Source organism: Megalops cyprinoides, chromosome 14, assembly GCF_013368585.1.
Source record: "Megalops cyprinoides isolate fMegCyp1 chromosome 14, fMegCyp1.pri, whole genome shotgun sequence".
NCBI classification, from domain to species: Eukaryota; Metazoa; Chordata; class Actinopteri; order Elopiformes; family Megalopidae; genus Megalops; species Megalops cyprinoides.
This window is the reverse complement of record NC_050596.1, coordinates 32,762,385-32,834,473: the sequence shown is the minus strand read 5'-3', so window position 1 is coordinate 32,834,473 and position 72,089 is coordinate 32,762,385. Positions and strand designations below refer to the sequence as shown.

At 45.6% G+C, this 72,089-nt stretch overlaps 2 protein-coding genes across 5 annotated transcripts in view; both read right to left on the bottom strand.

The window, feature by feature from the left end:
- b3galt1b (UDP-Gal:betaGlcNAc beta 1,3-galactosyltransferase, polypeptide 1b) overlaps window positions 1–612 on the bottom strand; it is a 102,298-nt gene extending 101,686 nt beyond the window's left edge. Inside the window, exon 1 of one of the 2 annotated variants that reach the window (XM_036545691.1) lies at window positions 552–612. The gene's annotated coding sequence lies outside the window, so the exon portion shown is untranslated. The remainder of the gene's footprint in view (window positions 1–551) is intronic. The other variant, XM_036545692.1, reaches the window with a different exon arrangement.
- Window positions 613–11,541: 10,929 nt separating this feature from the next.
- xirp2b (xin actin binding repeat containing 2b) lies at window positions 11,542–61,297 on the bottom strand. 3 transcript variants are annotated; one of them, XM_036545926.1, is made up of 10 exons: window positions 61,001–61,297; window positions 41,790–41,925; window positions 29,087–29,241; window positions 27,160–27,291; window positions 25,955–26,047; window positions 24,680–24,749; window positions 23,709–23,812; window positions 13,153–22,936; window positions 11,763–11,896; window positions 11,542–11,623 (listed from the first exon to the last, which is right to left on the bottom strand). In XM_036545926.1, exons 1-9 carry the CDS (start codon window positions 61,202–61,204, stop codon window positions 11,802–11,804), a joined length of 10,773 nt encoding a protein of 3,590 aa, XP_036401819.1. In that variant the 5' UTR covers window positions 61,205–61,297; the 3' UTR covers window positions 11,542–11,623; window positions 11,763–11,801. The 3 variants fall into 3 exon arrangements, with proteins under 3 accessions (XP_036401819.1, XP_036401820.1, XP_036401821.1); XM_036545927.1 differs by lacking the exon at window positions 61,001–61,297 and adding an exon at window positions 46,329–46,430; XM_036545928.1 differs by lacking the exons at window positions 41,790–41,925; window positions 61,001–61,297 and adding an exon at window positions 34,200–34,365.
- Between the last annotated feature and the right edge of the window lie 10,792 nt (window positions 61,298–72,089).

Here is a 72,089-nt window from a genome sequence, read left to right as displayed (position 1 = left end):
TCTTATTTTTAGTAAAGCGGAGAACTACATCCACAGCCACTTTTAACTAGCGCAATTTCCCTTCAGAACAGTCAAGAGTGAAGGATAACGGTCCATAGCGTGACAAAGTCATTTGTCCAACATTGACACGCAGTAAAAAGAAGGGGAAAGATACACTTCGTCTTTTATCGAAACCATTTGTGAGCGACAAATATTGAAAAACTGAACATGAGCAGACAAAACCTTCACTTCAGGAGCCAAGCGCAGCACCGAGTGAAAGTCCAACACACAGTATCCCTTCAGAGTGCGCGTCCGGTGGAGGACACAGGGAAACCCGCCAATACGGTTAGTTAAAATCATTAAACAGTACGAAATCCACTGCTGAAGAAGAGTCACCAAAGGAAGCGTATTCCTCTGATAAGACCCCGCTTTATTAAAATAAGACGGAATTACTACTGCATGTGAAGGTTACGCCGAAAGCCTCTTCAGAATGCTTGCCATGTCACATATGGTCCTGATGCAAGGCACAGAGCATACAGCGACTGCATCAATAGTAAACATTCCGTACCTACCGGTTTTACCGTCTCCATCCCGCCGACACCACTGGTGCTGATGCTACGACTGTCCCTCGATCAGCATCTCGCTGCGAGATGCTACGTGTATGGAGGAAGCGCGATAGCAGAATGTAGGCGAGGCGCAGAGGCTGACAAGAGAACCGCCCAATCAGAGACATCGCGAGTGGCATCACAGCCAATCCGTCCGGCAGAAAGAGCGCTACTTTATTCAGCAGGATAGATTGTCTTTGTTTGAAACGGGCAATTCCTCTCCGTACTTCACTTGTGGATGTCTTTGGATACAGCACAAAGAATCCGGATTACATGGCTGGATTTCGAAGCAGTTGTTTGTGGAAGTTGAGTTCTGATACAAGGAAAACCTCATGTGAGCTCAGCCAAAGACGGTTTTAAACGCTTTCAGTTCAGTTTTCTCACTGAGTGGCTCAGGTAAATTATTCAGAGAATAAACTGTTAGCATTTTACATTTTTTAAAAAACGTGATATTGTATTAAGTTGCCTTAACAAACCTTTTCTTAGTGAAGTCGATTTCACACCACCTGGTCTGGTCAATTAAAGCGAGGAGGTTTGATCCGTATAATGCAGTTCCGCCCCACCCCCGCAGTAATTACGCAACTCCTGCTACTAATTCCACTCTGACGCTGACAATTGAGCGAAAGTCGCCCATGTGTCAGCCAGTACACAGGATTAATTATCTGGCAATTTAACAGAGTTTGTTTCAGATTAGAACTGAAATACAGCATTATTTAAATGCACAACACCACAGCTACGTTTCTGTTTCTTGATTAGAGTATTTGCACATTGTTAAGAAGAAAGGCAGGCAGTTATTCAGAACCTCATTAGATGACTGAAAAATATCCTAGTTATCACAACACATACTTTGATTTTCTTGAAGCCTGAAGCAAGTTTAAATTTTGTCATAATGATGTCTCTGCATGCTTTGCACTTTATGTTATAATTGTATAAAATGTGGATTAGGTTTAGGTATGAGGGGAAAAAAGCAGTGAAATTACATATCAAACCCTTTAAATTATTAATTTCATGGAAGTATCTGAATTTATCAACTCAGATAAATGCACACGAAATAAAAAGTAAATCAAGCCACATTTACTGTCTCCGGTACCCTGTGTGAGAGTGTATGACACACAGCGCCACATGGACAGGGGTGAAATACAGGGTCAGGGGATGACACCGGAGGGAGGGTTCATGGGGTGGTCCTGAAAGGAGGTAAATGTCTGATTGGCTGAGGAGTGGAGCAGGGAGGTGGGGCCAAGGCAGGCGTGTCTGCTATCAGAGTGCAAGAAAGTGAAAGAAGGTATGCAAGGAGAGGAGAGGGTTAAAAATGAGTGAGTGCCTATTTCTAAGCTGGCAGCGATGCGGGTAAGGAGGCAGGGGCCTGCCAGAACTCCATCAATGGGACTGAGGACCATAGTCAAGTGGACTCGGAGGCATGGTCCCTGAGGGACTCTGTTGCTATGGAGACGTCCCAATAGCCGGCCTGTATGGCCAGAACTATCACCTGTGTGGGAGGCATTAGGATTGTACTTACCAAATGTATTCATCCGTTGGAAAGTATCTGAGTGGAGTGGCTTTATGTTGGGAGCCAAAGTAGACTTCAGCTGGCAATGCCAATGTAATAATTCGATACACAGTTTAGCCATACGGTAAGCAATACAAGATCATATAGGAAAACATATTTCAGCAATATGTAAAAAAAAGTCAATACTGTAAGTGTTATGATAGTGCCACTGACGTCAACTACACTAGAATGAGTCTGGAAGTGATTCTGTGCATCTGTGGAGATTTCGCACATTTGACAGGATTCAGGACAGAGGTCTGACTGGTGCATGCTGTGCAGGATATGAACAGGTCTTCTTTATTGTTTTGATCATTATTTTGTAATCCCAAAACACAGTGTGCTCCTGCTTTAGGCACTCGTAATTATGTTACCAAATTCATTTGCTTATTGTACCCACAGCAACACTTGCATTTTTAATTGGTGTTATGTAAGAGAGGAGTGTAACTTACATAATCTAATCTAATATACACTGAGGCTTCAAAAGCGCAACAAACAAGTTCGGCTCCGATATTTCCACAGAAGGCTATATTCCCAAATAATCAACCAAAAATTCATTTCATTTGCCTAATCTCCTCGCAGCCAACAAGCCAAACTTGAGAAACACATTTCATTCCCTTGCACATTTGTAACACGCCGTATTTGGTAACATACTTTACGTACGTGCAAATGAGTTGTACAGGTGTGGCAGGTTATTGCACCAGTGAGTGTGGGTGCAAGCTGCAGAAAGGTTTAGGAATTGGCACAGTGCAGAGGAGAAGAAGACAGTACAATACTGAGGGCAGGGATGTCAGTGTCCAGGGTTGCCGGATTTACAGGCACTTTTTGACATAGTCATTTCAACAATTGCTATACACTGGTACAAGAGGTACAACTCATGATCAACAATGGCCAGGACCCCTGAGTAGAATAGGTATACTGTATCCAGGCGAGGCACCCCAGTTCTGACGTCCTTCTGCATCCGCACTGAGCATGTGGGGATGCCGGCATCTGGAAAACGTCTCTGCAACAAAAACACAGAACAAGAGAACATGAGAATGCTCTTAAGAGGAAAGAGGGGAAATATCCTCTAGGTGCTCGTTTTCTGTGTCGCTGTCATGATGTCAACACTTTCGCAGTGACATTGATTCATCAATAATGTATAGGATGTATGCTTTGATCTTTTGAATGTGACTAAAATGTTCCAGGATGACCCTGCATCATTAAGGAAATATTATTAAATATTATTATTAAATGATTGTTTTAATGTGCTCATTATTTTTCCATGCATTTTCTTCTCTAAATTCAATCACATTAACTTCAGTCAGTCTAAGATGTATCATTTTATATTTAATTATTTTTGCATTTAATTTTTCTGAGTGTCCTTATTAAATTGCCCTGAAGAGTGCCTGAAATTCATGTCACATTCGGTTGTTTCAGATAATGCCGATACATAAATCTCTCTTCACCAGCAAAATTTTATCACACTTGTTTAAGTGAGGTCTTTGATCTATAATACACTTGTTGGCTTGACCAGTTACTATTCCTTGTTCCTTGACATTATTTTGAAAATTTTATCAAGTTGGGTCCGATGAAGTCTCAGCAGTCTTTTTGTGTATAATTTATCATGTTTTGAACATTATGGTTTTTGAGTCAAAGTGCACCAAAGTGCAAAATCAAAAGAGCAGAAATATTTAGGTCCAAATTTAGGTGTTTTTTTCTTTTGATTGACAACTACATTCTAACGGAAGCATTGCGCTCAACCAGCCTATTTTTAGCAGGTAAATGTATTCGGCTTCTCCTGGCTTCCGAGTGCAGGGTAGTGTAACCCATCGTCAGTTGTGTGGGATCGCATAGAGCTCCAGGCCCCGACATGTGGATAGGAACATAACATTAGCAGCAGGGATCAATACTCAGGTCACCCGGGCTGAATTTCTGCCGCTGTACGGTGTGGTGATGATGTCTCGGATGCTCTTGTTGAGACTCTTTCCCGATGCTCATCCACAAAGGGCCACAGTTATAGTGTGTGAACTGCATCACTGTGCTACTGTGTGTGTGCTCAGTCACGCTGGAGAGAGGCCTCAGCTGATACCCCCACACCTCCCCAGCGTTGCCCTGAACTCCTGCAGGCTCATGAACACACATGGGGGCTTCAACAGGGAAATATTTTGATGACAACAGGACTGTATAATGTACTATGATACCTGATCCTGGTTTCCCTCGCCTTGATTGGCCACTATATTTGTTACTGGATTGTGTTGAATGGTTTTATCGCTATCTCCATGTAGGGCTGATTGACAGGCAGCCTGACCTGTCTCACCTGCAGCCACCAGCAGAGGGCCCTGGTGAGTCAGGCTAGTAGGGGCGGTGCAAGAGTGAAGAGCTGCTCTTGTTTCTTTGACCTCCAAGTCTGTTAAGCTCCCTGGAGTCTCAGGAGGTCAGGGCTGCTGCAGGACCACAGACAGCAGTGGGCATATAGTCATTACGGCATCTCAGTCTCCAGAGGACCAGCATGAAGGATTCTCCCAAACCAGCTACGTTGCCATTATCAACAGATAAAGAAGCCCTGACCCTGGCCTCTGTCACCCAGCCTGACCCCCCGCCCACACCCCCAGCCACACCCCTGGCCACACCCCCAGCCACACCCCTGGCCACACCCCTGGCTGTGCTTCAGTGTTGCAGCTGATCCACCATAAGCAGCCGTAGTCAGTCAGGGTAAAAGGATGTGAGATCACACCCAGCACGGGTTCCTCCTCAGACTGAGCCATCTCCATTTCCATGGATGTCAAAATCGCAAAGGATGACAGAACATATCTATAGACCTACAGGCAGAGGTGGAAAACCCCGGCTTCAGAAAGTAAAAGTCCTGCCACGTATTTGTTCCACCCATGCACTACACCAGCTGAATTTAAGTAGCACAACTCTTCAGCCAGGTAGAGGAGCTAATTAGTGAAATCACCTTGTTTCGTGAATGGCTAGAACAAATACATGGTAGGACTTTTACTCTCTGAAGCCGGGGTTTTCCACCTCTGCCTACAGGCTACTTTACAGGTTAATAATTATCATTCTCCTCACTGAAAGGGGAGACAGACTGTGGAGGGGGTTTGTAAAGTGGGGAGGGTATTGCTTCCATGGCAATCAACTTCCAGAGGGCCAGCAAGGCTCCTGCATTCACACTCACACTTTCAGAGGAAATGGAGTTACTGGAGCAAATACCTGGGGACTGTCACTGGCAATGCAGCAATCATCATCCCCATAAAACGGAGAATATCATCTCCATAAAATGCATCCATGCCTGTTTTTCCCTGCAGAAAGTGCAGTTGCTTCAGAGGGGCATGCGTTAATGTTGGTATGCACTACTTCACTGTTCTGGATGAGTTTTATTCAAGCCCTCCAAACATTCTCTTTTGGGAGCTTGACCGACCGAAACAAGCTTTAAAAGACCGGACAGACGAATAGCATTTGCATCAAGGTTATGGAGCGCAGTGAAAACATCCCTTTCTGCAGTGCACACCGGACAAATATGCACAAAGACCCACTTTTAAAGGACCTTCCACACCCCAATCCATCAGGAGGTGCCCTCCGGCCCCCTCGGCTCAAAGCTGACAACCAACAGAGCAAAGCCCTTTCTGTCCTCAGAGCCAGCAGCATTTTAAACAGAGAAAAAATCTACAGTGTTAGAAATGTTGGATATAAAACACACCTGTGAAGACTGCATTTATCATTTGTTATATTTTAAAATTATTTGTTGCATTTGTTGTCACATATTGTTTGCATCTGCACATTTTTATATTCGTTTTAATGTGTAAGTCGGAATTGTTGTTGTAATGTTTTATTACTTCTTTAAACCGCACAGGCCTGTCTGTATAACAAATGACCTGAAAGGCCCAGCGAAGAGCTTGCAATTGTGATGCTGATCTGAGTTAGTGCCTCCCCATCTCATCCCCGCTCTCTTTACATTCTGCAGCGGACGTGCGAGTGTCTGCACCAGCCACGGCCCCCCCCGCTCTGATCCTGAGAGGCTCCGGGTTCGACAGTGCATTTCAGGCAGGGTGCTCTGAGCTTCAGTCAGGTGCTCATGCTAACCGCGTGGCTGCTCGTTTCAGCCCTTTCCCGAGTCTGACAGCAGCGCGGTGCTGGATGAGCTTTGTTAAAATATTAATGTGGCTCTAGAAAGCGGATGAAAGCAGAGCAGCCCGGTTCACATCTCGCCGGTCGTGGTGCGCCTGTTATTTGACTCACCGCAAGGTAAAGTGTTTGGGGGAAAAAGGTGAGACGGGTGGGGGAGTGTTTTGATTCCCTCAGACCCTCACCGGTTTTTCACCCTTTCTTTTTAATGAGTTCCAATTAGGTTAACCTACACCCAGCAGAGACGCCAGCGGGGAGGCCCAGCATCGAGACAACAGCATCAGGGATGCAATCTTTAATGTCACAAACAGCACGGGAAATAAAGCAGATTAAAGCAGAGAACCCACTGAGCTTTTAAGCAGCCTGCAGCAGTGGTGTTTCACCTTACGGAAATAACATTACATCCATCACGCATACCATTCCCCTACACCCTCACACACAATGTAGGCCAGGACTCATTCCCTTACATTACAACACTGGCAGTGAACAGTTTCAGAAATCAGAGGACACTTACAGTAAGATGTATCTCATTTATAAACAAACACGCCTTTCTTTTCCAGAGAACCTTCAACTACTTTCACTCAGATTATTATTATTATTTATCAGACATCACATGATGCAGATTATTAATTCATCAAACTGTATTTTGTCCCATGACAGACAGAGATTTCTTCCATCTTTGAAGTAAAGCGAAATAATTGAATCACGCAAAATTGTTTCATTGTGATTCAAGAGTTGAATATCTGTCAAAAAGTAAAAAGGGAAAACAAGCTAGAAAGACTTTATAAATGGGCTGGATATCCTTCCTTTTGAAGCCATGCAATGTGTATTTTAACTGTGGAAATCAGACCTAACCCTGCTCTGGTATTGCATGCTCATGGTTAATGCACCACTGTACAGGAGTCCTGGGTTGTGAAATAAACTCTACTGTACCCTGTCCCTGTGGACTTGGAAAAATTATGATCTGCAGCAGAGGTATTCAAGGCAATTGTATACAGTAGCTTTTCAACCTCATTTCATGAACAAAATCATTGCTCAGTCATTGTTTATGAGTGTAAATTTTCAATAAACAATAAGCAGTAAATGCAGGCCATTACAGTGGAAACTTAGCCAGGACGATGTCCACAGGCGCTCTGCAGAATTCAGCCATCTCCCCAAGTCCTCTTTCCCCTGTGCAAGGATGGCTGCAGTCACACTGACCCTGAGACTCTCTCATAGTGGACACACAGAGGAGCACTTCCAGGCCACGGCAGACAACTTTGCACACTGGTATAGGGGCATTATTTTAGATGACAAAATAATAGGTTTTAAACTCTTTTAGATTAGACTCAGACTATCCTGCAGGGGCTGAAGGTTGATGGCCAAACGATAGAGTAAGCTGAAGAGTCCAAACTCCTGGGCTCCGTTATTGACCACAGAAAAAAGAAAAACTGAAACACAATATTCTCTGAATGCAGGCTATGCATTTTCCTTCTACTCAATCTGAAAAGACACAGTGCCCAGCAATTAGTCCTATAGGCTGTATTCTGTAACTGTCATTGAGTCTGTGCTTACTTTTGGCAGGGTGATACGGTTTGGTGCTTGTGGCACTGTCAACCTGTAGCCCTTGTTTACGATTGAAAAGGTCATTGGGAAAATGGCAGGGACAGAGCAGGACCAGCTCAAGGACATTTCAGTGAGCTGTGCAAGGAAGCCACCCACACATTGTCTGACCAATACAGTGCCTTATCTCCAGGAGGAAAAGACTGATCCTTATCATTGCAAACTAAGAGGGCTGCCACTAGCTTTCTGCTAACATCCATTACGCTCTGAAATACATGGACTAAATTTATTGAATTATCTCTCCACATTTTACTCCGTTTTAATGTTCGTACCCTTTCATTCCATTTGTTTCTGCACTGCTTTTTACATTTCATACATTTTACATTCATACAACTTTTTTAGGCTCTGCCACATACTTAATGATCCTATCTGTTTTATTTAGTTCATGTTTGGTTTTGTATCTCCTGTCATGTCATTCCATGCTTTATTGTGCTAAGCACCACACAGGACCTTCCCCTCCCGGAAAAATAAAGTTATTTAATTGAAAAAAAAAGTTACCAAGGTGGGGCCCTACTGTTTTACCCTTGAACACGGTATTGACCTTCAATTTTTCATATTACATCTTTACAGTTAAGGTTGTGTATGTCACCCTTAGTAAATAAATAGATCAATTATCTATTATTACCAGTTGTGTTGGCATAGAATCACAATTTCATAGCTTTGCTGCATTGACCGAAAAACACAAGAAACATCTGTGATTAACAAAGATGAAAGAGTATTGCAGAATTACAACCTGGGAATACATACAACACTGTATGTATTCCCAGAATTTGAATAGCATTAATCCCCTTCTTACCTCTTAATAACAAATCTCTAGGGGGTCCTTTTCAATTTGAGAAGGGATCAATCCCATCTAAAAGGTTGCAGATAATATTTACCATGGCTGTCTCATACAGTTTCGCTTTCAGCTATACATGAATTTAAGAGTGCCTCAATATCACGCTTCAAGGAAAGTATAGCTTGTTATTAACATGTAAGGTAACATAAATTACATCATAATTTCAGTGTGCAATCAACCAGTCAAAAACCCATTTCCTCCAAAGTAACAGCATTTTTAAAGTGTCCTCATACTGTTTTATTAGCAGGTGCAATCTATAATTTAGTAGACGCATACAATGTTTTAGATTTTATATCGACTTGCTTCCAATATTTTTACCTGTAAATTTTTATCTCAAGAATGACAGCCACCATTTCAGTTTAGGATATGATATATAGGATATATTAGGATATTCACCTGAGAGCACCTGTGCTACACATTGCAGGAATCTGCCGTCTAGTGAAGACGATGCAAACGGAACAGGTGGTGATCCTTATCACACTCAGGTAGTCTCGCAGGAAATCAATAAACACTCACTGGAAACATATTAACGGGTCAGGCCAAGGCATGTGGGGCCGGGATTAAAACACACCATTTAAATCCTGAAACACTCCCTTCTAAAAGTGAATGTTCCTTGGGAATTCAAAACAGGCAGCCTTGCATCACTCCTGTAATCTCTCTGATTAGAAGTGCTTTCAAAAAGCTGAAAATAACAAGGCAAACACACATCACACAAGACTTCTGAGACGTCAGATGCTTCTATTTTTTATTATTATGGATAAGCAATAAAATAGAAATTCTTTAGGTAAACCAGCCTGAGAAATTGAAAGCTTTCAGGTTTTTTTTTCAAACAAAGCAAGGTGCACTAATCTATATGTAAAAGTATGTGCTGTGATACATTTACTGTTGAAAAGATGATTAAAAACAAGCAAAACAATCATGATAAATGTATGTGGGGTATGAAGTGCATGACATCAGACAGAAAGCATTGCCTTTAATCATTTTTTTCTAAAGTGCACACCAGGTGCTTGCGAAAGGCAAGTTCAAAAATGTAAATATTTAGCAACGAGCAGCCGGAACAAACAATGATCTCTGAAGGTAGTACAAAATTTGAGAATATTATATGCATACATTTAAATATATTCAATTCATCTCTCCATGGACTTAATGGTTACATGAGTAGAAAGTGACATACTGTACGTACAAAATTGATTTGTCTGAGCACGGACATTTGCATTTGGAGCCTTGGATCAAGCGAGGTGGTTGCTGGTTCAGTCATCATCGTCCTCGTAATATCGGTTTCTCTTGATTTGTTCCTCCACAGACAGCGTCTCGCTATCATCCAGCCATGGATGGCACGTTTGTTCCGATGTTTGTGCTCCACAAACATTCGCAGCCAAGATGTCGGCCTTCCCACCTTCTCCCTCCCTGACGGCTGCTTTATTTGCAGTTCCACTTGACTCCGTTCCAAAATCTAAAAGATCGTCGAGTAAAGACACAAAGGGCTTTGCGCCAGGAGACTCGCCGAACATGTCGCCCTTGAAATCAGACAGCAGACTGGAGCTGGTGTCAAGCCCTGCAAATATGTCCTCCAGAAAGCTCGAAGCATTCATCTGAGGAAAGGCATTCTTTGGTGTTGAATCTGCAAACAAGTCATTGGTAAAGCAGTCCTCTGTGGCCTCGGTAGATTTGGCACCTGAAGGCACAAAAGCGCCAGGCTTTTGAGCTAACTCTAAAACATTGTCGGATGCCGCCCTTTGCAGTTCCTGTGAATCCTTAACGCACGCGTCCTCTTTATAAGATCTCTCTGGTACAAGTGTCTCAGTGGAGCTCAAGCCCAGGAAGTCCAGGCCTGTCCAGCTGTTCTGCCCTTCTGTGCTGAGAGTCCCCTGGTCCAGTAAAATCAGATTGTTGTTGTTATTGTTGTTGTTGGAGCTTGCGTTCTGAGCCTGCTTCTCCTGCGCCTTCCCATCAATCACCGTCACCTGCACTGCGTCTGCCCCAGCATCCCTCTCTCTTTCTCCATCCCCCTCTTTCCCCTCTCCTTTCTCGCCCGTCTTCTCGCTCTGACCTTCTGCACCTGCTATGTCACTCGCATCCCCCCTTTGCTCGTTCTCTCCGGCGTTCTCCCCTTCCTCACCTCTTCCTCCTCCTCCTCCTCCTTCCTCTGGTGCTTTCCCGCCGTTCACCTCTCCTTCTTTGTTCACTTCACCTGTTTCTGTCTTTCCTGCTTCCGTTTCCACCTGCTCCACCTGCACCTCAGCCCCTGCCTCAGGATCTTTACCTTCAGGACCTGGGCTGACAGCCGCTGGCGATTCTGCAGCCTCTGAGGGAGCCGATACAGCTTGCTCCGGCTCCACCACTCCTGTAGGGGGCGCTGCAGCTTCCACAGGCTCCACAGGCTGCACAGTCGCTACAGGTTTATCTGCTGCCTCACTCGCACCTCCCTCCTCTTTAACTATTCCATTTTCACGAGGTCCATTTTCCACTGCCGTGCTGTTCTCTTTCAGAGAGGGCTGCTTGGACAGGCTCTTGGGGGTTGGCGTTTCGGAGACGGCCTTTGGAGAACTGTCCTGGGGAGGCCAGACCGGCTTAACCAGCTTTACATCCTCCTCCAGGCTGAAGGACTTCTTTGGGGACTCGCTTTGAGGGGGCCACACAATGGAAATCTTATTTGCGGGCTTTTTGGTCTCGTCGTGCGATTTGCTCGTTTCTTTTTCGTTCGCGCTCTGCGCCTCCCTCTCTGTTGAGCTGACGCTGCTGCGTGCGCTGGAGCTTCTCAGACTGGCTTTCTCGGGGGAGGCGCTCAGCGAGGCCTTCTCTGCGGAGGGTTTCTGGTTCGCGGGGCTCCATAATTCCTTGTGAGGCTTCTGTCCGAATCCCTCATCATAATTTCCTTTGGATTTGAAGAGTTGCTTGAAATGAGGCTTGCAGTACATATGTCCATGGAGAGAGGCATAGTTGCCAAGACTAGCGAGGACAGGAAAAAAACAACAAAATTAAAATTAGCAAGTATTATTCAGATGAAAGGGACACAGAAATGACATTGAGAAGTCAAATATTGGTGGTATCGGTACAGGTTTACAAATGCATCCTGGGTTTATATTACCTTAATTTACTGTTGCAGTGCTCGCACCGGAAACAGGCCTTATGAAAATTTTGTTTGTCTGCGATCAGAGACTCCATCGGATACACCCTCTTTCGACACACCCGGCACAGCTCCGACTCGGGAACTCGAATTTTCTGGAAAGAAGCAAAACAGCATTAGTACCAGCATTAGGATTGCCGTCATTCCAAATGGAAAAACACCAGCAAGCTAATGAACAACATTCTGTGCAGTGTTAATGAACTCTGTGCAAGCATTCAATCATGGCTTAATCATAATGACTGCCCAGAATTGGCTGTGATGTTGCCTTTCTTCAAAAAAGGCACTAATGGGACATTTGCACTGAATTATTGAATTATTAAAGAAAACTATTCCTCCAAGACCCAAAATAAGATGCCAGTGGTTCTCACTGTGAAAATTGGCATGATGTTGTGCTCTGTTTTTTGCCAAACTCAGAGAACAACAAAGCTTTTGTCATTTATCAGGAAAAATAAAAGCTTTCAGGGAGCTCTCCATAATCATTATATGCTGTGGTCATTTACACAATACACTCGCAGTTTGAAATGCAAGACATTTCAATGAACCTGTGTACATATTTGATGCTCTGAAACCTCCAGGAAATCCAGGTAATCTTATAGTGCATCATGTTTAGGAGGGGAATACTAAGAAGCTCCTTTCACATAAATTAACAAAATGCATTTGACATGATATGTAATTTATTGCAATTTTGTCATAGTGTTATTGTTGACAAATAGGATGATGATGTGCTGATTCCTTATGCATACAAATATATTTTTATATTATCTTTATATCTGTCTAAACACACACACACACACACACACACACACACACACGCACACACGCGTATTGTACTATTTTATGATGAATGCAACAAGACAGCGCGCAAATATGAAAAATATAATGTGATCACACTCTGAGGTACTCTTTACACCTGATGTAACGAAAGTGACACAGCACATACTGAGACATGCTGTCGAGAAGTCTTATGAATATGAAAAAAACAATACGGGCAGTCATTTGCTTGACATCAGCTGCACATGGAGTATGAGGCCTGCATCAGAGGCTGTGATAACAGCCCCCCAAAGACAGGCCATCGTGAGGCTGCTTCTTCAAACCACATCCACAGATGCTGAACAGATTGTCAGTCCCCATTAGGTTTATATTCTTTACTGAGAGATTACAAGGCTTTGGAAGCTATCAGGTGGAAAAATACAGCAGGGGACTGAAAATCTGACAACAGAACATGCAGCGGAACATAAGGACAATGCGTTAGTGAGGGCTTGTGAAAGGAGGTAGAACAAAATAACGCAGGAAAAAAAAAACACACACCGTTACTGTCTGTTAATTCCTCATGCCGCACAACCCAGTTTACCCGTCACGACAGTCTGTTCCTGGTGAGACGTGACGTGAGACGTCCTTTCCTCTGAGACAGTGTAGCCCAGGTTCCTGAAAACGTTCTGGCTGTCCGTCCACGTCTTGTGGAAGTTCCTCAGCAGCTCTTCCGTGGAGGCTTCGGCCGACACGTCCAGCACGGGAACGTTCCCCTTCACCACGTCCGCGTAGGTCGGCGGGGCGCGGCGAGTCACCACGCTCTCCGCGTGCTGGGAGACCGTCTTGGAGCTCCTCGACCCGCTTATCTTGTTGCCAAGTTTATCGACGCTTGAGAACTGCTCGCTGACTGACTTTGTCTCAGAGAAAGCTGTGGGTTCAGCAGATTCACCCTGCTTGGCTTCCTGATGAACAGACAGGGGGGGACTCTGCCCGGAGTCTTTTTCCTGCCCTGTGGGACTCGCCTGCTCTGAAGCGTCTGTCACCGTTTCGCTCGGCTCCGACTCCTGTTTCCCCGGTTTATTTTTCTGCTCCGTGGCATGGGAACTTTTCTCAGCTGTCTCAAAGACAGTTTTAATGGCCTTAATGCTGAAGCTTGGCATTTCATCCATTTGAACAGATTTTCTGTCTCCGTCGGCGTCCGCCTCTTCAGTGTCACTCCCCAGCCTCTCCGCTATAACAATAGGCTCCTTTCTGACATAAACCTTCTGTTCCGGTGACTCAAACTTGTTGACGAGCTGGGACAAGTCAACTCTCGGCAGCTCCTCCTTTTCCTTCTCTGGCTTCTCGGCCTCTGTGTCCTCCATGTCGGGACCCAGTCGCTCAGGGATGTTGATGGGATCCTTGCGCACGTACGTCCTGTTCACCTCTGCCCTCTGCGCCTCCTCGAAGAAGTCCTTCCTGTCCTTCACCGATGTTTCCGCCATCTCTGACACGTCTATGGCATGGGACTCGATTTTGATCTGCCGATGGAAGGACGCCGGTGACTCTATGATCTCCGCTTTCCTCTCCGTGACCTGGACGGGCTGCTGCATGGGGGTTGGGGACGGCCCCCGGGACAGCTTAGCCGTGGTGTCCTTCAGCTTAGCCAGACTGTCGGAACGATGAAGCGTCGGGGAGGGCGTGGCCCTGGCGATACGAGAAGTGGGCGTGTCTGACCTGCGAGGGGGAGGAGTTGGGGGCATGGGAGGAGGGGAGGGCGCCACCCGCTGGGGGGAGTCGGTTCTGCGGGTGGATTCGATGGTGATGTAGGTGGGAGAGGGAGAGCGCATTCTTATCATGGGGGAGGGTGCTCTGGGGCCAGTTTTGCCTTCCATCAGTTTTCTGCTCTCATGCGAGACCTTCCTCTCTTCTACTGCCTTCTTTTGCATGTCTACTTTAGCAGATCCGATGCTGATTTTAGATATTTTTGGGATTGCCCCGCCAACCGCTTTCTTCTCAGAGATCAGTTCTGTCTCGTGCTTTTCCACAGCAGGGACACTCCCGCTTAAGAGAGATAGCCTGGCTTGTGCTAGAAGTTGCACATGCACCATGATCTTTGTGAGTTTCTGCACATTGAACTCGACTGCATCTCTCTCTAAAGCAGTCCTTTCCTCTGGGCTGATCACCCACTCAGGAATTTCACTTAGCAGCGTCTTCACTTTCCCTGGGTCCAGCTTTTGTGGGGCCCCCTGCAGCTCAGCAATGCGAGACAGCAGCTTCTCTACCACTTCTGGTTTCTGCGAATCCTCGCTGCTCTCTGCCAAAGGCTTATCGGCTTCTGTTTGTGCCGGTTTACCTGTCACTTTGACCGGAACCTGCCTGTACTCCTCCTTTGATTTATCCTGAAGTTTTTTGCCAGATTCCTCCTTCTGCTTCTGAGAGGACCTGACCTGCTTCTGAACCTGAACGGTGCCTTGCTGCTCGAAACTCTGCTGAACTTTACTTTCAGTGATGATCACCTTCTCGTGTATCTCAAAGTGCTGCTCTTGAACAGCCTTCTGTGTCTGGACCACCCTCGTTTCTTCCTGCTCATGAGTTGCTTTCACAGATCCCAGGGGTTTTGTCTCTTTCTGGGAAACCTTAATAGGGGCTGGCTGCCTTATCTCTTTCTCCTTCTTTGATTTCGGCTTTAGTTTTTTCATCTGAATATCCAGTTTGCTGTCCTTCAGTGTAGAGGCTGTTGTTTCTCCACCCTCCTCAGCTTTCTCCAGCTTCACTTCAGTTTCTGTATGTGTCTGAGCACTGCTGGATGCCATTTGCACACTCTCCTGAACCACCTTTACAGCGTGACCCTCTGAAATAGTCTCCTCTTTTTGGCTTAGTGATTGTGCGGCCGTCACTGCAAATTGACCTTGTTGTTTTTCCTCCTCCTTTTTATCAGGCTTTTCACTTTTCTCAAATTTTGGCACCTTGACTGTTTTGACTTTAAATTTGGGGGTTACTTTTTCCATTTTCTTCTCCTTCACAGCCTGCTTTTGATCTTCTACCTTTTCCATTTTGACTTCAGTTTCAACATGTTTCTGAACGCTTTCTGTTATTTGGGTGCTCTCCTGGACCACTTTCAAGTCATGTGAAGCACTCTCCTCTTTTTGGCTCAGTGATGCTGTGCTCGGCACCATCACCTGATCTGCTGCCTTTGTTTCATCCTTTTCTTCAGGCTTCTCAATTTTTTCAAGCTTTGGCACTTTGACTGTTTTCACTTTGAATTTGGGGGTTACTTTTGGAATTTTTGTGGGCTGTGGGGGAGTCTTGCCTACAACCTGGGTTACGGTGGCTTCTGCTTTCTTAGTAGCTTCAGTTTGGCTTTGCAAATTTGTGATATCTTGCATAATTTCCTGTCTGGAAACAGCAGTTTCTGAGCTCCCCAGCTGCTGAGCAGCGGTGGATTCAGAGGACTGGGCTTTGATGTCGGAGGCAGAGTGGGACTGAACAGAGGAAACCGATGTCAGCTGTTCCTTTTTGGAGGAAACAGTTTGAAGCTTTGTGGTAGAGATGGATGCGGAGTGCTGCTTTGAGACTTTAGCAGTCTGATTAAAGGAAATGTGCTGTTTCGCTGAGGAAACATCAGCAGACTTGGGGACAGATTTCTGATTGACTGACAGTGCTGCGCTCGCCTGCGACTCCGCGTCTGATTTGACTTCGGTTGTGGCCGCCTCCTGAATTACATCAGAGGCGATGCTGCTCTCTTCTGAGTGTTCCTTGGCTACGCCCTCTGAGGTGGCTTCTTCAAATAAGGTCGCAGCCTGCAGGTTGCTGGAAGGAGAGGTGGGCACCGCATCCCCTCTCAGCCTCTCCTCTTCCTCTCTCTGCTTCCTGTACCTCTCCTCTGCCATCATTAGTGGGGTTTTGAACTTCCTGGCATACGATTTGGGTTTGGCCGGAGGTTCAGCTGGAGGTGGTACTTTTACAGGCGGGATGAAGACCTTCCTCGGCGGGCGAGGGGACTCCAAAGGTGTGGGTTTGGCCAGCGGAATTCCAGACGGAGCTTTCACAGCAGATGAGACTGCAGAGCTGGTCTGAATCTCTGTTTTCACAGTTTCCTCTTGTTTGCTTACTTCAGTTACAGGTTGTGGAATTTCAGTTGGAGCTTTTGTTATGGACAACGCTGCAGAATCAGCCTGAATTTCTGTTTTCAAAGTTTTCTCTTGTTTGCTTGAGGTGGTCACCGGCTGTGAAATTTCTGATTTGGTTTTTGTGGAGGACTGTGATGAAGAGTCGGTCTGAATCACTGTTGTTTCAGTTTTCTCCTGTTTGCTTATTTCTGTCACCGTCTCAGTGGCAGTGACAGCGCTGGCCGCTGTCATCGCCTGCTGTACTCTCTGCACGGCAGACGGTGATGGTCGTGGGGGCGGAGGAGGTGGCGTCTGCTTTCTCTGCCCCACAGTTTTCTCCTGCTTCAGCTGCTTTTGCGCTTCCAGCTTTGGAACTTTATACAGAGCTGGAGCCTTCACTGATCTGACGGTCATCTTTTTAGCCTCTGTGGGTGGAGGAGGAGGTGTGTGGGAGGGCATGGAATCCAGCTCCTGCTGTGAGGGTGGGGGGGGCAGGATATCCTGTCCTGCCATCGGGGGTGGAGGGGGAGGCGGGGGAGGAGGAAAGTGATCCGGCTCAGGTGACAGGGATTCAACAGGAGGTGGAGGAGGTGGGGGAGGTGGCGGAAGGTCGTTGTCCTGCTTCGAAACAGGTGGAGGAGGGGTTGGAAACGACTGTCGATCTAGTTCTCCTTCGGATGGGGGTGGGGGTGGGAGAGGAAATTCTGACTCAGACGGTGGGGGTGGGGACGTTGGGGGTGGGGGGAAGTGTATCTCCGGCTTCAGCTTCTTTTTGTCAGCCTTGATGAGACCCTTTCGGCTGATGTCAAGGTTACGGAACTCGGTCTTGAGAGTTTTGACGTCGTGCTTTTTGGTGATCGTTTTGTGCTCGATGACCGTCGTCTGAACTTGCTTGACTGTTTTCGCCTCCTGCGTGTGTTCCGCGCTGACGTTAGTTTGCGATTGGCAGCTAATCACGTTCTCCTCCGAGGTGGCTGCTTTCTCTGCCACCGGATTGCTCACATTCTTCTTCTTTACGACCACAGGGGGAGGCGGGGGCACCTTCTGTTTCGCTGGCCGTTCTTTAACACTTGTCTGCGGTGGAGTAGGGGATGTATTGATCACTGTGGTTTGTGTTGTGAGAGAATGCTCCTCCTGGGCTAAAGACTTGCTTTTCACTGATTTAGTGGCGCTGTGCTTTTGTGCGGTGCTCTGTGATTCAGTGCTTTGAGACAGATTCTTAACAGCAGGGGCTGGCTTCACTGCCTCGCCCTCAGTCTTGGTCTCCACTGAGCATTCATGGATTTCTTGCTGGGAAAGTAATGGGGCCTTCACTGAAGCTTTAACTTTCCGAGATTCATCAATACCGGTTTCAGCGTTAGTGTGCTGTTTCCCCCGAAGCAGGCATTTTATAGTGCCTTGAACATCTCCCTTTATCACTTCCTCTTTCTCGATTTGGGTTTGCTCCTGCTCGTTGTACAGAGATTTTATAGACATCTTCACGTCTCCCTCTGTGCTGGCTCTGCGCTGTGTTTTGGAGGGAGCAGGAGGCTCCAGTAAGAGCTGTATCGTACCCTTCACATCTCCCTGCACACTAACCTGCTGTTGGTACACCTTCTTCTCATTAGAAGCCTCTCGCAAATTCTGCATTGCAGTCTGAATGTCCCCTTTGACGACCTCCTCCTTTTCAATCTCCTTTACGAGTTGCTTGGCCTCCTCCAGCGATTTCAAGGTGCCTTTGATGTCACCGGGCACTAAATCTTCAATGACGATTTCGACTTTGGCGTTGGCCGATTTCTCCAGGGACTCAAGCGCACCTTTGATGTCACCAGCGACGATCTCAGGCTTCTCTACCTCCTTGGGCTGGTTTTGGGCCTCCTCCAGAGACCTGAGTGTGGTGGATATGTCACCTTTCACCACCTCCTCTTTCTCAACCACCGCGGTTTGGTTGATGGCCTGTGTGAGTGAATCTAGGGCAGCTCTTAAATCGCCTCTCACAATCGTTTCCTTCTGCACGTTATCGAGAGAGACCGCAGGCTCGGTCATGAAAACCTTGACCGCATTGTGCACGTCACCAGGGACAATGTCGTCCTCAGCCACTGTGCGTTCAATATGCAGCTGGTTGTTTTTCAGGATGAGTTTCGTCGCTTTGACGTCGCCCCCAACGATCTTCTCTCTCTCCACCTCCTCTGAGGGGGTCTCGCCAGGTTCGACCTGCAGCTTTTTAAGGTAGTCCAGAGCACCTGACTCGATGCAGGTGGAGTAAAAACTCACCTTTCCCCTCTCTGTATCGCTCACCTTTATCTTCATACTGTCTTCCATGCTCTCTGAGCCTGACAACAGTATGTTGAGGGTGCCTTTCACATTGCCTTTGATGATGTCTTCTTTGTCAATGACAGATTCGTCTCTTTGATTGAGGAGGGAATATATGGTCATTCTCACATCACCCTTCTCGTCCTCCTGAATGAGGATGCCACGCTTGGCGGAGTCTTCCCCCTTAAACAGGCTGTTGATGGCCTCCTGAATATCGCCCCTGATGATCTCTTCCTTCTCCATGCTGAGTCCCACCTCCTGATTGAACAGCTGTTTGACTGTGGTGTTGATGTTGCCCCTCTCCTCCGCGTCGATGATGATCCCTCTCTCCGTTTTCTCACGTCTGTTCAGCAGGTTCATCATGATATTTTTCAGGTCACCTCTCAGGATCTCCTCTCTCTGAATCTCTGGAGCGTCCTGATTCATCAGCTTGAACTTCGCCATTCGGACGTCCCCGATTTCATCCGCCTGGATGAGTATTCCTTTCGATTCCACCATTTTCTGGGTGTACAGCTCCTCAAGGGTCTCTTTGATGCTCTTCCCGATGATTTCTGTCTTCTCCAAGCTGCTTTCATTGAACTCGTGGAACGGAGTGGTTTCAAAGAGCCAGGTTGTGGTCTTCACGTCAGCAGCAGGAATCTCCTCACGAGTAATGGCAACGTTTGTCTCCTCAGTTTTGTTTATGCTATCAAGGGACTGTTTTTCAAAGAGCCAGACTGACTGTTTCACATCTCCCTTCAGCACCTCCTCCTTCATCACTTTCTCCATTTCGTCGTACTCTGATCCTTCGCCATGGATCTTGTCAATAGTGCGTGTTTCGAACATCCAGGTGGCGGTTTTAACGTCTCCTTTGTGGATTTCGCTGACACTAACTGTTCTGACGCACTTCTGCGACAGCTCGTCAGACTCAAAGCGCTGTTTGTTTGTTTTGACGTCGCCCCCCTGAACATCACTCACGGTCCTGACCGAGACTTTGATGTCCTCCGAGATTTCGTCCAGAGGCTGCGTTTCAAACCTCCACCTGGCCGAACTCACATCTCCCTTCTGGACATCTTCCTGAGTGACAGCCTTGATAACATACACCTCATCGGTGTCTCGTATCGAATCCAGAGGTTTAGTCTCAAAGAGCCACCTGGCCCCCACCACATCCCCACGCATGATCTCCTCCTTGGTGACAGTGGTCACCTCGTGGTAGTGACCCTCTTTGTCTCGGATTGCGTACAGCGGCTGGGTTTCGAACATCATGGTGTAGTTTTTCACGTCTCCCTTCTCCACTTCTTCCCGGATAATTTTCTGAATCTGTGTCTGCTCCATCTCTGATGACTCCTCCTGGATCTTATCCAAAGAGAAGGTCTCGAAAATGAAACGCCCTTTGTCAACATTGCCTCCCTGTACGTCTGTCACAGTGCGGGTGAGCTTATGTTCTTCAGCGTTCTCAGTAATGGTGTCCATGGGCTGGTTTTCAAACTTCCATCTGCAGTTTACCACGTTTCCTCTCTGAATGTCCTCCGCCTGCATCATCTTTAGCTTGTACATGGTCTCCTCAGAGGTGGAGGTCATAATATCACTGGACTGATTCTCAAATATATACTTCATTCTGGATACATCTCCAGACTGAACGTCTATCTGAGTGACCCTCTTAAAAGAGGCATTGTCTTCACCTGTGATGTTTTCAAGGTTCTCAGTCTCGAAAAGGAAACGCGCCATCCGCACGTCCTTGCTATGGATATCGTCCTGCTCCACTGTGCGTGTTTTGATGACCGTTTCCGACTCGTCTCTAATTGTGTCCAGGGCCTGGGTCTCGAAGAGCCAAGTGCAGGTTTTGACATCGCCTTTGCAAATCTCCTCTGTCACAGTCTCACTCTTTTCCTTCTCGTACAACGAGTCCATTTGCTGGGTCTCAAAAAGCCATCTGCACGTTTTGACGTCACCTTTCACAACATCAACAGACGTCTTGGTCTCGCTCGCCTCATCCTCAACGTTGCTGAAATACTTAATGGAGTCGAGGGGCTGAGTCTCAAATAGCCACTTGGCTGTTTTAACATCACCTGATTCGATCTCCTCCTTGGATATCCCCTTAATAACCTGGAACTTTGTCATGCTCTCATCAAACTGATCAATGGGGCGTGTTTCAAACATCCACTTGCAGGTCCTGACGTCTCCCTTCACTATCTCCTCCCTTCTGACAGTTTTCACCTCGTGGTACTGGCCAGAGCTGTCCTGAATCGCATACAGGGGAGTGGATTCAAAGAGAACTTTGTTGGACTTCACAGAGCCACTGGTGACACCCTCCACCTCTATTTTCTGAGTGTTGTCACACCTGCTTAAATCCATGGTTTCAAAGATTTCCTTGTAGTTTGTGACATCGCCTTTATCAATCTCCTCTACCTTCACTGTTCTTGTGACTTCCTTCTTTTCTTCTCTGATGTGCTCGAGTGGTTTACTCTCGAAAACCCACTTCTGATGTCTAACGTCTCCCTTCTCCTCCTCTGACGCCACCATCTTTTGAAGTTTGCCCACTTCAGCGTTTTCCTTCAAGGCCTCCATCGGAACAGTTTCAAACAAATGTCTCGCTGCTCGTACGTCGCCCCCTACTATTTCTTCAGCAGACACGGGTCTGGCATTTGAATCATCCTTCAGTGTATCCATAGGCTGAGTCTCAAATACCCAGCATTGTTTGCGGACATCAGCTCCAATGATCTCCTCCTTCTGCAGCATAGAGGCTTCCCACTCCTCATCTTTGATGGAGTCTAAAGTCTTTGTCTCAAACAGCCATTTGCCCTTTTTGACATCCCCCTGCACGCCACAAACCACCTTCACCTGCGTGGGATCCCTGTTAATTGTGTCGAGGGGCTGAGTTTCAAAGAGCCAGCGTGAGGTCTTCACATCGCCCTTCTCGGTTTCCTCTCGGCGGACGGTTGTGATCTCCAGCATCTGGCCCGAGTCGCCCCTGATGACCCACATGGGCTGAGTCTCAAACATCTGCGTGGTTGTCTTCACCCCTCCTTTGATTTCCTCCAGCTCCGACTTCAGCTGGAGGAAGTGGCTCTCATCGACGGCCTCAGTGTGGCCCAGAGAATCCAAGTGCTGAGTTTCAAACAAGTACCTGGCGGTTTTGACGTCCCCTCCCGCTACATCCTTCGTGACAACGACCTCAGTGGTCTGCCCTTCCTCCTGGTGGATCTTGTTGAGAGCGTCTAGGGGCTGCGTCTCGAAGAGCCAGGTGGCGGTGCGCACGTCACCTCTCGCCAGCTCAGGAGACTTACCGTTCTGCTCCGCTGCGTCGGGGGTTGCCGTCCCCAACGCGTCCATCGGCTGGGTCTCAAACATCCAGGCTGTGTATTTGACATCACTCCCGGCAATGATTTCCTGCTGAGAGATGTTCTTCGCATTGTCATCATCGGGAGACTCGTCCTTGATGGAGTCCAGGGGCTTGTTTTCGAACATCCAGCGCATGGACTGCACCTCCCCTTTGAGGATTTCGTCCCACTCCAGGTACTCACGCTCCGGGCTGGTGCACTTGCTGGGGCTGCTTCCTGTGTTCTCGAACACGGACCTCGCCTGCTGGATGTCCCCCGTCACCTCCTCCTGGCTCTCCACCTGGGTCCGGTCGATGTCCGTCACCTCGCTGAAGAAGTCCCGCTCCAGGTTCTTCCGCACCTCCGGGTGGATGTGCTTGTACAGACGCTTCAACTCGTATAGGTTCCGCTGCTTGGAGTACTGCTCCTTGTTGACTGCCTGTTTAGCCAAAGCGGTTGGTTCTGGAGGCTCTGGTGAGAACGTCTCTGAAGGTTCTGATGGTTCCTGTAGCAGCTCTGGCGGTGGTGGAGGTAAACTCTCCATGCTCTCGTACACAGCAGACCCAGAGGCAGAGACAGCGCTAGAGACTCTCTCCTCCACTTTTTTTGTGACAGACGACGTCTCACTCGTCTTGTCTGTTGTGACTTTGGATGAAACCTTTGTCACTGGGGCCCACTGAAACTGGCTGTAATCAAGATCGATCTTTTCGGAGGGAAGAATAATGATGGTTTCAATCAGCGTAAATTCACTGCCACTTTTCATCCCTAAAATTCATGGCACGTATAAACCCAAATAAACACTTTCTGCCTCGAGAAGAAACCGCAGAGTCATTACAGGAATGTATCAAGTTGTCTCAGCAATACTGCTTACTGGTGTGTTCATAAATGCTAGTCTCTTATCACGTATAAAAAAGTCACAATCTCAAAGCTCCCTGAATGTGCTTAAAAGAGAATGAGGTGAGACGAAAGTCTGTTGAAAGAATGTAGGTAAAGATACTCATACTCATTTTCAGCAGAAAATAATGAAAGAAACTGAAGGCAATTAAAAGTACTGTAGTAAATGGTAGCTACAGCAGCATGTGTTAATAATACAGACTCCAGTACATTTTACTTCTAAATATAATATATGCTTTTGTGCTTAATCCACATTCCCTGCTTTAATTAAACAGTTCATAAAAAGACTCATTATACTGCCTGTGACATTTCCTAAGCAAATATAATCGGATTCTTTTGTGTGTTCAGTTGAACTCAAAGGTTAAATCAGTGATAGAAGATGAATATTCTCCAAAGGATCCAATATTTACCTTCAGATATACTTAAAATGCATGACCATATGCATCTTTTCTATGTTTACTCTCTATGCTTCCTATCTGCCTCTTAATCAAATTGTGAAGCTGTCATTTTGGGCCATATAATTTTCCCTTCTTGTTTAGTGTAGCTTAATTAAATGTTAAAGAATCATCCTGACCAATTACCTTAATTTGCTTGCTTGGAGTTGCCTCTTCAATGGCCTTTTCAAACTGCTGCTTCAGAGCCTGTGTGGACACCTTTGGTAAGTCCTCCCCTCCAATTACCTTTACTGCAGTAAAAAAGGAGAAACCTTACCGTTAGCTGCAAATCGAGCTGTTTTGACAAGCTGATTAAGCAGTACTGCTTTTATACACGATGAGCTAATTTACCATTATTATTTACTTATTTTGGTGTGTCTATATTTGGAACAGATAGCCCTACGATGTAGCCTTTAGAGAACCAGACTTATAGAAAGAATTTTCTTGGTCTGAATCTATGCGGGATCACTGCTGCTGAGAGATGCTTCAATAAATATCCAGGTGTATAATGTTTACAATGGATGACGTGTAAAGGGCCCGTGCAAGAGCACTGCTCAGAAATGTTGGAAATCATTATTATTATTATCAATAATAATAATTTATAATTAGCTAAAGGGGTCTCAACCTGGCACTCATACTCAACACAGCCTGGCTGGCCAGGCAATTGCCTAGCAACAGTGCAAATGTAGTTAACCTGAAAAGCTCAGTGTCACCAAAAGAGAAAATCCATGATTTTAAAAGAGTATAAACTAAGTAAAAAAGTAAAACATCATCAGCACCCTACACTTGGTATAGCAGAGTAAGTATGCATCTGCATGCACAATGGACTGTATTGTAGTTTCAAAACTGTAGGAGGAGACAGAGTTTAAATTTTGGTAGGAAACCACAACCATAAGTACAGCCAGACAGCTACAGTCTAATAATATTAATGATGTACTTGAAGAAATTAGTACCCAAAGCACCGTATGTGAAATGTTAGTACAATGATAGTGCAGCTGATCAGTCTGATGGTCATGCACTGCAGGTGGGTGGGATGTCACTTTCACCTGGTGACGTCCCGCACACCTGCAGAGCAGACCCTGCAGTGGATATGCAATAACAAAGGAATGGTACTCTACCCGTCTCCTCAAAGTGGTTTTCATAGTCGGCGGACACGGTGCTGTGGTGAACACTCTGATCACGTGACACCTGTAACGAGATGAAGTCACAGCGTAATGGCAATGACTGACCTCAGATTTCTGACACTGAGGACAGAAAAGACTGGAATGCGACCAGCGGAGCGTCACATTTTAAGAGCGATGACATCTTAAGTGCAGAAATTGCCCGGCTATTATGCCTGGCTTAGTCTGTGAATGGAGACAGTCAGAGGGTCAGATGCAAAAGAATGACTCTTATTACTGAATGAAGTGAGGGAGCAGCACTACATTTACTCACAGCGACAGAGTATATGAATAACGGCTGCGTTTGGTCAGGATTCCACTAAAAACTGAAGATGAGCCATTATCGTCTTCACGCTTCTGATTCGGAAATTTCAAAGATTAAATTCTGAGGAATATGAAAACCATCCCCATCTAAATTTAAAATCCAAAACAACAGCTTCCAAATAAAGCAGGGGCTTATCTCCCTGCATAATCATGCTGCCAAATGACACTCCTTCGGAGGAAAATCTGCAGGGGGGTGCTCTCCTCAAACACACATTGCATGCTGCATTTGCGCCAGCTACCCATAGTGCACCCTTGGGCCAATTCAGTGCACTGAAAAGGTTTAGCCATAGACGTTCCTAGAAAAATCAATTACAGTTTGCTGTAAATTGCATTGCATTTTCAAATTCTGATTGTTTGAAACTGAAATAGTGATGTGGATGTGGATGAAGACTGAAAGTAATACTGTTATAAACTTAGTACTGATTACTTCATTCTATCACTATAGAGGAAAGGGGAAATAAGCAGGGAGTAATTTTGCAAGGGGTACTCATCTTGACCAATCATAATGAAGGGGTATGTCAAAGACCCCAGACAGAGCAGTTCACAGTTTTTGAGCCATGAACACAACCCAAAAATGGGCATGTGAGGCAGTTTTAAGCATTTTTTCTTGGCTGCTGATTACATCTTTTCACTCTGGTCCTCTTGACATTATGTTGTAATCACACTGCGAAAACTCACTATGAGAAATTGCTAACCACAGAAGGATTCAGACATACTGGATGAGGATCAGTTGGGGACCCCATTCCAGTAAAGCGAATAGTTTGAAAAAGTACCTACTGGTCACAGACAATAGTAAATAATAAAAATAAGCATGAAATGTCAGTCTGTGAAACGAAGTGTGCTGTCTGAGCTGCATGGCAGTGTTTCCATGGCGCAGGCCTAACCCCCCGTCCCCTCCTGCTCCGTTACCTTTTCATCCTGAAGGAAGGACTCCTGATGGGTGGATGGGGTGACCTCTCTGCCTCTGCTCCTCACCGTCACCTCAGAAGAGCTCGACACTTCCTGCAGCGGAAAGGACACTGTCAGTCACAGCCTCTCTCTCTCTCTCTCTCTCTCACACACACAGACACACACACGCGTGCACACACACACACACACACACAGACACAGACGCACGCACACACACACACACACATGCGCGCGCACACACACACACACACACACACACGCGTGCACACACACACACACACACACAGACACAGACGCACGCACACACACACACACACACACACACAGACACACACATGCGCGCACACACACACACAGACACAGACGCACGCACACACACACACACACACACACACAGACACACACACACACACACACACACACACTCACCCACTCACGTACACACATATACACACACAGAGGAGCACACACACACACATGCAAGCACACACACAGGGGAACTACTCCTATTCACTGACAACCTGACATTATTAGAGGCTGGAGTGGGACTAATTAATGTTCAAACAGAGGCAGATAAAAATGCATCCGGGAAACAATAAGGACCAACAGCTCTACAATTAGAAGGCTTTCCTATGCAGAACGGCATTAATCTGACAGCAAAGCCGGGAGATTTCACCTTAAATGCAAACCAGTTATTAGAAAGAAAAAAAAACACAGAATTACTTTCATGTACCTTTTTGTCAGTTTAGAATTTGTGTCATTCGATTTCTGTCAGCGACACTCATGCAATTAGAAGCCTGCAGGAATCTCCAGCACCAGACGGTCGAAAACAACACCAGACGCCATCTCAGGGTATCTGAGACCACTGAGGGCTGTATCTTTTTCCACCGCTATGTTAATACATTGCCTACATGACATGAAATTGTGAAACTATGTGCTCCTGGTGCCAGAAACACAGCCGCGTGAGCACAGACCCTGGGCACATGGGTACTGCAAATCTGGCAGCATGAGCATGTTGTTCTACAAACCTCATCAACCCCTGGTGCCATTCAATATTCACACACATTTGTGCCTGCTGAGTGCATCAGACATGTTTCCGTCTCTGCGGGGGAGACGTGCTGTACGGGGAGGAAGAGGATGGTGACGTGGTGCCCCCTCCGCCAGCCCTCTCCAAGCGCACACGCCCGGCGTCGTGCCGTAATTACCTGCACCGTTCTGCTCTGGAAGTGGAACTGGGTGACAGTACTCTGCGAGGATGCAATTTCCTGGCTCTCAAATTGTTTCTTCACGCTGGCAAGCCCCCCGGGCAAGGAGCAGACCTCCGCCTCCTCCGCAGCCTAATGGAGTGGCAAAGAGACATCATTAGCTGCCTTCCCCTTAAACGCCCCAAAAATCAGACTGATGGCCTTAATAGGGCTCTTTGCCGCACCAGGCCTGCACCAGCCCCACGTGTCGGGAGGGGGGCGGTGAGAGCCGCGAGTAAAAATACACAAAAAAGCCAACGCCAGTGTCATCTGTAATTATAAATAATGTCATGGCGAGCAAAATGCCCACGGAATTCGTTACGCCACAAAGAGCCGAAGGTGTTTTTAGCGGGCTGTTTTAGGTGAGCTTGCGTGACAGGTTGATGGTGTAATCCAACACCCGCTCTGTCCTGCTCCGGGGACGACGCTGACAGGTTTGGGGGATTAATGCGTGAATAATGGTTCCCGCGGAAATCCTGCAGGGGGCACAAATAAGCCGTCGCGTTTGCGCCTGTGGAGCAGGGGAACTATTTTCATGCTACGCGTTGAGAGCGTGAGTCATGCTTCCTCCTGTGGGCAGGGGCACTAGACCCTCCCTCTTCACAATCAGCGTGTTACAGACAACCACCACATTACGATGCCCAGGATGCAACTCAAGGAAGAGTACTACACCCAGGCTAAGACAGCAGATCCCGGAGACAGGCCCTCTGAAGCGTGACTCAGCTTGGTGTGGAGTCAGCGTGATCACGAGCCGGCTTAATCTCGCCAGGCACATGTGGCACAAACGATTCTGTGATAAGCCCCCGGGAGTCATGCGTCAGCAAGGGACAGGTGTGCCCATTCCCAAAGCCTCGTTATTACTTTTCTTAAGATGAGAAAGAATGAACAGACGCGGGATGATGGCCGAATTCATCTGCCAAGGCCGATAATCGCCGTTAGCATCGGAGAAACGCAGGGGGTTTCAATCCGCCCCAAAAACATATAAATGAATAAAAAAAAAATCATCTACTGTAGCCATAATTCAAAATCATTTAGGAAATAGAACCCCCTCCCAGACCTCCTTTCAATGCATTTTAAGCAGATAAGCTGCCCACACTGTCGTATTTCTGGAGCACGGCTTGTCAGAGAGCAGTGAGGAAGCTGTAAAGCAGTGATCACCGCACAGCTGAAAAAGCTTTATTGGTTCTTTCAGCGCCGGTTTAATCCTCAGAAGGAAGCGGAAACAATGTCTCGGTACACTGTGCACACACTGAACAAAAAGTAGAGACACAACAACAGTGCACTTGACCTTAATGTGGGGTTCATGTAATACTGGGCGGTAGATAGCCACAGCTCTATGGAGGAACATCTTTATGGTGTCATCAGTCACCTTAACAGGGGCCTGTGTGTGGGTTTGCATACGTGTGTGCATATGTACTATATGCATGTGTGAATACTATATAAACAGTGTGTGCATGTCTGTGTGAATGCAGCATGTCAGAGTGCCTGTGTGTATGTGTGAGTGTGTGGTGTGCACACATGTGTGTTTATGTGTGCATGCGTGTGTCTCAAATGTGTGTGTCTGTTTAATGCATGGGTGTATGTAACATAGTATATCACCGTGTCTGTGTGTGTGTGTTTAATGCATGGGTGTATGTAACATAGTACATCACCGTGTCTGTGTGTGTGTGTGTATGTGTGTGTGTGTGAGAATGTGTGTGTATGTGTGTGTATGTGTGTGTGTGTGTGTGTGTGTGTGTGTTCAATATGTGAGTGCATTATTATGTCTGTGTCGGTATGTGTGTGTTTAACATGTGAGTGCATTGCCTTGTCTGTGCAGGTGTGTGTGTAATGTGTGTGTGCATGACCATGTCTGTGTGTGTGTGTGTGTGTGGAGCACCTCTCTCACCATGCTGGAGGAGCTGGCCTCCTCCTTCTTGGACACAGCTGCCTGGTACATGGCCAGCCTTTCCTTCAGTGGGACCGTCTCCGGCTCCGGGTCCTCCACAGGAGCTCTGCTCCTCCGGCTCTCCGCTTCGTCAGGAAGCCCTGTGCTGCCTGCAGCTGGGGGCACAGCAACCATCAGTGAGCCAATCACACACCAGCACACTGCAGCGGGGACAGCAACGAGCCAATCACACGCACAGAACAGAAAGCAGCACTTCCACACTGACAGGACAGCAACGCGCCAATCACACACCAGCACACTGCAGCGGGGACAGCAACGAGCCAATCACACGCCAGCACACTGCAGCGGGGACAGCAACGAGCCAATCACACGCACAGAAAGCAGCACTTCCACACTGACAGGACAGCGATGAGGCTTCCCTCCGTATGACACCGCACTTACGTGAGCTTACTTCTGGTGTGGAGTCATTACTGCTGAGGTGATTAAAAGCGGTCATGAAAACTGTGAACTCTCAATTTGCAACAATGGCTCCCTTTGGCTGAATGATATCTCTGCAATATCCATTATTCATATATTTGTAAAATTCAGCTGCCAGATTTCCACACTTAACAATGATTTTCTCAAACTCATAAAACAAATACAAACTAAAAATGAAATGAAGGGAGAAATAATTTATAAACCACTGTAGAATAAAAAGAGATTATGAAGGAGAAAAAAAACAATAAAGCAGTAGGTGCTGATGTTTAAAATTAAAATAGGGTAATTTTTATATATAGCCAAGTGCCTTACAAGGAATTCATATTCTTAGAACCAGACAGAAGCAGAGGTTAGCATCATATCGCATGTGATCGAGAGGGCATTGCGCAGAGGTTGTGGGCACCCATTTATACTGGCAGCTGAAGGGTTTGCTGCTGTTTTTTAAACATTGTCTACATGCTTTAAATCTAAGTATGACACCAGCAACAAAGTCTGTTAATCTCTCCTGTCATCCAAAGCACTGCATGGCACCTCATCATTGCAGAGAGTGAGGTCATTCTCCAGCCACTTACATTCTATATATAGCCTGCAAAGAGGGAATTTATGGGCGGTGTTGTCATGTAGTCCAAAAGGCACACTCATGAATTAACAATGACCACACTTACGCGGCGCATCACTGAGGTCTATAAAGGCTGCTCCTGTGAATATCCAGTCAAAAAGGAGGGCATTTAGAGTCACACGTCTCTTTTCTATGAAATGTCATTAAGTCCCAGAAACAATGGCACCTCTAGTTGCTCACTACTTTTAACATGAAACCAAAACGTTGGTGGAGTGTTGCTTTTTGATTAGAACGACATTACGCTCATAGCATGGAAAAGAGGCGGGGAAGACACATATCCATCAGTTTGTCATTAAAGAAGCATCAGCTGTGCGCATTGTATTTGTTTAGTACTAACACAAAACTCAAAAAACCCAGTTCATTTTCTGAAAAACAATCTAAATGGCCCTGATAATATAACACCTACACTGCAGTGACACTGTAGTATGGCATCTTTAAACCAGGTTGTAAAGGTGTCACATGAAATACGATGATATTTGATATCACTGCATTGCGGCTGCTTTTCTTTTTAGGGAAACGTGGCTCATACTTATGTTTGAGAACACTGCCAATCTTATTTTCGTGAATCAAAATTAACATGTAATAAATGCACATTAATATTCTCTCTGCAAGTCTCTGAAGATTGCAGGCTCATTGTCTCATTTTATTTTACTTATTTTCAAATTACTTTTGTAGCAAACGGCTCATTTCGCCAGATGAACATTGCATTTGGGTATTTCTGTTGTGCATTTCTGAATCATAAAAAGCATAAAGACCTGATGAATTCCACTCTTGAGGACAGGATTTAGTCAAGTCTTCAGTTTTATAATTATATCTAAATTAGAAGCAATGTAGAATTGTTCTAAATGGTAATTAAAGTGTTGGGGAAAATGGCTTGGGGGGCTTGTCGCACAGGAGCAGAAAATCTCTCTATATTTCCAAATAGATCATATGTAAATAATATGTTTGCAGTTTTATAACAGAGCCTTTAGGGAGGAATGCAAAGTCTACCATATATTGTTAAAACAAATGTTGAAGCACTGAACCAAAACACAGGATTCTGGTCTCTGGAAACATTCTGGGTGTTGTGCTGTGAAGTGAAATTTGGCACTGACATTAGACCAATCTGACTTTAATGTATTTAAACTGTTTTTAAATGAGGCTTTGATTCTATAGAAATCTGCAGTACTTTGAATCTATAGGATCATAGTCACCTGTGTGACACAATCAACGGTGAATATTAATTATCAATTATAATTAAATAGTACATAATTATCTTTCTGTTTAACTGACATGCTGTATGAAATCTCATCACTGTTAATCAAATTAAAAGTATAACATTTACAGTAGATAAATTAATATCTGTCTTAAGCAGCCAGAGTGAAAAATGCTGTATCGAGGTTGGGTGAATTAGCTGATAATTACCTCACATGATGTATGATTTAGTTATGAACAGTAATGAACAGTAAAATACAGGTTTATTCATACTGCAGTGGATGACTACATCATCCGTACAGTAAGTGCACAAAGAAATAGTAAATCAGACCAAACTTTCTAGATGTACATTTGTTATCAGGGAGTACAGCAACTTTTTACGAACACAGCTATACCAATTAAATTGCATCTACTGAGCTGTGAATACTATTTACACCAAAATCACTGCAATTACTGGAGCTAATGAATCTGACAGTGCGGGAATGGGGGGGGACTGATTAATGACATGTCAGAGCTGTGGGTAAAAAGGGGGGGGGGGGGGGGCGTCACATCTGCGCACCACGGCTCACCGCTGACCCCGGAACATTCCGGAACACTCCTGCCATCGTTCCCGCTGCATTCCGGCAGAGTGTCGAAAAAAGGGACAAAAACAAGGTCTCCGCGCGGATGTGTCATAAAATCACATGCCGTCTGACAGGGGCTCGGCTCTCGCATGCCGTGTGGTGACACGAATGTCCCCCCCAACCGCCAATTTTAGCCGCTCAGCTATGGCGGGTATGTCGGTGTAAACCTATCACTCCAGTGGAGAGGGCATGAGTGACCAGCACAGCAAGCTCCAAAAATAAGCGCAGTTCTGTCCCCTCCAACGTTTCAAAAACGGAGATGTGTTCCATACCTGAAGTAGCGCAAATTTACACACACCCTAAAACAGGAAAATGAGGGACGGAGGATTTATTTGACAGGATGTGTGTGTGTGTGTCTGGGTGGGTGAAGGCTGCTGGTGTGTGTGTGTGTGTGACTGTGTGTTGGGGCGAGGTGGGGGGGGGGGGGGTCTTTGTCTCAGAGGCCAGACGTTACGTGGCCAAAAAACGTACAATTCCTGGCCTCCGTGTGATGCTCTGGAGCGAGCCAAGCAGTTGCGTAAGAGGAGAGTGAAGTTCATAAGGTGCCAACGGCTGCCTGACAGATAAATCAACCTTATTTTAACCCTCTGTCCATGGAGTCAGATTTCTCAGGAAGGGGAACTTCCCCCCAGTTACCAAAAAAAAAAAAAAGATTTACCAGAAAGCTCTCTGACAAAAAACGCGGGCCATCGATAAAAATACCTCGTCCTTGTCTGGCTTGCAGGGAGTGCAGTTTAAGCTTGTGTGGTCTGTGTGGAGTATTGTTCTTTTCTCGCTGCCAGATAACGCAGGCCTTCAAGAGAATGGGTCCCCATCACTTTACACTAATCACCTTTGCTGGGTACACTTACAGGAAAGCTATTCGGAGTCTCCTCAGTGATGTGTTTACAATAACATCTGAGCAGGAATTCAGGCCCTGTGTCTTTTCGGAAAGGGACTCATTGTACAGTTAATTTCTGACTACTGGAGCAGAAAGCCTTTGAGTAGTCTCTGATGAATGATGACATTACGGGCCGTGATTACAGCGGCAGAGGGTGGATTCACCCTCAGCGTGCCAAGCTCAGCGGCCATATCAGCCCAAGCCGCGGTCTGTCACCCCGGAATCACCGGTATCCGTGGTTACGGGATGAGCGATGGAACCTGACAGCAGTGAGCTGCAGAAAGCGAAACAGCCTGAGCGTTGTTTCAGACCGGGAGAAAAGTGCACATCACCACAGGCAACAGAGGGCAGTGACCCGGCAAGAGCGTCCAATCAGAGACGGAACTGAGGGATAAGTCACTGCGATAGTCTAATATTCTTATCTAATAATCTAAACTAATAGTGGAATCCTGGACAAGAGCAATGCGATGAGTGGCTGTGGTTTTGTGCAAATGCCGGTGACCTCTGCAACAATGCGCAAGTGGTTTCTCAAAGAGGAAATAAAAATATGAGTCATTAAGCACTATAACTAAGGTGCTTCCTGGTTGCTGATGGTATTCTTTGGGAAGAGGCATGGCAGAGAGGTTAAGGAGTTGGACTTGTGAAGGTAAAAGGTTCAATTCACAGGCAGGAACTACTGAACCCTTGAGCATCCTGCTTAACCTGCTCCAGGGACCTGCATCCAGCTCCATTAAATAATGGCAGTAACAGAAACTGTGAGGGCTTGATATGTAGATTCAGTTCAACTCTGTGAGCTGTAAACTACTCTTGTTCAGGGCAAATGCAAAGCAAATATGTAATATGATGGTATGAAAATCACCAGCGATAAATACAAAATCAGTTCCAAGAACACATTGTGCAATGCCTTGAACTGCAGATCTGGTTACACTCTTAATAAAAAGAGCTGCCGATTCAAACAAGATGGCAAATCGCTATTCAATGTAATCTGCAAAAGCAAGGTCTTCAAAATGCTAAGCAAATACATCACAACTGGTCTCATCTTTGGATCAAAACTGTATGGATCTATGTAAAAATAAAATGTTGGAATCAAATCAAAGCAATTTGAAGAGGTATCAGAATAACAATAAGAGAACAGAAAGAGAGGTATTGACAGAAACAACAGAGTTTACCAGTTATGCTTCTGTGTGGCTGCTAAATTTTTCAATTGAAAACATTGAGTTTCTGTCTCAGTAGAACTGCCAAAGTGACCGTTAGTGGCAAACCAGGGAAGACTTTCCTAAAATGAGCAGTGCGGAGGTTCTGACAGGCCATGGTACTTACCAAATCTCTTCTGCTTCACCGCGCTGTTGTTCCGGAGATAGAATCCCACAAGATAGCCTTAAAGTCCCTAGCCTGCAGGGCTTGTTCCTGCCCAGCAGAACAGAATCACCCCCTCTGTGTTGGAGACCAGCTCCAGCACTGCGAACATTCACCTCTGTGCCCCAAGTAGACGGGGACAGCTGATTTTATTTTAGACCCCCCTTGTAAAAATATGGCCCTCTGGGTCTTTTTTTAGAAGGTGAGGCCTACGTGTCCCTAACGTCAAGCCTCAGAAATTTACTTGCGGAAACTTCCTGTTAGAGCTGGAAGTTCCCCCCACCCCAGACAACGCCCCACCTCCCACCCCCTCCCTAATTAAATATGATCTTTTCGTTTTCGTCATCAGAGAAATCGCAACGTGTTCTGTGACTCCTCGGTACTGGGGACGATAAAGGGCTTTCATGACCTTAAAAACCATGCAAACCTACACCAGTATTTAGAGCTGTTTCAAAACAGCACATCAACTATAAAGAGGATCATTACAGTGGCTGCATGGGGGTCCTCAGACATGTCCTTTCGGTCCCGCAGCGTTACGCAGGATGCAGAAGTTGAAGGGAGGTGAAATTGGACGCGTGAGTGATGAGCAGGGAAGCGTTCTCCGCTTTCGTGCGGTGGAGTCTGTACATCGGGTTCGAGGCAGCACACCGAGGGGATGCAGACTGAGAGGGGGGGCCACCTGAGGCCTGGGGATCTCGTGTCCGACCCCCCCCCCTCGTCCCGGCCAGGATGGCGATGGCGCCAGACTGATAGCAGTATCCTCTGAGCTGCGAGCCACACGAGGAACGCAGACATGGGGGGGGGAGAGGCGTAGCAGCAACACTGTCTGCCACAGGCGTAATCCACACCGCACGCACGCCTGTGTGTTGGTGTGCCACCTGGCCTTGCGAATGATCACACTGCAGGCCGCCACTGCTGTTCTTGCGCACAAACTGATTAAGAAAGTGCAGTGGCATCACGGTAGACACTGCATGCGACAGGGAAATGGAATGACAGTGGGAGAGTGACCTTCACAGGCATCTTAAATGCTTTATTAGGTGGCCTAACGGCATTCACAGCATCATCTTACCCAGTTACTACCATGTAAATGTGTTATGACCTAAGCTATAACATCGGCACATTTTTATCATTTTTAACGGCCATGAAAGTATTTTTAGAACGTGGACTTCACTTGCAAAACCAGAGCGCACGCATCTATATATAATCATTGACGTATGATTCTCGAAGTTATCATGAAACTTTAAGTCGCTTCCCTAACTGTATTCTGCCCGGTTGTGCTTTGAGCCGGTCCTGTCTGATCCTCCACAGAGGTGATTTATGTAGAGCAGAGGAGAGGGAGCGGTTTCAGAAAGATCCGTCTGTAATCCTGAAGCTCGGCACACCGCTCTGCGGGCGGGAGATGAGGCGAGAGGAGAGGTTACACGCTACTGAGCTCATGCTACTGAGCTCACGCTACTGAGCTCACGCTACTGACCACACGCTACTGAGCTCATGCTACTGAGCTCACGCTACTGACCACACGCTACTGAGCTCATGCTACTGAGCTCATACTACTGAGCTCACGCTACTGAGCTCACACTACTGACCACACGCTACTGAACTCACGCTACTGAGCTCACGCTACTGAGCTCACGCTACTGAGCTCACGCTACTGAGCTCACACCACTGAGCTCACACCACTGATCACACGCTACTGACCACACGCTACTGAGCTCATGCTACTGAGCTCACACTACTGAGCTCACACTACTGAGCTCACACCACTGACCACACGCTACTGAGCTCATGCTACTGAGCTCACACTACTGAGCTCACATCACTGACCACACGCTACTGAGCTCATGCTACTGAGCTCACACTACTGAGCTCACACTACTGACCACACACTACTGACCACATGCTACTGACCACACGCTACTGAGCTCACGCTACTGAGCTCACACCACTGACCACACGCTACTGAGCTCACACTACTGAGCTCACACTACTGACCACACACTACTGACCACACGCTACTGACCACATGCTACTGAGTTCACGCTACTGAGCTCGCACCACTGACCACACGCTACTGAGCTCACACTACTGACCACACGCTACTGAACTCACGCTACTGAGCTCACACTACTGACCACATGCTACTGAACTCACGCTACTGAGCTCACACTACTGAGCTCACACTACTGAACTCACGCTACTGACCACACGCTACTGAGCTCATGCCACTGAGCTCACACTACTGAGCTCACACTACTGACCACACGCTACTGAGCTCACACTACTGACCACACGCTACTGAACTCACGCTACTGAGCACAATCTACTGAACTCACGCTACTGAGCACACGCCACTGAGCTCACACCACTGAGCTCATGCTACTGAGTTCACACCACTGAGCTCACACCACTGAGCTCATGCTACTGAGCTCACGCTACTGAGCTCACACTACTGAGCACACGCCACTGAGCTCACGCTACTCATCCCACACCACACAGCGTGGAAGGAGGCGGGGCCACACGCACAGGGAGACCAGTCCAGCTTCACGCAGTCTGGTGCATCGAGACGGGCTCGAGCAGTCTCCCGTATCTGGGTCACCCTGCGTCAGGGACAGAGAGCCGCGAGGAATTAGGTGGAAGAGACTCGGGGTCAGGGAAGGTCAGAGTGTCACTTACACCAGCGACTAAGATTACACACGAGGCTACTGTAAACTTACTCAACTGTAACGCCCAGGGCCTGAATGAATGACGGTCATCAAAACTGCAACTCTTCCAGAAACGTGAATACCATCCTATCTGAAGTCACGCCATGGATGCTCGCATAGAATTCACAGTTTTATTGAATTTATTATTACAAAACATATTTTGTGTATTGTTTAGCAGAGGCCCTAATCCAGGCCAATGTACCCGCTTACATTTTTATGCATCTGTATTTCATACTTCTTGGCTACGCTCCTAAAGCAGTTCAATATTTTTTCTGGAGCATTCCTCCTCCAACTGAAGCTGCATCCTCCAGATTATGCACAATTTATCACACAGCTGACATGGCCCAGTCACCAACAGTTAACAGCTGATTAGCTATTCATCACTGAATGCAAATCAGCCATACTAATAAAATATTCAGTCAAATGTATTGTTAGGAATATATTTTGTTACTGTAAATATTCTGTTTGTGTTCCAGATGAAACCCCCAAACGTGCATATGGATCAGAGCCAAAGCCTGAACATGGAACAGTAAAATCCACTGGCCCGAGCAGACCAAAGCTTTTGTTATCAAAATTTCTGAGAGGAGCTCGGTTGCTCTTGAAAATTGGTCAAATTTAGCGTTAAGCTTCTGTCAGGTCAAGCTTAAGGTTTGCATTTAGAGCCCAAAGAAATCCTTTCTCTAATCAGTCTTCAGATTGTCACCTCTGGCAAACCCTCATCATCTCATAATCAGCTATCTGCTGGGTTACATTTCTTTAAACTGCAAAGCCATCACAGTCTTAAACTCCCTATACACGGGGAGAGGTCTGAGGGTCTGGCTAAAGCAGGAACGCACCCTGGATGAATGGCAGCATTCGAAAGGTTAAGGGTGAATGTTCATGAGTGTCATTACTGTAAGAATCCAGCTGGAATGTAGTGTCTCCTGCAATATATTGGCTTGTCCCCGTTATGAGGAAGCTCTCTTTTTCAGTTGAGAATCGTCTGCTGTAAGTAATTTGGAAAAACTTACACCGCAAGAAATGTGCCAAGAAAAAACTAGTAACCGTAGCAACCGGTCCTAATGCATGACCATATTTTTGCCCTGTGTATATATCCCGACTCTCTCAGTTCACAGGATTGTCATACGAGCCAAACATCGCACTGAAGATCGGGATTTGTCCTCAGATCAGCAACTGATACCCTGTGTTACCGGGAGGGGCCTGTTCCCTGTCACTGAAGGCCTTTGGGTGGTACAGAGCCACCCAATGACAGGGGCCTAAATCACAAGGATCTACAGCTCCCAGGAGAGGCCGGGTTTAGACTCGTTTTTCAAGTACATTACAAATGACATCAGCACCTATTCCTATATCCTATGTTGATTTGGCCCGGGAAGCTAATGCAGGAGAAATGACATCCCTCTCAACTGAAATAGAAAGGCATACAGTTGTTCTGCTCTATGCAATTCCTGTAAAGACACACACGCACGCACACTCACCAAAATACAATTACAGAAGCACACAAAAACTGCTCATCTCATGACTAATGAGAACACAGGGATTTCGCAACAGGAACAGGAGACGCCGCAGCAGCTAATAACACGTGATTCTGCTGCCATGTAAACACCTGATAAGAGCTATGACAAAATATGCTCAGAGCCTAGAATGTGACTGGTGGTGTTGCTAGTGCCGAAAAAGTAAAAATAGCATGTTTATCTGGGATAATCTTCTCCGCCTGTGCTTCCTGTAAACAGAGACCTTTCACAGGCTCTCCTGAAGACATGACAACTTCTGCCAGCCATCACTGTCCTGTTTCTCGTCTTTTTTCTAACATCTTGAAGGGAGATTTTACAGTAAAACTCACCCGAGGACCATTTTCACAGTGCCGTGATTGGAAAACGTGCCAAACAAATTTTTGCAAAAGAAAGATTTTATTACGCGGCTAATTCATCTTCCCACAGATTGCAGCCCTAGTTAATTCATTTCCCTGACAGCAGATGCAAGACCTGCCTGACAGCCACATCTTTCAGCACTAATATCTCAGTTTTATTTCGGTACCTAGATGCCCCTGCCTGTCCCAGCCTCATTGTCTCCGGCAAAGACTGATTATCTACCTGTCGGACACCTGCATGCTCCTGATAATGCCCCCGGACTTTAAAGTGTAAGTCTTGGACGGGGAGATTAGCGCACTCCTCTAAACCCTGGCTTCAAAGATAAAGCCAGCTGGTGGTCTAACACCGCCTCCCGGGCCAGAAATCGGCAGCTTTACCGCCAGTGTTCCCACTTCTGAGGAATCTCCAGCACGGAGCTCACTCTCTGTGGGATGGGCGTGAACACTGCTGGCTCCTGCCCTAAATATGCTTATCGAGAAGGCCCTATGAAAAGCGTTTCCCATGAGTCTGTGCACACCGCACTGGGCCTTGCAGAAAGCACAGGGGGAAGCGAGGGGTGGGTAGAGGCAGGGCAGTGGATGAAGTTGTCACCTTTGTTTTAAGATCAGCAGATTTTTGAATTGAGACCTTGCTGGGGTTTCTTTTTGGATCCACACGCTGTAACAATTGAAACCATAATGCTGCAGTGTCAGCAAAACTTCAGCTTTTGACGTCATCTGAACCCTTAACTGCATGATGATTAGTGATTATGGTAAACGACAGCAAGTGACCGCATTCTGCATCGTTCAGAGAGACCTAGAAAATCTTCAGCAGTGTGGCGCTGCAGAGCCAGGATTCCATAAACCTGCGCAAGCCATCTTCGGGTCTCAGCAGTCAGACAACAGATGCTGGCTGGAATGTTAAATTAGATACACAGCAATAAATCACAGCTCAGGGGATGACACAAATAACATGTCAAACTGAATATCAATCTCAAATATAAGGAGAAGGGATTTTATTTTTTATTTTACTTTTTAAAGCATAAAGCATCGCTCATTCCACAGAGGTCTGCTGTAAACGGCAGCGCAGGACTCGGGGGCAGAGCCGGTACCGCCCAGACTGCCGGGAAACGCCGGCGAACGCGGCCGGCTGCGCTGTCTCAAAGCAGAAATGTGACAATCGGGAAACAAGAGCGAGCTCACGATCAAGCCGCGTGGGTGACGCGTGCCTCTTTATTTAACACGGCGGCTGCCTGCTACTCTACTCTCTTTTACTGCCCTCCAAGTTCGGTCGGAGGTCACTCAATGCTAACACTCCCAGATGTGTCATACTCCATCACTGACGCTTGTAATCACCGGGGGATTCATAATCTGCCGATCGGAATAACGAACGGATACGCACCTCTGTCTCGCTTCTGCGTTTAATTATCACCTCTTAACTGCGACGAAAATTATTCTTCCATGCAATGTTAGTTAACCAAACATACAGATTGTTCATGAAGACATACACAACAGTCACCACAAGTCTGACAGTAGACTGCATGAGGCTGATTTCAGCACTTCAATAATACCACTGACTGCAGAAATACACAGCGCTTTACCTTAGTTATCAGTTAACAGGTACATCCGTTCTGAGCTTAAAAAGTTACGAAATGCTTCTTGGAAATGATAACCATTAATCAATAAAAACAGTGGAAAAACAGGGTAAGTGTCCCACTGGCTGTATCAAGCACACAGGGTAAGTGTCCCACTGGCTGTATCAAGTACACAGCAGCCCTCAGGGGTTGGGCTGATTTCTGCGTATTTGGTGTGTTCAGGTTATTATGTTCAGAAGGTTATTTTCTGGGATTGTGTCCAGGCTTGGGGCTTTGACAGAGCGGTGGGAGAGGGGAGGCCTCTCTGTTCTGCAGGTCACAGGGTCAGATGTGTGCAGACAGCCAGGCAGGGGTCCATTCATCATGGTTCTGTCGTACACCATGAAGAGCGCAGCCTTCGCCTATGCAACCCTTTCTCCTGCCGCTGCAAGGGCAACATGATGGAAATACACCTCTGCACAAATAAAGATGCATTTCCATCCATTCACATACAGGGGCTGGGGATTTACAGAGCATCTGCCCAGGGAAAGGTACAACACACTCCATTTTCAGAGATTTTTGTTTTTTAAATAACAGTTTTGAGAGGCATGGATGAAACCACTTATTTAATTTAAACTAACTTAACTATTTAAACTAATTTAATATTTAACTTAAAATTTAGTTTTTACCTACAGGATAAGGAGTTCCATCATGCACGGACTATATGAAAATATGATATCGTTTGATATGATTAGAGGAGAGGAAAGACAGTGCATGCATATTCATCACCAAGGCATCAATATGGAAATCTGTTGTCATTCATTTTTAATCAAAAACTTGCCTCACCCAGAGTGAGCTGTTTTCCTGACACACTTTCATGGCAGAGTCACAGAAATAAGAGCTTATTTCCATTGGCCGCTCGGTAATCGCCAATGGAAACGAGCGGCAGAAAAAAAAGCTTTGCTTACCAACTCGCAACAACATGCCAAGCGTTTGTGCATCCTTTTCATGCGCACTGCTTGCGGCCAATCGCTCGAGCTCGCTTCAGTATCACAAGCTCCCGTTTCCTACCTCATTTTCAACTTCAAAGGGCACAAAGGACTCTTTACAGCGTGTCCATAGTTACCACTTATTATGTACATCTGACTAGTAATTCAGGGCAATTTCCTGTTTTCCCTGAGAAATCAATAAGCGTTTGACAATGAGCCTCAGGGGGAGAGTTTAACCTGACAAACCAATTCAGCATTCCCTAACTGGTTCATTACTGATTACTTAATGTTCTGTACGTCCAACCAAAGCCCAGGGTTTCACTTCCTTGTTCAGTGCGCTTGACCTGAGTGAGCGAGTGTTCATTACTCTTTGGTGTTTGGTGCCTTTGATAGCCAAGAGAAAGCCATAAGCAGACAGGAGAGGAGATGCGGGCTGTTCTTACACTGGTCCTGGCTCTGTGAGGAGAGCAGCTTCTCCCCAGATGAGTGCTCCTCTTTCCGCTCCATGTTCCCCTTGCTGGACTGGCCGATCTGCGACCTCCTCGGCTTGGGAGAGTGTGTGCTTCTCTCAGGTACTTCCTGGTACACACAGAGAGGGGGTGTGAGCAGTTATCAGAGGAACCAATCGCGGTCAGAGAGGACAGCTCCACCGGCTGTCCGCTCTGATGTGCAAGCTATTCCGTGATGGACGGACACAAATATGTCAAAAGTAGATGTCATCACACCTGTCTGCACAGACGGACATTCATCAATCACTGAAGAGAGGTCTGTCGGCTGAATAACAAGCATTGCATGACCTCACCGAAAAAGCAGCGATGTCCTTGACTAGAATGCTCCAACCAGACCTGCAGGGGAGAGCAACTGCAAAAGCTTTAAAGCCTGACTGAAAGGACACGTTGACTCCTATCAGTCTTGCTTTGGTGTCAGCCTGCTTCCTACCCAAATAAAACGTCTATGTAAAAGATTGTTTCCATGCCATATACCCCCTGGCGTATTTCAAAATGCAAATCATTCACAGTCTGATGAAACAGGCCATTTAATCATTAATGCGCTTCAGACAGCATCAGAAAAACGCATTGTTGTTGCACTGCGCGTGACACTTCGTCGTCGCCGTGGAGACCACGCTAACAGAGCGTTTACCTGCGCGGTCCCCGCTGCAAGCAGCGCAGACCTGAGGGGCAGCAGCGGCTGCAGTGTTTGCAAATCAGCCGCTGCAGGAGAGAGGCACACCTTTGTTTTGGCTTTCAGACTATTTGCAAATCAAATGTGCTCCCTGGGGCCGTTCCCCGACAGTCTCCCCGGGGGAGGGAGAGCCAAACAGAGCCGGGGAACGCAGCGGCACCAAAGCGCGTTAATCACCACCACACGCTCCAAACTCCTCATTTCAGCCGCGTTTGGGGGGGATTCCGCGCCCACAAAACACGTCCTCCATAAAAAGATGGAGAAAAAGAACAATAAAGAGACAAAAAAGCTCTTTTTGGGGGGGATAAGCTCCCTCTGGATCAAATTATTGTTTCCCAAAAGCCTGTTTGCCGTCGTTAAATCTACCTTAAAGGCGAGCTGAGATCTCCCCAGGCCATCGCCCGCTGTTTTCTTGAGAGTCCCTTTCAAGCACTTGCAAAAACTACAGGGCCCTTTGTTATTCAGACTTGTAGCTTAAGTCATCAGTGCTGCTTTGCTCTGTGAAGTTGAAAAACATAACTGATGTTCTGTTCATCCTTTTCATGTGACATATAAATGATTCAGGCATCTGTATGAATGGAGCAGTGCAAGGAGAGGAAGTGGTTTAGTAACAGAGGCTATGCCTCCAGAATCTGCCAGAGTTCCTGTCTCGCAGAGATACGCTCCTTTTTTGGGTCTGAGGTCATCATGTTTTTTGAGCATGGGGCCAAATTATTGCTTCTGAGACAAAGCAAATGCGAGATGATAAATGGAATGTGTTTTCTGCACAGCTACAATCCTCCAAAGAAAATAGCATGACTTGCAGCTACCTGAAAACATTGTTGCAATCACTTCACCACCATCATTAGAAAGTTTTCTGCCACACTGAATATAAAGTAGCTGGCAGTGTAAACACCTCCCAGGTTCAGCTTCCTTATGCTTCTGTCATTCCTGCCGTGACACAGAGGACTTTCTGCTCAGCATTAGGCTTTACAGGTCTCTCGACACACATAGTGTTAAATTAAATATCCGTGTCCTGAATAAAATATGAGATCGTGTCAGAAACAACATAGATTGTGCCTGAGCAGTACATTATTGCAAAGGTCTTATCATTAACATGGAGCTCAAATGCAAACATGCTAAAGCGGTCCAAATCAGTTAGCATAGTCTCCGTTAAACACCCCCATAGCTCAGCCCCACAATCAAGGGCTTGTAAATCACATGACCGGAAGTGCAGACGGACCCCCAGGCGCTGGAGTTCCTGATGCAAGTGAAGGCTGCCCTGTTGGGACGAGGGACGCGGCAGCCGATTTCACACCCCAACGCCTCCTAATCTGGGCCCAGATTGAGATGTGGGCCGAGGGCTGCCCCTGTGCGTCAGCCGCACTGATGGAAGGGAAAATCAGAGGAGATGGATTTGTGTGAGGGGCTCTATCTTCCCCTGGCAGCCTGGCAAGCGTTGATGGGGAAAGGAGGCTTGTGTGGAACTCTCAGCGTGGAGGAATTCTTCCGCTCCCATTGCAGGCCTCCCTTTCTCTCTCAGTCTCCCTTTCTCTCTCTCCCTCCCTCTCTCCCTGTCAGTCTCCCTTTCTCTCTCCCTCTTTCTCAATCTCTCTCTCCCTCTCTCTCTCCCCCTCTCTCTCCCTCCCTCCCTCCCTCTCTCTCTCTCTCCCTCCCTCTCCCTCTCTCTCTCTCCCTCTCCCTCTCTCTCTCCCTCTCTCTCTCTCTCTCTCTCTCTCTCTCTCCCTCCCTCTCTCTCTCTCTCTCCCTCTCCCTCTCTCTCTCTCTCTCTCTCCCTCTCTCTGTCACCTCCGGATCGATCTGTGCAGTGAGCGCTCCCGCTGCTGCCTCCCTGATTGAGGTGCATTTCCTGTTGTGATCGCTGCCACCCTTATTACCCCCCTGGCGTAAGCGCTAAGTGGACGGTATTAAAATTCAACAGGATGGCCTGGGGCAGCAGCTGAACACAGCGGCGGCGGACTTACAAAAGCCATTACGCACAGCTCTGGAGTTTAGGGAACGCTCATGCTGCATGTCCAGGATTTCACTGAGAAAATGCAGACCAGTAAGACATTGTCATTAAAATAGTTCTTCTATTGGTTAATACTAGCTTAGAGACACACTCTCAATTTAATTACAGCAACTGCATTTCCCACACCGTAATCAGCAGGGAAAAGATGCCTATCATTGATTGGATTGCCATTACATTAATAAGGAAAGGCTTGACTGATAATGATGTGTTTCGCTGATATTAGTCCCCATGTTCACGTTACTGTGTGCTTTTGGTTCCATTCCCTGCATCCAGTCCACATGGCCAGGCTCCTGCACTGATCTCATTCCCTGGCCTTGAGGCTCGGTCTCCTCTTCCTCTCTGAGTCACAGAGTGGAAAATATGAGCTCCACTTTCAGAGAAAGCAGCATTTAAAGGCAAAAAAAAGGGAAACCGGGTTTGGCTTTGCAAATGCTGGGAACATTCCAGAAAAGTAAAGCAAACACGTCTCCGCCAGGCGTGACGCTGGCTTTGCCACACACTCTGTTGAGATGCAGCTGTGTTCCCGTAGCTCTGTGTAGCACATGCAGTCATCAGAGCTGCACACCGCTTCAGTACAATGTACCACGTCGCGCCTAAATCTACGCATACTTGCATCAAGTGTGTCACCACAAAATGGTCTCCTGCCACTTGAGAAAACACAAATGGATTGTGGAACGACCTACAGGTGTTTCAAACTCTCGTGTGTCACAATCAGCCCGACTGAGATCCCATTTCACGTGGAGAGATACAGAACTAGAGAGAGTCCCCCCTGAGATTGAGATGAACTGGTGTAGTTGTCTGTAGTATCTCCAGTCTGTGAGGGTAATTAGGTGGTTAGTCCAGTCCAGCTGAGAGCCATTACCAGAACTGATGTATCATAAATAACTGACTGCCTTATCAAATGTCATACACAATTACCCATGATGATTAGTGTATTTGACAGTTTCTCTCATAGTCCAACGGGTGTGTGTAGCGACATTTGAACAAAATATTAGACAAGGAATCAATGACTGACTTGTTATTGTATTTTTAAAGTATTGAGACAGCCCACAAATATCAAGTCCTCTTTCTGTTGTGTACATCGGTATTGTGAAAAATGAACTCTAGCCTTGTCCCAGATTTCACAGTACAGTAATATAGTGGCCTTGGTTTGCTTGACCGCCAAGTATGTGGGACAGATGGTGCAGTGTGCTTGAAGGTACCAGGATGTCATACTACTACAATCACCAAAAAAAGAAGGCTACATTCTCTCCAGATACTGTGTCACATTTCATATCCCAGCATTCACTGCAAAATAAAAGAGTCTGAACTTAAGGTGAAGTTCAAATGGTGGATAATTTGAACATGTAGGCAAAAAAAAAAAGCATCTAGGTAGCAAACAACCTTTAGTGGAATCGAATATCACGTTTTCAACTGGTATCGCTCTCACAAGCATTACTGATGTACTGTTCACTGCGGAAGTGAAATGCTGGTTATAGTATTTATTGTGAGAATAAAATACATAGCTAGGCAGCCTGTCTAATGTAACTGTAATGTAGCTGCTAATGTAGCTAAAAATTCTTTTCTTGATGCATACTATGTACTTGCGTACTATTTGATATGTACTATAAGATTTAATAGAGAGTGCTTGCAGCACAGTATACAGTGTACACATGTATACAGATGCCTTTGTACCATGTTTGACACAGCCTCTATCTCTGCTCACAAAGCTGTGGTTCTCAGCACCTCACAGACGAACACACCTTTGTGACATCACAAAAAAAAAGCAAGACACCAGTGAAGCACGTACCTTTTTGATGTGGCTGCATTTATCTCAGTGTATTCTGGAAACGTTGTAATCGTGGAGCTTATTAACAGCGCTGACCAGGAACAGGTGGTTGAACCAGAGACCACATGACGGACGCCCAAGGCTTCTCGACGTCATGGGCGTGGTGACCTTGCCTGCGGGCCGGGCGTTCAGTCCAGCTCCCCTACCTGCATCTGTCTGTCACCCCCCCCCCGGAGCTGACACGCACTGCATGCAAATTATGGCCCAGTCTCTCACATCAGACATTACGCTCCTGTTCCCCGCGTGCGGCCAAGTCTGTTTCTGTGTGGGGAGGTAACGCTGCTGGATGTGTTCTTGCAAATCGTATTTTTAAACGGTACCTTGTGCACCAGCTGAAGCCGTTTCCTTGTTGAGTTTCCAGTGGATTGACCAGCGGTTCAGGGACTGTTTGTTTTAGTGAGAGCAAAGCCCGGAGGCCTTCGCTGCAGGCCGGTCTTCCTGTGTGTACACTGCAGGAGTGTGGAACACAGGGACCTTGGCGTTAGTGTAGCCGAGCCGATGTTAATGCTTAACCAACAGTACATATCAGAGGGTCCATTAGACCAGCAGGTGTTGGGGAAGCACCTCTTCTGTGCGGAACAGAAACCACCATGCCCATCAGTAATTTATGGTCTGGTTGATTTTCATTATGTGTTCACCATACAGGTCCGGGGTGGAGGAAAACTGCTATTCCCCTAACGAAGAAATGGCCCAATTCCCACTATTTGCTGCCTTGGCTCCAACCACTTGCCGTTGTACTTGTGTGGGCCGTGATATTGGGTGCCTATCATTACGTCTGTGCCTAGCTAGTTAGCAAGCCACGCTAAGCTATCTGCTTGTTAGTGGTGCAGCATTGATGCACTTCACTGATATTGCACCCAGGGGTGGCATTGAGACTCTGGAGGTGGTATAACTCCTGTCAGACGAGACAGCATCAGTGGTTTACGATCTGTATGGTCATTAGCTAGATTTCAAACGTCTTTCATCACACCACATAAACGTGAAGCATTTTGCATAAAGCCTTTATATGGTAAGGCGTATTGTAATTCTTTAAATTACACCAGAAACAACCCACAAAAATGTTTAAAATGATCCTAATTTCTGCCATTTTCCTTTGAACTGCAGTAAGACTACAAGAAAGCCTGAAAGGCTGAGACTCATATTACAAAGAGAAATTACATTACACGGTGTAAATGGTTCCTTTGTGGTACAAGATGAACCCTATGGTACTTATAGCCAGGATGACAGACTGCTTGTGGTTGGAGAAACACTGTAAAAACCACAGAGCAAGGTTTATACAGAACGCAAAACATTAATGATTTTCTGCTTATTAATATTATAGAGAGAAAGACAATGTTAATGCTTGAATAAACTACAGAAGAAAAAATAATTACAAATCAAAATGTAGCATTACGAATGTGGTTTTATAGCCTAGGGCTACACTGATCATCTAATGGAACAGTCTTACATTAGATGGTCAAAAAATAATATAATAATAATTACTGTGTATGTGATGATTATTATTGGAATACATTATGTGTGTATTGGGGTCGCACCAGATCAAGTCAGCCTGGAAAATCTGAGGTTGGTATGACACAGTACAGTGAGAAAATGAGCGTCCTCTGCACCTGTGTTTGTGAGTGTCTACACATGTGCACACACACACACATACACACACATATACACACATACATGCGCGCGCACACACACACACACATATACACACATACATGCGCGCACACACACACACACATATACACACATACATGCGCGCACACACACACACACACACACATATGTATATATATATATATATATATATATATATATATATATATATATATGACTGAGAAATCATCAACAACACTAGCAGCGTAAATAGTCGTAAATTTCTGAAATAGTCTGTAAATAGAATGTGAAAATATGAAGACTGCTGTTGCAGCCTGTGTTAAACAATGTGATAACACCCAAACTGACCCAATGCATTCACAGCATTTCAACACTTAACACCACACAATGACATTATTCTCGAAATTAATCAACACGTTAGCTAGCAAGCTAGTCATATCATTTCACTCGATAATATCATTTTGGCTATATACTACTCATTGTTGGCATTGTCAGTCATTAAATTAGATAGAATAGCTATAGTTGCTAGCCACATAGTAGATGTAGGTGCAAAATGCAGTTTCATTTTGTATACCAACCTAAAATCTTGTGCATTGTTACGTAGGATTGTTCAAGAACAGGCAAGGATTTACAGCATTTATAAATCAAGTACAAAACACTGTTAGTTTTACAGAACTGCATTAATGCTGTGAGGAGTCCTCTTGCATGCAGGCAAAAGTTAGTTTAATGCAAACTTTAGCATTTCTTGTTTATTTATAGAGGAGGGTGTTAGATGTGTGCCCTGCCATCAGAGATGCAAAGCCTGAGAGGGCTGCATAGCGGAACACTCCGCCCGAGTAACGTAGATCTCACATCTCCCCAGCTGCACGCACAGGCTTGAAGCTGCTACTATCAATTATGTAAAATGTAAAACAGCAACACTATACAGTATATCAGCAAAGCAGCTCATTAAGATTAAATCAAACATCATTGTTAAAGGATTTTTTAAAGTGTTGCTTTTTTTTTTAATCCTAACTTTAATAATTGATGTATCTGACATATCGTGAATTAGCCTGAGAGGAAATGAGTTCATATTCATCGAATGTGACAAACACGTTGCTGGAATCATGTGAATGTTGTTAACACAGTGCCTGTGGATGCAGGTCACACTGCTTCTGTGTTGTAGCTGCTAAAATGTGAGGTGTCACATAATGGGTTTTGTAGTTTCAACCTAATGATGGTCATTGCTGAAATTGCAGACATAAGCCAATCCAAATTACATCAAAACCTCCTTTGTGCCTGTCACTGTAATGCCTCTGTAGGGTCTCATCTGACGCATACCACATCTAAGACGGTGCAGGTATCTTTTGCAGGTGCGTTGCCGTGGGGATGTTGCGCTGATATTCGATCAGCACTTGCTCAAAGGGAGCCTTTGGCACGTCAGTCCTCCGGGCCACTGCTGAGACGGATGCAAACGCTTTATTGAAGGGGTTTTCTAGTATCTGCTGGAAGGTTCTGTGCTTTTAACACAGAGGCCAAAGCTGCTGATGAGTCCTGCAGTGTTCAGTGAAATTCTCCAGGTCAGAACGTGTGGGGCTGTGTGACTGTCTCACTGTTTATGTGAAACATTAGCTAATGCAGTTTCGCCTTTTCGTTCTGTTCCTTTTCCACCAAAAACAGTTTTACCGTGACTGTTTTCTGTAATGCATGTGCTACTAATAACAGACTACAGCAAATAAGAAATGAAAATGCTGACTACTACAGTTAAAACAGAGGCAGTAATTTTAAAGTTATGCCCCATTTTCTGAAAGTCAGGCAACCTCTTCCTTTTCTCAGACTGGCTGCATGTGGCCATGTGACAGACTCCCATAGACTACCATGGTGAGAGCTGAATATTATTCAATTCATGCACACAGTTATCCCCAATGCATTGAACAGAACTCGTATCTTTGCTCTATAAATTGTCTCTTGTTGAGAATAATGAACTTCTCTGTGCAAACTGTATAGCATATGAACGGACTTCACTTTACACTTCACTGTGCCTTTCCTGCATCTTGAGCAGTGAGCTTAAAATTCCCATTAACACAAAACTGCATTTGCCTGTATCTCAGGGATCCAGCAGGGAAACTTCCTCAGCACGGCTTGTTTCAAAGCTTGCAGCCAGCCAATAAACGAGGCACTCCATTCTGTTAAAGTAAACCTAAGCAATCAAGTGATTTCCAAACGGCTGATTTATTTCAGAAATATATATTTTTACTCTGAATGAATGAAGAAATTCAAAGCTTACTCACTTCGGGGATTATTCGCTTCAGGGAGCTATTCCTGATGAAAACCAAGTGAGAAACAGCTGATATATGAATATTAAAAGCTGCATACACACAAATACTTGCATATGAAGTGGCTCTATATTATCTCTATTTTATTAAATTGATATATGAAAGGAGAGATTGATTCACTAATAAAATATGAATGACAAAGGAGCTCCATGCCAAATCGGTCTATATTTGCATATGGATGTGTTGTTGTTTTGTCTGTAGTTAAACTGACTGTTCATGTTACTAGTGACATAACAGGATTAAACATTGGGATATGTTTTTCTTTCAGCCACCACTGGGGTGGGGGGCATCATTTGGGTTCTGTGCATGAACCTACTGCTATGGTCCATTTTTTTTTTCCAAAACATCTCCTTGTTCATTACAGTTCGTCATGACAACCAGCTCCATGTTCCTTTTGTAAGGGTTATTTAAGAAAATTTAATTTACAAAAAGTAATATAATAAACAGACTCCCACCCCCTTCCCCCAAATCCAACACTTTAATTAAGAGTAAACGTGTCTCGGCAGAGTCCCTGTCAGCATGCCGGCTATCGCTGAGTGATTTTGTTGAGTGGTACTTAGCGTCTTAATTAAAAGACGATTCCTCAGCGCCTCCTTCACGCGGGCTGCCTGCTAACAGTCGACGCCGCGCTCAAAGTGATCTGCAGAAAACATTTCATTATATTCTAAAATGGAAGGGTGGGGAGTGAAACGAACCTCCCTGCTACCGCACAAGTGCCCAGCTGTCTGGGTAAAAGGCGCGTTTCGGCTGTTTTTGGCGTGTGCGCGCGCCAGCAGCCGCTTTTGTTAATATGCCCGATGCGGCGGGAGACGCTCGCGCTCTGTCACGCGGGATGTCACGCGGGACGCTTCGCTTCGCGCGACGCGGCCAAATTAAAAAAAAATCACGTTTGCACTCAGCGAAGCGTGGGAGGGAGAAAAAGAAGACGACTGGCGAGTTTCGACCGTTCTGGATCCAGTCTGGACGGGCTGGAATAATGCATGGAGCAGATGTTTTATTCAGTTTGCTGTGCCCCGGAGAGGGGCCGCGGGGTCGGGGTGCGCGTTCCCGCTAGCGCCGGCGCTTCCTCCTTCCCGCAGAGAGGCCGGGAGGGAGATCACAGAGAGCGCGCAGCGTGCGGCACGCCGGGGACGCCCGCGCCTTCTCAAGGTCCCGCGCAGGAACCCGTCCTACCTTAATTAGATCTCTAGGCAATCCTCAAATGGATATTCTAGCATTAAAAATTTAAATCAGCAGGAACATTTTTAAAATTACTACTCAGAATGATTAAAATGACAAATCCAATATGACTGCGACATGCAGGCTACTTTAGGTTTGTGCCTGAAGTTCTCTTCTTAAGCCGGCGAAGTTCTGCCTCATAACGGCACTGCCATAGGCAAGCCGCTCGGAGATTCAGCATTATTTATTTGCTTTACAGACAGCCTTTCTGTCGATTTATATATGGTCAATAATTATTATATTTATTAAAGATTTCTAAAGATATTTACTGTTCTGTACATTAGTAAGGGGTACAACACCAGTGCCCCACCCCAGAACAGGCCTAATAATTCCCCAGTGATGAGACCAGCTCCGTAATCGCTATATGTGTCTCCGGATGCACTCATATCAGAATATGAAAATTATTTTAAAGAGGTGGTTTTTCATGTAATCTTGGGGGAAGCTTGTGTGTGAAGAGTGTGTATGTGATGCAGAACTGACATCATCAAAACAGAATGAACAAATTTAAATATGCATTATAAAAGTCATTAGGTAAGAAAAACATCAGTGCACATCAGTGCTGTTTCACCACTGTCTACTTTTATTTGTTATTCTGTATGTGTCTATTTTTTATGTGTGTAAATCTTTGTATCAAACTGCTGTGAAGGTCTTGGAATTTACCTTTGCTCTGGACTGATATCTGGCAACTCATCGTAACTAACTCGGTAGCTCACTCGTCTTCTACTCGGCTTCTGTCCAGATATTAATATCCACTGTCTGGTAGAAGGGGCAGAGAAGGGGTCACCATTACATTACATTACATCATTTAGCACATGCTCTTACCCACAGTGACGTCCAAAAATAAGTGCATCACTATGCTAAGATGAGTTATTGAGAAATATTACAAGAGGTCAGTAAGATACTGAGTTAAGTGCTAAACTAGTGGAGAGTGCCTTTTTAAAAAAAAAACAAAAAAACAAAAAAAAAAACGGCTCTGAAAAAGCTCTTTGAGTATTTGTTGGGACATGGCAACCTTTCTATAGTGTGGCCAACTGAGCACTGACACGAGATGTACAGATAAAGCTGTGAGGACGTGACTACTACAGGAAAGTGTTGTTTTTAGCCCATCTCACAGGGCGGCCTTGATGAGTCCTGCCAACAGACTGTACAGCAGAACAGAGACACAGACACTCAGAGCTGCACTGAAAATGCCGGGGTGACACAGAGCCAGCTGGGCTCTCTGAGAGCAAACAGCCCTCCGAAATAAAACAACCCAAACTGAGCCAGGAGAGCCGAGGAAACCCAAACACCCAGAATCACGCAGAACCCGCCGACGGCAGCGCTGGAATCAATGGGAACGTCACAAATACCAGTCACTCTCTCACCGCTCTGGAGATACATCTGTGGTGAGCAAACGCAGTGCAGGCATTTCATCCATATTCATAGCAACAGCACATATATTTAGCCGCTGCATGTCCTGTGACACGGTCATATCTGGTGCCTCAGCTCAGAGCCAAAACGTGTGCTAGAACCTCAAAAAACATCTAAAAATAAAGAGCCCGAGACCAACAAAAGACCGCTAAAGCCGGTGACAGAGGGGCTCGCGTTCCCCCTGTGGAGAACAGCACATTTCTCTACCTGCTGACAGCCTAATTTACAGTGCCCTCCCAGACTCCTCCACCTTTCCCCTTTTCTGACCTCTGACCAGGGCGCGATGTCATTGCATTCAATGATAAATCTCCTCAGCGTAAGCTTGGCCAAAGAAACTCAAGGTTCCCAGGCCAGCTTAAGGCTGAGGACTTGCCGAACCGTGGACGCTGAGGAGGCTGCTCTTTTGAATCGTGGATTTTTCACTCTGGAAGAGTGTTGTTTTGAGGTTGGTTTAGTGTATTTTTGGTCGGGCAAAACAGCATGCGCTTGGAGAGGGCTGTGATGTCATGCCTATATCCTTGTGCTGAGGCACTGCCCCAGTCATGAGCATCAGCACATGAGCTGCTCAGATCAGCTGGTGTTTAGATCACCAGGATGGGTTGGCACTGGACACAGACAATTAGATTACCCCATCTGTACAATGTAAAGATTAGTGGACCTGGCTAGTGCCTGCTACAAACTGACACCCATGAAAAAATAGAAGGAATTAAAGAGCCTCATGCTCCATATGATTGATAGGGGCTATGGGATTTTCCACAAGAAATCCATCTTTTTAATGGCACAAATGAAAAAAAAAAATCATAAGCCCCACGTTATTCTTTTGAAAGTCTAAGTCATTCAAGTAATCTTTGAATCCGCGAATCCAAGGAGTGCTTTGTGATGTTTCAGCAGACATCTGACTGCCACCTTGTGGTTTCCTTGTGTAATTGCAGCTAGTACTGTTACAGACGGCAGGCAGTCTTTTCCTGCCTGAGTTTGATTCAGGCACATTAGAGCATGGCTATAGGCAAGAACCAGGGTATAAGGCATCCATGAAATTTAATATAAAATAGCACCGCATGATCAACAGTAGACAAATACTGGTTGTCATCAAATCAAAACAGCTTCAGCTTAATGGCCCAGCATCTCTAAATTGCTTATTGGTTTGTTGAACCGTAAATTTAAAAATATGATTAGGCTTTAGGCCCCGTTTATTGAATGACACTAAAGGATATCTCTGTGTACTGCTGACTTTAATCTTTTATGGAGGCTTTCTCCAGTGAGGGTTATACACGGGCCATATCAGCACAGATATATGGGAAGATATCATGAAGGTTTCATTTTCAAATGCTTAGATAAATTTTCAAAGGAAGAAATCATTATTCATGCTGAAAGTGTGTTCTTTGCTAAAGGGTAAACTCTAAGAGAACTCTAGTTATCATTTACACAAGAGTACCATACTAATTTGAACACAAAATTACTATATGTCTAGAATATCAACAAAATATTTGTCTTTGTATGGACCAATGCCGCTTTCACAATATATTTTTGCCACTGCCGAGACACAGTACTTAAGTGTCATCTCTAATCTCTCAATGACATGTTATGCATTCTTCCAACAGTTACAAAAATGCTACAAGGAGAAACTCATACATTAATGCAATATTTATTTCAACCCTACAGGCAAAATTAAAGACATGACTGCTTGTTCATACTTAAGTACAAGTCTCTTTTCCTTAAAATAAGCACTGGATAACATCATAATGCCAACAGAGCAGGCTACATGACCCATTTTGACTCATGAATATACTACTACTGCTGCTACTATTACTACTACTACTACTAATCATAATAATAATAATAATAATTTCTAGAGAGTAACAGCAGAAAGGGAGCTACAATCCTAAATTTAAGATTTAATTCAATTTTTGAGACTGACTGCCATAAACAGTTTTTTTTAAGATGACAGCAGTCAGTGAAACTATCTCTCTGTGTTGAGTTTGTTCTGGCGGTTCATTCAATGCCTCCAGCTCCACCTCAGATCCAGACCAGCTGTGCCAGCATGAGAATGTCAGTGGAGTTGAACTCATAACCAGGAAGTTATAGATCTGAACCCCAGACACTGACATTGAACCCTCGAATGAATAAAATTATGAAATTCCCAGTTGTCTGTCAAGATAGACAGGTAGATACAGAAAGATATTATACACTTAAATTGTGTGTGTGTGTGTGTGTGTGTGTGTTTGTGTGCATCTGTGATATATATAGTAAGAGAGAGATGTCTACGTAAGTACCATGTAGAAGAGGCTTCTGATAAGTATGCTTCTGAATAAATGAATACATGCTGAGTTATTTGAGCGCATTTGCGATGCGATGAGCATTTTGACACTGTAAACAGAGCAGAATATTACCCATAATCATAAACACTCCCAGCCATAGGGAGACCCCCTCTGCCACTGTTCACTCACATAATCAAATGATCAGAGGGAGCCTCAATCTCAGGCAAGCTCTTTATTTCATTCAGGTCACCTTGCTCCTCACAGCAGCACAATATCCGAGCCCAGAAAATTTCAATGTGTTATGTCACAAGCAGGAGAAGACGAGACCAAAAAAAAAAAAACAAAGAAACAAAACCAAACAAAGCAAGCAGAAACTATACAGAAAACAGCAACAAAAGGAAGGTGCGATTAACAGGCAGTGAGAGCAGGCTGACAGAGGAGGGGGTCAGAGCGCTCTGCAGACAGGCGTTAAACAGCCCAAACTGCCTCTGGGGAGAGGCCAGCTTAAAACATGATGACTGGGACTCTTTGGCTCAGAGAAGCCTGTGTGCACAGTGAATTCTAAGCAGACACGGGAGCAGGGGTTAAGGGGCTGATGCTGTAACAGTCACCCAGGAACTGCCACACAGAACATGGATTACCAGGGCTGGGAACAGGCCAGGACCAGGGGTCTGCTGGGTATTAGGACCGCTGATGGAGCCTCAGATGCTCTACACATGGACTACATATTCAGCTCTGTGCATGTCACACTGATAGCTCTAACTCTCTTGCTGAAGCTGTAAACCCTCTGATTTGCAGGCTGTTGAGGCGGGGTGGTCTAACACAGAACATCCAGAGCCAGCACTGCAGTACAGACGGCACCACAACCTCTCAGATGGAGGACGGTGCGTAACACCCCAGCAGAATATCTGGTCACGATATAGAATATCTGTGGCAGAAGACAGACACAGACACACGTAATCTTTCAACAGCCACACAGTCCCGCTAGTAATTTGCACCAGTAATTAGGCTCTGCTAGTGAAAGTCTGCCCTACTGCAGTTCCTCCCCCCTCCACCCCCCCCTCTCTGCTGGGAGCACGGCAGGGGGACGGGGCGGGGAGCAGGGTGGTGCCGGGATCAGGCATCTCCAGCGTGTAACTGGAGGCCTGAATGGGGCATTGCGTTGAGAAAGGCACCTGAAATTCTTCAGCGAATATTCATCTGTAAATCATACTGTAAATAGTGGTGTAACCAAAGGGCCACAGGTTTAGATCTCAGGTGGGTCATTGCTGTTTTCCTTGCCAAAGTACAAGCAGGGTATTTACTGAAGGTACTGAATGGTTCTGCAAATATCCAACACCATACGACAACACGGTATTTACTGAAGGCATTCACGGTTCTGTAAATATCCACAACAACAGGGTATACACTGATGGCACCAACAATTCTATAAATATCAAGCAAGGTACAACAGGGTTTTTACTGATAGTACTAACACTTCTGTAAATAATCAACAACAGGACATTTACTGAAGATAGTTCAGAAGATATCCAGTTATATAAAAGCATGAAATGTGATACACAGCCGATGTGTCACCGTGGATAAAGACATATACAAAGCCCATAAATAATGTAAATAAATGTAGGTTCATGGGAGAGTGGCTTTGTGAGCTAAAGGTGAGGGTCATGCAAACGACATGCATCAGGTGCTTTTCATGATCTGAAACACAGGGCTGTTACTCTTCTATTCACAAATACTCTTCTATCAGCAATATCAGGAATAAAGAGTTTAGCTCACTGAAAAGCTGATTTTTCTGTGTCTCAGCTGTTTGGTGGGTAATTGTGGTTCCTTACTCATTGCAAAGTAAAGCTGGAACATGGCTGGAAGTGTGCCATCCTTATCTTCATTTTGCTTTTCCTTTTTTTCCATTGCGACTTGTTGGTCAAACTTCTGTGAAATGTGTGGTAAAGATTTTTTCTCTTGCAAAAACAGAAATGTTTCTGAAATGCTCAGATGGGTAGTTTCTGCTGTGACTATTTTAAGGACAAGAATGTCTGAAACAGATTAAATCTTTTGAGCTATTGCCTACTATTCTGTGGCTGGCGAAACAACAGATTACTTACAGTCCTATAAATTCAATATCTGTTGACTGCTTTTCCTTCTAAGAAGCCCTTCTCTCACAGATACATAAACAAGCAAAAATTCACACACACAGTCATGCACAAACACATGCAAATGTGTATGCATGCAACACACACTACACATGCACACACACCCCGCCACATACATATACATGCATGCGCGCACACACGAACACACACACACACACACACACTCAGCCACACACACCCCGCCACACACACACACACACACACACACTCAGCCACACACACCCCGCCATACACACACACACACACAGGCTGTTTCCAGAACATCTGTCTTTGAACAGATGATTAACACCTCAAACTGAAAGCACTCATTGTGCCATGATTGAAATGAATACCCACCACAATGTGAGGCTGACATTACAGTCAGCTTTACAGCGCAGCAAAATGAGCTTAATCAAAAAATGTTGAAACATATGCAAACATGTTATTTCCATCTGAAATTATGCTGTTTTGTCAAACTAAAATGACTGGAATAGCAACCCGCAATTATTTTATGCAAATTCCTAATGTATCATTGAGCTACACTGCTAAATTTAAACAAATGAATGCAATCTCCAGAGAAACATAGCAGGATGCCTGAAGGACACCCTTTATAACAGCAAACTAAGTAACAGGAGGCATTTAATAAGCAAGACTAATATACTTTAGGCTTCTGTATATAAGACTACATAGAAGCAAAAGCACAGCTGGTAAATCAGAATGCACCATAGCAGCTCATCAGGTTTAGGTATGTTGCACTTTTTAGAATGCAGTTGCCTGCATTTCTCTAACAACTCCTACTGATGTTGCACAGGTATCCTTTGAAATACCCACAGTGTGGCTCTCAGAAGATGGATCTCCTGCTGTCTGAAAGCTGCAGTGAACAGCACTCAGAGGGTTTAAATCCACCAAAAACAGCTTTTGTTTTTTTTTTTTTCTTTTCTCTCAAAAACGCTGAGCAGCAGGAGATCATCTTTTTTTCTTTGTTTTCTGCTTTCGCCCTTTTGAGATTGGGCCCAAAAGCTGGCGCCCCGGTGGGCAAAATCCCGCGATCCGGGCCTGCACCAGGGCCGAGCCGGGCCATGCCAGGCCATGCCAGGCCCAGAGGCCACGTCTCCTCTCTGCCTGGCAGCGAGGAGCAGCCAGCTGAGCGGGGGAAGGCCTCCACTCTGAGCCACTCTGAAAGTGCCAATTACAGGCTTCTCCTCCAAATCCACAGCAAGCCATAAACCCCAAAAATAGACCTTAAATTACAGGATATCGAGTGTCGCTCCCCTCGTGCCATGCCATCTGCTGCCACCTAGAGGTTTGTGCCCGCTACTGTCTGATTTGAGGTGTGAGTTCATCAGTGCCTCCAGGACACACCTGCAACCACAGGTGGCAATGCAGGCAGCATCCTCATGGCCTGATGTGCTGCCAGTGACATCACAATCTGACAGCTTTTTCATCATTATTATTTTTTTTAATCCTTCCATCTTTTATCTTTACTTTACACACTTTTTTTCAGCTGTCACCATTCCTCCTCCTTTTAACTCACGATCGTGAATTCATAGTTTTCGATTTTGAACATTCTTCTGTTTCCACACTGTACTGTTAAGACTGAGGCATATTAAAAAAAACCCTTGTGGCTTTCATCTTGTATGTATGGATCCTGCATGTTGCCGTGGCAGCCCTGTAAATCGCTATGGATAAGTGCATCTGCCATACGAACAAATACTAATAACCTAATAACATAAAAGCCACGTATGGATCAAAAGCATTATTCGGGCCCATTCCCAGAAGGACTGCAGACCCAACAGCAGTTAAGTTCAGGATTCATACGCAGGTCAACATAGGGGCTGTTGTGTGATTATCTACACATCTCATTCAGGAAAAGCACTGCAGATTTAAAAGCTGTAATCTTGCCTTCTTTCATTTTGTGTGTGTGTGTTCAGTGTTATGTTATAAATAAACTGTGTCCTGCCTGTGACCCTCTGTTGGCAGGACCTTTGTACTATGCTCAATAACAGCAGTGGATTACTTCAGGTGGCAGCTGGACTACAGTCAGCAGCAGCTGGACCTGTACTTTCTTGCACTTGTTTCTCCTGTATGCTGACCAACCAGATGCTCTTTCAGAAAACAACGCTAGGAACCCTGTCAGGAACGCACGTGCGTTCGGAGAGTCTAGGTGCCTGTCAGTCAACACACAATGTTCCTGCCTGCCCTTTGTGACGGTCTTTAACATGTTCTTCTGAAAGGATTTCTGAGGGCGAGCATCATTTTAAAAAGCAGCAGTCACTCGTGAGAGATTTGGGCGATCACCCTGTGGTTTGATGATTGCAGGCAGTCATGCATCAGCACTCACACCCGGTGCACAAAACCAGCCTCCAGACAAAATGCCAAAAATTCCACTGCAATGTATGCGCGCGGCAGCTGTGCGGTGGATGTTCTCCCACCGCCGCTGTTTGGAGAATCTGTTTCTTTCACTGACGGCTCATTCTGCGCTGAAGGAGATTAGATTTTCCTAACAAAGCAGCCAGTTCTGCCGTGATGGAAAACCCAAGCACGGCTCTCCCGCAGATCCGAAAAAGTGGAGGTAAGCAACTTTTCACTGAAATCAATAATCCGCCGAGGAAGTCCCGCCAAAGGATGAATCATATTTCTCTGGCCGCGCTGCGAAAAAGTTTTGAATCCAGAGAAAACAGTGGGAGAGTAAGCGTTCAGCAGGCACCGAGGAAAGCGCCACCTACTGTTCATGATTCAGACAGATGAGACACGCACAACTTTCCGCTGTGCACACACAGCACCGTGCGTACAGCGCACCAATCAGTCATATTCACACACATCCCTCTGGCACTCTACCACAGCACCTTTTTCAGTGGCACAAGCCGACCGGCATCCTCTGAGAGCTCAGCCACATCATCCCTGCCTTTGAGAGGCAAAAAGAAAAACTACCCGTGAAGGAGGCTTGTACAGCTGTTAAACTTTAATGCCACGGTCATGTATTTTAAGCATTTCTTTAATTGTTGTGCGCCGAGGTGTTGACACTGCGAATCGCACTTCACAGGGAATGTGCTCCGAGGCCCGGGCCACTGAAATTGAAAGCGTCTCTCGCTGCTGCTTTGAGCAGAGATAATAAAAGGGCAGAGGGATGCTTCAGACTCCACCGGGGGCAGCGGATGAAAGCAGAAAATAATGTTTGTTGATGCGCCGGGCGCGAAGACGGCGAAGGGCCGCGGTCTCCCCTCCAGCCAGCGAGACGCGCCGCTCCCCCGCATATAAACTCCACATCCCCTCTGTGAATGCGTGGGGGTTTACTGCCATCTCTCACACGGCTGCAGATGCTCAGACACTATCCTCACGCTCTTGGGCTCTTGGCCTTTATCGGTCACAATGCAATTCAGCTTTGACACTGATAGATTACCAATGAAATAAACTAGATGGACTTGCAGAACTTGTAGAAAAGTTTTTTTTATGGTCACCAAACACCAGAAAACCATGTCTAAACATGCATTTACATACTGAGGTGGGAAAATCTTGCTCCTAATTGTTACGACACCACTCTGCAAAGTCACTCCGCAGACTTGAGCATGACAGTGAACATTCAAGAACATGCCAGTGTAATGCATGCAGGTAAGAGCAATGCAAAGACTGGACCTCACACAGAAGCTCTCCTCAGTCAGAACCCCCCCAATGAAAAGCTCGATCCGCGTACTCACCGTTCTGTGCGCCGCGGGGTTCTCGAACATCATTTTCAGGCTGTCCAGCGGGATGTCGAACCGCTCTATCTTCCTGGCGGCCTGCAGGTCCTCTCTGAGCACCTCATTAGCAGCGGAGTCTGCCTGGGAGCTAAGGGGAGTAGCGGAGGAGGTGGCCACAGCTCCGCTCACCACCGCAGATTCATTTCCTGATTGAGTTTCCATTGTTGCAGAAACCGTATCCCCCTCCTCTAGCTACAGAAAATGGACTATTGTGTAAGTGAGAGAGAGAGAGAGAGCGAAAGAGAAGTATGAACAGTAGCTAGCTGACAGAGCTACACGTCCTGCGATCACCACACAGCAGGAGAACAGATGTGGCCGGCCGTGAGTGAAACTCGGGGAGAAGAGGAGGAAAAGGAAAAACAGAAAACTTTCGCAGTCACCCCCCCGCCGCCCCCCCCTCCGCCCCGAAAAGCCCTATAAACACACACACGCGCACGCAGTCACACACAGACTCCCAGCGCAGCTGGTGGAGTTTCTCTTTCAGAAGCAGCCCACAGTCTCTGTGTAGCGGTATCATGCAGCTCCCACTGGCATTTTAGGAAAGGGAGACTGTTGAACTGAACCGCCCTGCCGCGGGCCCACTGCCAGGACCTGCCAGGCACACCAATCAAACTACACCAGGGCCACCAGGCCAACCCAGGACCAAGCCCTCCTGGAGTGTCACTCCCTCCCAATCCAATTCAGTTAAAAAACAATGACTCGGGCCACCACAGGAACCCTAAGTGAAACAGCATACCTTTAAACAATAAAGACTTTTGGCTTCACGGACTCGCAGAAAGCCAAAGCCGCTTCCAAAAAGGTCTCACTGTGCCAGTCCTGCTCTTTCTCACTCCCCTCCCTGCTTGGGAGAGAGGGCCGGTCTGCTCTCGAGCCGGTGCGGGGACACTCCCTGGGGAACCTCGCCTGGCTGGCAGGAAACAAGGGGTGGAAAAAAAAATCTGGATTCGGATCACACCCCCGGCCGTGACACTGGGGAGCCCAGATGCCAGGATGAAGGAAAATTCTATTATTTCCCAACAAATGATGGAAGCCCCGGAACAATTAACCCCCGCCCTGCCTGTCACTCTGATTGCAGTTATTGTTTCACAGCGACACCCTTTCCCGAGGGCGTGTTCCCTGACCCTGGCGCCTGCTGTAAAGGGCCCCTGCGGCCATTATCCGAAATATTATCAGTGTTTTACCCTTAATCTCTTCACAAGTATATCTAATCGGAGCTCGACATTCATTTTTAAGTGTGAGGGGAAAACTCAATGCCCTTGCCTGGCGTAAACGTTCAGTTGAACCAAGCACATGCAGGAAAAAATAAACAGCCCCTGCAGGACAGAGACACATTCAGCAGAGCTCCTTCCTGAGTCTGGCCTTCTCACTGAGCCAGCCTATGCACCGAAAAGCTGAAATAACAGTGTGTGTAACACTAAGGCACGTGGTTTTAATGGTCTTAAAATATCTTTTCTAGCACCCACTTTGGGTTGCGCTCTGGCCTGTCTGGTGCCTTTCACAGTCCGTCCAAAGCTGTTGTGTCAGGTTTACTCATCAGAGAGCCTGGTACACTCTGACTTCAGTCTGCTGGACCAGGCAGCAGAGAGTGACGGAGCTGTTGGCATATTCTGAGCATCTGCGTGCCAGTGGCCCCTCGGCTCACACGGGCAGGAGCGTGGGAGGATTCCCTTTCATGTGACACAAAGACGGCGTGAACGACGTGAAGGTTGTCAGCGGCACAAATGGCTTCACAAAATGCCTCTGCTAGTCACTCAGTTTCAGTTCTGATTTTAGCTTCCCTGTGCTGTTCTCAGCTGATCCCACAAGCAGTCATGTAAAGTCTCATGCTGGACACTTCTGCTCAACTTCAGTCAAAATGAAACGCCGGAAACAAACAGGGGAAAGTGTTGTGTACGCAGTGTAAGCAGTGTGAGGAAACCTGGCACAGGCCTGCAGTTCAGGGACAGCCCGCACTCAACTGCCTCACTCACCTCACACATGCCTTCTCCACACAGGAAACAAACGGGTAACGAGGCAATTTCACAAGCACATCAACTAAAAGGCGAATAGGTATGCCTTCAACAAATTAAACCCAGGGAAAGCGTGTGTTTGGACACATTTGTACAGGAGCCCTGCTAGCGCTGTTGATTAGGACATGTCCTTAGCGTGTCCTGATAAGTAGTTTCCCTGGGGTCCATTCACAAACGGTGTTTCCAGAGGAGTTCAAGCTCAGCCCAGCCTCACGTGTTAGCAGATCATATTTTTAGGTGACCCGCTGATGAGTATCAGAGAAGCCCTCAGTGCCCTTTCACCTGAGTGGTCTTACCTTTCTGCCCCCGCGGTCCCTCATGCGGATCTTTAGGAAGAGGAGAGAGCCGGAGCCGGGGAGAGATCGCATCATCGTAATGAAAGAGCCGTGAGGGACGCATCCGATAGCGCCGCGCGGACCTGTGCGGGATGCATTATTTAGCGCAGGCTGCGCGGCCTTCCGCAGTATCCCGTATCCGCTCTCTGCGCTCGTCTTACGCGCTCACACACACACACACACACACCAGCGCTGATCTCCCGCCCCTTTAATACACTGCCGACAAAGTCACTGCTGAAAATCGTCTGGACTCTTATGTAATCTCTCTATATTTCTGCTATGAGCAACTGCACTGTACTAAAACAAACTTGATTTCTGCCTTTAAAAGTCACTCACCTTCTCTCTATGACTATAAAGTCCATACATACTATAAACATTGATTTATGAGTTAAATGGAGTAATGCCTTGTTATTATTATTACTGGATAACAGACCACAGCTAACGAGTAAATAAAATGGCAAACGATACATTTTTATTTTCCAGTGGTACGTACATTTGTTACATATAAACACAGCATATCCTCATATAGAGACCGAACTGAATGTGGTCACAGTACAGCTGACGAACTCGTCTCCGCGCAGAATGCCATGTAGACTGAAATTATTTATGTAGAGGGGTAATGCAGCTGCCAGGGAAAGTATTTATCAGGGACTGTAACAAAAATAAATTAAAAACAGGTCTACGCCATTCCAATCTGGCAAGACAAATAAAATAAACATAATTTATTGTGTGCAGTGCATAGTCCCCACATAGTTCCCCAACTGATACCACAGATTTAAACAAGATTAAATCCTCAGATGACCTGTGCCAACCTTGCCAGACCTATGCTCTCAGTAACACTGACAACACATGCACGGACCACAGTCCCGCTCACGCTCATGGACAGAACACACACCAGCGCCAAAAACCACAGCAAGTTTTATTTCTGAACAAAATGAACCGAACAAACATAGAGCCCCAATTCCCCAAACCAGGTAGGTAAATTACACACAAGTTATTTCATGTGTTTAAAATATTAACATCAATATTATTTTCAATCTGCATATTTAAAGGTCTGTTCAGGCCACTGGATTCATGTGCGGCAGAAGCATTTTGACGTTCCGCTTGCGTTAGTCACACCTTTGATGAAAGAACAATGACTGGGGTCGCCAGCAGGTCAGCTTCCTCTTCCAGTCAGAACACAATGTCGTGAGCGCCCGCGTTTATTTATGCAGCCTGAGAGAATCTTGACCTTCTCTGCATCATTATTTACTCAGACGGGATTCCAGCACAGCCCAAAGCTCTCACTACGTGGAAAACAAGCCAACATATTAAACAATAAATCAGCATTTATAAATAAAGAAATCAACCATCAGAGCATGCGCATCAGAGGAGGAAAAAATTCATCAGAAGTAATGCCTAAAATAAGTGAAACATAAATTACTATGTTATTGTGCTCTAAGATGATGCATAACTGACAATTCAGTTGTTGTACTTAAGTTATTTTCAAATGAAAGTTGTGAAGAGGTGCTCTTGCAGATGCCATGACAAAAAGATGAGAAAAATAGTTGCCAAACGCATTAAGGCTTACATTAACCAACTGGTCTGCGCTCCCTTGCATTAAGTCAGTAAACGACACCTTGACAGAATAAAACTCACATCTCCTTACAATGAAGACAAACTCCAGCTGCTTGTCGTTCACACTTAAGGGGCACGTACCTCTGAACAAAGACGCTGCCAGGCGCATATTGCGTATATTGTAAAAGTGGTGACTCGTTTTGATTACATTTTAAGATGGAATTGCTCACAATATTCCAGTCCCCAACAGACAGATTTTTGGCTCGACGCACCACGGTCACATGGCAGTTTGGCCTCCACCTCGAGGCCGTGGAGTGTACAGTTTTGGGAATCAATAAAGAGCAAACAAGCATGCAGTGAACAGACATTAATTTAAATCTCCGGGGACATCTTAATGGATTATATCGTTACCAGGCACTTACTCTAACAATAAATAATGGCAGCATATACTTGTCCTTGATGCATACTAGAATGATTGCACCGAAATAAGACACCCTCTCGCAATGGTCTGAATTTCACAAGACAGCAGCCTTTCAGAGTTTTCACCAGGTCATTTTGTAGACGAAGCTAAATTATAATCACATAAATTCTGCCAGCCGGAGAAAAAGTCCATTATCTATACAAGACTGCAGCGTGAGCACCACGCCATTTAGATACTTGTAAAAGGGCGTATCTTTTTTTCTGAATCAATTCGACCAGAAGCCTATGCTTTTTGTACCGTCTGCGCCTGTGGTTTCTTTGAGTAATGGGATTGTGTTACACAGATTTCAATTACAGGAGTTTCTTGGCGCTCCGGAGCAGTAAACTGATATATGGGAGGCGTACAGTAGACCTGTGTCACTAACGCTGAGAGGATTGCAGGGAGCTTCACTGTACAGTATACCCATTCTACAAGCACAGCAATATATCATATGCAACCATTTCCGATTAATTTGAACATTTCTTTAAAGACAACAGCACTCGACTGGTCCGACAAATTAGATAGTGGAGCTGCCGTCGCAATATGATACAAACAGAAGGCACCGTGCATCTGAAAATAGCATACCGTATACTATTCTCAAATGATAAGGTAAACTTAGGGACCACATTGCAATTGCTTAATGGACAATAACAGACATACTGTTTCATATGAAAAAAAATCTGTATTTTCTCTAGTCCAGGATATTCTGACCCGTGTATGCACACATCTGTTTTCAAGTAATAATTTTTATTATGTTAAATTAAGAAGATATAAGATGGCACCAGAATGCCACTGAAGACTTGAAATGAACAAAAGTAACTTTAAATGTTTATGTGATACTTCTGCTCTCACACAAAGAGTCAGTTTTAGTATTAGAAAAAAATGCCCGTTTTAAAAACCATGCAACCATGGACCAACATCTTTCTCTATGTATAGTAATTATATGTGAAAACACTCAGCAAACACTCATTTCCACCAGATATTTCTAGAAATTATGCACAAATAGTAAGAAATAAAAGTAACATGACTTCTGTCATCTTCAGCATTGCGTGTCTAGAGAGTCCCCAAGTCCAGCGTTCCCATAGACACGTTCTTCGAGAGCCCAATGAAACATGCATGAAGCCACAGACTAAATCCAAATGTTTTCTAATGCCTATACTTAAAGTATAAAAACAGGAAGTGTGCTGTCTGAACGTGAAACTGCTATGGATGTTTCTCACTATGGAGAAGACAGAGGTTGCCCAGTGACCGTGAACTCTCATCCCCCCCATGCCGCTGTATTACTGTTTGGTTGCCATAGAGAGTTCTTGGACGCAAACTAAGAACACGAGGTTCATGTTTATCCAGACAAAATATTTTGCAAGGGGCTAATGACCAGGAAGCTGAAATGGCAAACTCCCGTGGGGAAATATTTATAGAGTGCTGTGTTTACACGCTAATGGCGGGGCCGCACTTTTGAGTGTCAGACTTCGACCGAGTGACCTTCCAAACGAGAAGGCGAGGGGAAAGACGCAAACCTCCGCCGAAACAGGAGTGCACAGCCGGTCGCCGTGATGCTGTTTTCACGGAGCGTGAGGAGCGGGCGGCTTTAATCCGGCGCTCGGGGGTTCTGAGTCGGCTTTGCCTGGTGTGGCGCCTCCTGTCTCTTTACTGTCAGAGCAGCAAACCCTGCCGACACCAATGCCCCAGATGGGAGCCACTCGCTTTCTCCGCCGTGTGCTGGGATACACGCAGAGGACCAGGCCTGAACTCACACACATAACGGCACACATAATTCCCCTCCCCAACCCCACCCCTGCCCCGCTACACCCCTACCCACTCTTGCAGTTTCAAAAAAGTGTGGGTGGTTTCTGCCCTTGATCCTGGATCAGCCAAAAAATGTACACTGAATGGTTGGGTTTAGGACTGAGGTTGGGACCGCTGGTCTCAGATCTGCCTTAGAAGCTCTCGGAATGGTTGATTGTATGTTCGGACTACACTTTGAGGGAGGGCTGCTAGTCCTCCCTCGCTCACTGTGGCATTTGTGCCTTGAAAACATGCACCAGTCCTGGCAACCTAGGCAACAGTGCGTCCAATCATGCGAGATCCCCTGACATACTGAAGACAATCCTGGAAGACTGCTCTTGTTACATCACACAGGAGAATGCAAAATGCAATGCATGTGATAGGTGAGCTCCAGGCAGAAGTTGCTCCCAAGTGCTGATCTATGGTCAGATCATGGCACTACAATTGCATCCTTAACAGTTACATGTTAAAGAGCAAAAATGATCCCAGACTAACCCTAAGAGGCAACTTCTGCCTGGAGGGAGGGGAGACAATGACACCGTAGGACTCCTTACCCTTTCAGTTTAGATCAAGTCATAGTTTCAGCTCACGGAGCTCTTTTAAGACTAAAGAAAGCCCTCCAGCCACAGAGCACTCCATGCAGACAGCATCTAACTGGATCTCTTTAAGTTTTCAGGTGTACCTTATTTAGTAACACTAGAGAAAACATTGTTGCTTTGACCTGATTTTTGGTCTTTGTTTAAAAAAAAAACAAAAAAACGTAATGTGAATATAATGCTTTAGCAACACAGGAAAGGGGAATTTCATTTTATTGGTAGGATATTAAATGCAATGTAATGTAAAGACATATTAAATGTAATGTCCTCTATATTATTAATTATAGAAATAATTAAACTTGTTTGCAGCAACATAGTCTGCAAAGAATTGAAACTGACATGTACTCTATTAATTAACCCTGCTGCGATTATTTCCTCTATTATTAGTCATTGAATTTGTAGAAAACAGGGAAATGAGCTGATAGAGAATACAATGCTGTAACCAGTAATTTCATCCACTAATTTATGGAATCACAATTCATATGCATTTTAGTTTCTGATTCTCATACATTCTTTAACGAAGGTAGTAGGGCAGAAAATGAATTGAGTGAGTGAATGACTGACTGAACGAATGAATGAATGAACGCACACCGCCCGTGATAACAGGGTGGCCACCAATAACTTAAAATAGTCATTATATGTTGACCTTTAACCCTCCTTTAAACCCCGCAACAGCTGTTTGGTGTAGATAACTTTGCTAAGTCTCCAGCAACGCTACCTTCGCGTATGTTTTCTTGATAGCAAGACAAAGTGGTTCCGTTCGATTGCTTCCCAGAATCACTCGTTAATTACGCGATCGCATCAGGGTGATTACAAAACATGGCTTTAATAGCTAATTAATCTGGAACTTTTGAAGAAAAAAGAATCAGCGAATGCCTCAGGCCATAGATGGCTTATTTGCCTTGGTGCAGTGCCCAGACATTCATTTAAATAGAAGCACAGATGGGGACTGTAGATTTGCCACTTTCTATGGCTGGAAAATGTGAGTCATTTTTTTCTTCATATTACTCACAGATGTCAACAGTACAATTCAGATCCAGCCACACGAAAAAGAAACAACTGCAGTAAGAACGGACACTCCAATAAACACTGATGTTGTGAGCTGGTGAAGTTACTGCTTTGCTGATGGAGCTGACCGCTAACTGATACCCCTGATGATAACTCATTTCTTTCATTTGAAAACAGGCATGTTTCAGCCTGAAAACTCAAGGATAATTGTGCCACGAGCATTTTTTTTAACAACAAAAACACTTCCTAGGAAATAACATGTTGATCTAATAATAAATAATAAACAGGAGGACAATCACGCTATTGCGATTGAAGAGGAAAATGGCTTAGATGTGCACTGCGAGCCTTACAGCATGTGTTATAATTACAGATGTCCACATGTCCCTGTTAAAACCAGCATCATACAACGGCGTCAAACAAGACGTCAAAAGATATCTGAAAGAATGTATTTTAGCAGTGTGTCATTTTATTACACACTTTATGGTGTCTTGTGGACTTTTCTCTGCATTTTATGCGTACAGAGTGATCTCTGGACGAAAAGTCACTGTGGTTGGGAGTGACGTCATGGGATCCTAAAACACAGATGACTGATGATCTAAACCACAATCTGAATGACACTGAAGTGGGAACTGTCCTCTAACCCGTATCCTTCAGAAAGTGGAACCGTCCCTGGCCACAGAGAGAGGAAGACCAACGCTGCCAGATGGATGAGCTGCATCCCCAGAGTGAAAACAACGCGAAGCAAATATCAAAGTAAAGCCCAAGGTGACTGCTGCCGTAACATCTACAGGAGTTCAGCTGCGTAACTACATAAATATATAGGTTTAATATAGCTGCAGTTACATTTAACAGGAATGAAAGGTGTTTTCTGCATGTATCCGTTAGATATTTCTACTCCTGTTCTAAAGGTTTGTGAAAGTAAAGGTGTTCACTCATGATCAGTTTGAGCGTAATCACTGCGTTTGGTTGCGAGGGTCAGGATGGAGTATTAGCGCCCTCTACTGTTTCACTACGCAAGGTTCAATGTTCAAACTGCAATAAACTGACAAGGTAGCATTAATCATCTTTGGAATTATCCACCATTCACTTTGCATGAACGAAATCCCATTACTTATTCATTATCTGTTTGGCCTTCATCCAGAGCTATTTAGATTATATTAGAACATACAATACAAAATATGAATATCAAATAAGTACGTGCAATACAACTTATACACTTAAAAACAAAGTATAACGGGATATGCCAGTTTGTGGCAGACTTAATACTGACCAAACTGTCAAAATTATCACAAACTTGTCACTTCACCGCCGAGACAGAACACTACATTCTTTTCCTGTAAGCTCCACGTTGTAAATACAACACTAGATGGCAGCATTTCTGTAAATGTATTCGTAAATGCATTTATATTCCATTTAAACACCAAGATTCTAATGTCAGAATTCTAATCTTATTTTGATCTCAGTGAGGTTAAACATAAGAAAAAAAAGGATGACAACATTCAACAGATGCTGTAGACCCCCCGCCCCCTTAATCCTGTCATTCGTTTGACTATAACCATACCCTTATTCTTACTTTTACACTGTTGCCATATTGTTAACCTAAACACACGCCTACTTCCCTATTCTAAGTATTTACTTAAAAAATAAAAATAACTATCACCTTTTGTCTTTGGTCTTTTATTGAAACAGTAGACATTTACCTTTTTAACTATTTCCTCTCTCCAGCATAAAATTATGCTTTGTAGACACCCTTCCCCTGAGCCATCTACACAACTGACACATCATTAAAATCAATACAGCTGTATACTCTGTCTCGTGCTCCGTCCTGACATGGCCCATTCTCTAAGGGATCCACCAGGGGGCGCCACAGAGCCATCCTACAACTGGACTCAACTCTTTTCCACTCTTTTGCAATGTAGGCCTTGCAGTACTTTCCTATGGCCCAAGCTGACTATTCATTAGCTGGTGAAATGTATGAGAAGCACATCTAGGTCTCACAAGACTGAACAAACCCATAGATTTGACTGTGTGTGTTCATATACAGGGTACAGGTCTAGATTATTAAAAACTATTTGTAAATTATCCTAGATCACTTTTGCTTCTAAGGCCTTCTTCCTTCCAATATCAAGGGAATGCTCTAACTGCATTATCTGTAAGTACTCTTAACAGTCTGGCCTTGTCACAAAACTATACTCATATGAAACGTCCACCCAAACACAGCTGTATATACTTTGACATCTGACCCCTTGTCCTGGATCTAAGAGTAAACTTCCTGCTGTTGAAAGGATGCAGCACAGATTCCCTGAGGTACAGGGAGGTTGCATATCCACACAGGTGGCAAAGACCACACACAGTGCAGCTAATTTAACCACAATGTCTGCGAGAACGTTGCTGTCTGCGGTATGGCTGTGTAGTTCAAAAACGTGGCTGTTGCTGTTTGTGGCACCAGTGGAATGCTCCATTGGCGTTTATATTCTAAAAGAAAGAACATTGGCGTTTATATTCTAAAAGAAAGAAAGACATTTTGCTTAGTTGAGTTGTATTTATATAGTGCCTTACATCCCTTTTATGTCTCTTAAAGCCCCTCACAGTGAAGGGGAATGTGCAGCACCCACCGTGGGAACCTGGCAGCCATTTTAGGCCAGAACACTCACCTCACACCAGCTGGGGCAGAGAGGGAGAAGCTTATTAAGCCAATACATCTTTGGGATGGGAGACCAGGGAACCACTGGGTCTCTATGATGAACACCACGGGGTTTTTAATGGCCACAGTGAGTCAGAACCTCAGTTTAGCATTTCACAGTACAACATTCCTATAACTGCACTGGGGCCTTGATGCTCCACTTTGTCTGGAGGGAAGACTGCCCCCTAGTGGCCCACCACCGCTTCCAGCAGGAACCCGGGTTTTCCCAGGTGGCATCCTATACAACCACTACAAAGCGAGCCCAAATCAAACCCATACGCTCTTTTGATGGACTGTCATTGTTGTAGGCAAACGGGGAAAGCGCTGGGTGCCGATGTCGGGGTGAGAATGAGAGGTTTACTAAATAGCGAGCTCCCTTGCACCGGTGCAGCGACCTAACCACTAAACTTAATTTGATCACAATGAACGACCAACGAGCTGTATCTACGCTCGCCTTAGGCCATTTCAGTTTAATGCACGCCTACATGTCCTCTTGCTTAATTCATAATATCTTTGCCAGTCAGGATTGAGTACTGCTGTATTCAACATACATAACGCAAAAAAGTGGATCTGGAAGAAACACCAACGGGACTTGGGACTTTGTTAGGCATATC

What these genes read in the sequence shown, in the direction of transcription:
- xirp2b (XM_036545926.1), bottom strand. Translation starts at nt 61,204, where the DNA reads ATGGAAACTCAATCAGGAAATGAATCTGCGGTGGTGAGCGGAGCTGTG. An exon ending in AGGCCAGCTCCTCCAGCATG is followed by an intron (nt 27,292 to 29,086) that starts GTGAGAGAGGTG and finishes CCACTCCATTAG; the next exon opens with GCTGCGGAGGAGGCGGAGGT. An exon ending in CCTTCCTTCAGGATGAAAAG is followed by an intron (nt 24,750 to 25,954) that starts GTAACGGAGCAG and finishes ATCTCGTTACAG; the next exon opens with GTGTCACGTGATCAGAGTGT.